The sequence below is a fragment of the Odocoileus virginianus genome, chromosome 6, assembly GCF_023699985.2.
Source record: "Odocoileus virginianus isolate 20LAN1187 ecotype Illinois chromosome 6, Ovbor_1.2, whole genome shotgun sequence".
Lineage (NCBI taxonomy): Eukaryota > Metazoa > Chordata > Mammalia > Artiodactyla > Cervidae > Odocoileus > Odocoileus virginianus.
Window position 1 is genome coordinate 46,078,004 of NC_069679.1, and position 72,089 is coordinate 46,150,092.

A 72,089-nucleotide genomic window follows, 5' to 3' on the forward strand; every position below is an offset into this window, starting at 1 on the left:
CTGAAATTATGCAGATTGACTCTCGTTTCCTCCTTCCTAGGGGGCAAATCCTCAAACGCGAACCTGATCACTTGTCACAGAAGCAACTTGCCATGAAATCCGCTAATGCGCCGCGACTCGCCCACCCGGGTAAGCCTCTCTCACAGGCGCGTGCGGAGGTGGGGGTGGGGGACAGGCCGGCGCAGGGGCTCCGGGGGCCCGGAGTCGCTGGTCCACTGCTGAGCCTGTAGCCACGCAGACAGGGTGGGAACCGAGGGCGGAGGGCAGAAGCCGCGTCACGGTCAGGGAGCCGAGCGAGGGCGCCCCCCTCCCACCCTGCCCACCCAGCTTCGACGCTAACAGGTCCTCCTGGCAAATTTAAAGTAGCAAATGAGGGCGGGGAGGAGGCCTCCCAAACAGGGTGTGAATATCCGGGCGTGCCAAGCGTGGCGGCGGGTACGCGAGCGCGCGTCTGCGGTCTACGAGCGGTTCTCCCGCGAAGACGCGTGCGGCGGCAGAACTGCACCTGCATCCGTGCAAGTCGTAGAAATGGAGATAGGTCACTGACCTGGGGAAAACCCCGAGTTAGAACTTGTCTACACTTCCCTAGGCTGGTTCCTGCTTTCTAAATCGCCCAGGTGGCTTGTTGTCTCTGCAAATCCAACCCAAACCTGCTCAGGATTATCCCAGGACACTGTCCTTGCAGCACTGACCATTATTGCGATGGAAGAACCAGCTCCTCTGGTCAGAGAGCATAAAGCGGCGGCTAAATTCGTGTCTTTCCCCACCCACCCTCCCCGCCCTTTAATGGTGAGAAAATATAGGCTTCTCAAATCCACAGAAGCAACCAAACACCCATTTCCCAATGTTCTTTGTTTATATCGGTTCGGGTGCTGGAAGCTGTCTGACAACGAGCTTTTTCGTTGAGCCTGTTTTATGCAGAGCACTTGGGATATTTTTCAGTCTTGTATCTTAAATATATATACATATATATATAGAATGCTTTCTGGATGGTTTTGCAATAGGTTTCTTAAGGAACAGATATGTTCGTAAGTGTTCGGGATTGAATGGTGAGAGAAGCTGCCTGGGAAGGTATAAATAAACCCAATGCAAATTGAAAACACATTGAACAGAAGAAATGATTATGAATGAAGATGAGGGAATTAACTAGTCTGGGAAAAAAGTGATTTTAATGTCTGAATTTTCCAGATTTCATGGTCACAAATAACAAATTGAAAGGAATTTAGTCTATCCTTTTACCTGTGTTTTCTTTATGCACAACGGAAGAACACAGGCCCTCCTGGGTTTGTCTGTCAAGTGCACATTTCTAAGCATTTCAATGGACAAATCAGCTTTGGGATGTTTTCCTACTTTTTCCGTAAACCACAACCAGTTTAGTTCTGATGGAAAACAATTTAAAATTAATTCGGGTTGTAGAAAAAATGTAAAATCCTGACAGTTAAACTATTACCAGATTCCAAGGGGTTAATTTCATATAAATAACCCACTTGCCTGTGAGCACAGAAGGTGGAAGTTAGAGGTCCTGGCAACAAAAAGGCTCTGGTGCTGACACAGCTTTGTGAGTCTGAGGGGGTCTGCAGAGGCTCTGAGCCTAGCTTTGGGTTTGTTGCATCCCTCTTGCTCGCTTAAAACAGTAACTCAAGATGTAAGTAAAAGTGTTTTCATTTTTTATTGATCCCACTAACATCTTTCATTATCCAGCATGTAGCCACAGCAAATTATTGCTCATTTGATACCGAGAATTCTATTGACCATTGCTTTCGTTGGAGAGAGAATTCTAACTACTCGGCTCCTCTGTAGTCAGAGCTGAGGCTGAGAACATTCCTCGGCTAAAACCCAAGTAAATTGAGCCTTCTGCCTCCCGGAATTGATGGAGATGTGTTCATTACATGAAGCCACGTGAATGTGCATAGAGATCTGCTTTTTACTCTCCCTGCCTTGCCCCCACTCATGCGAAAGGTCGGTCCCTTTGGAACAGATCTGCCTACTTGGAGAGCTGGGCATTCGTTAACCTCTCCTGGAGCCCTTCTGGCAACTTCTTTCCAACTCTGACCGGGGTTAGGGCAAGGGAAATGATGCAACAAACGCCTGCTCTTAAGGTCACTGTGCTCAAAACCACCCCGATGTAGACACCTATGGAAATCATTACCCACACCCTCCCCCCCAAAAAGACTCCTAAAATATCCAGATGAGCGACTTTATGGTCTGGATACAACTTTCTAAATTAAACTACCATCCCCTTCAACTCTCCTTGTCATCAAAGAGGTCTAAGTACTGGAAGAGGGAGCTCTGAGTTCAGTGTCTGTTTTCTCTTTGGTTGGCAATGGGTGTCCAGCCCCGAATGACAGGCCAGGCAACTCTGGTGCTCCCGCCAGTGCACGAAGAAAGCGTCCCCTGCCACCTGCGCCCCCAAGCCCCCGGTGAAAGCCTGACCTTTGACCCTAGGGCTAGCAGCTTCGGAGTACTCCTGGCTAAAGAGAGAGGAAGGTAGAGAAAAGAGACTGGAGAGAGGGTCCAGGAGAGGAAAGGAGAGACCAGACTTGTTTCCCGAGAAGTTAGTGGCACGTAAAGGAGTCCAGAGCTGCCCCAAGCAGGCGCCAGGCGAGGTCTTAACCCTCGGGCTGCCTTCCCCTCTCCCAAAGTGGCTTCCTCGGATCTGCCTGTCCGGACCCAGGCGCCCTTTTGGTCTCCCTTCGGGCGTCTCCGATTCGAGGATGCGCTGAACTGGCACTCCCGCAGCAAAGAGAGAGCCGTCAAGCCTGACAGCGAGCGGGCCGACCACCGATAGCCCGCCGTCGGCACCCAGCCGGGCTTGTCACATTTCCCAGTAGTACAAAATCCACGGCCGCTACACGGTAAACCCTCCACTCCAAGAGGAAGCCAGGACGGTCTTGGAGAAGCTATGCCCGTGGGGACTTGGTAGAGGAGATGGTTTGGTTAGGTTTCATTTCCACAACCACCAGGTTTTCCACTAGGTTCCAGAACAAACGGAGAGCAAATTAATGCGTTTAACAAATGAGTCGGCGCTTGCAGCCCGCCAAACGGCTCCAACTCCAAATCCGAAGGCGGGTTTGGGGCTCTTAGGGACCGTCTAGGTAGTTTATTTTCGTAATGTTGCTAAATGAGCGTGAAACTGTTCTCTCGGGGACCGAGCTCCATGAACCTTGTGCGTATGGGAACCACTCTTGTTCTAGAACAAGGTAGTAACGGGTTGGGAGCATGCTCTCAGCACGCGGGACTCTCGCCCAAGAGCAGCAACCTAGAGATGAGAGTAGATTCTAAGTGGGCTTTTAGGGGTTGGGAGATAGGGGAGGGGAATTTAAGCTGGGATTCACACGGTGGATTTTTTTTTCTTTGTTTTTCTTTTTTGTTTTTAACGTAGATAGATAACCCCGGCAGTGGTGTAACCAGCGCGCGCGCCCAAAGCCGTCTTGTCCCTCGAATGCGCTCACCGCCGGCAACACTTGGAGAATCCAGCCCACAATGGTTTCGAAAACCCTATTTTCCTGATTGCAGCTCAGACTCTGGAACCCCGAGAGCCGCCCCAGAGAGGGAGCCTGAATCGGTCGAAGTAGTGGGTCGAGGGGCACACAAACACGCACACACGCACGCACATGCAGAGCAGTGCTTCATAGGATCTAAGATCCAGAGTGGCTGGAAGCGGGTCTGGGAGGCCACACCTGAGGGAGCCAGCAAGGCCCTGGTGCTGCCCCTGCCAGAGTCGTGCAGACACTGAAGCAGCCTGATCCTGATAGTTATTTGGGGGGGGGGGGGGGGGGGGGGGGGGGGGGGCGGGGGGAAACCTGGAATCCAGGTTTGAGCTAAAGAAAGTAAGGGCAAGTGACAGATGACCAAGCATTTCTTTGAAATGAGGAAGAACTGAGACCTACCCAGCTGGCCTGGCATTAGGGCAATCTGGACATTAGGAAACTACTGTCCTCGCACACACAGCAGCACACATCCTCCGATGGCAAGCTCACCCATGCCCAGCAAGGGCCACTGCACCTCCTAACTGCTTTGTCGGCCTCCTCCAGATTTTGCCAGGCAAATGAAACAAGAACTCAATAGTAAATTATTTTGTTCAGACTTCTGTCTTTTTATGAAAATAAAAGGCAACACTTTGTCATTTTTAATCATATAAGCAGACAATAAACCTAATCTTGATATTGATTTTTCCAGAATCAAGTGATTTTGTGCAGTGTCTGTTTTATTTCCTTTCTGAGGAAGAGCCGTTTGTTGGTAGATGGTGTGGCTCTAAGACTGCACTCCAGTGGGCAGGTGCTTATCTGAAACATGTAGCTGACTGTGGACTTTGAAGCCAGATAGCTAAAATGGGGTTCTGCCTGGGTGGCAGGAAGTTTGTTTTTTGTCTAGTTATCTAGATAATGGTTTCAACCTCTGGTGCCCTAGGATAAATTTAAGACTCAGCTGGTGCTTTTAGAAGTTATGGCCTCAGAGTTTCACTGCAATTTTTTTCAAAATAAAATCAAATAAATAAAAATAAAACCAATAACCCCAAAATCTTGATGTTATTGGTCCCAGACAGCACCGCGAGAAGCATTAGCAAGGGAAGCGCACTCTCCCAGCAGCCCCAAGTTTAGGAAAGGAGCATGACCCTGAGCTGGCCGACCTTGGACGACTGCAAAAGCCGAATAGAGAAGTGGCAGGGGATGCAACTTCCTGCTAATGGGCTCAGAGACATGGATGATTTCTCTGAATTCTGGTGTTCTCTCTTTCCTTTGTCAAAAACAAGGTGATATTTGATGCTGATGCCAAATGGTATTCACCTTTCGTGTGAAAGTCTTGAGGTGCAAGGAGGTGGGCCTGGCCTCCACCTACCTATAGAAGGAAGAGGGGGGGATGAGGGGAGAAAGCTTCAGAGAAGAAAAGAATGAGGTGGAGAGAGGAAGAAAGAAAAAAGAGATGGAGAGGAAAATGAAACTGGAGTTAGAGGATAAGAGAGAAATAAAGGGGGGAAGAGAAGTAAAAAGGATGGTGAAAGAGAGGAAGAAAGGAAAAGAAGGAAAAAAGATTTCAAAAGAACTAATAAAATTACCCTGTCCCTCAGAGGGAATTGTTTGCTCTGTGGACTACGTGGGAATTTTCCCACAGCTCTGGGTAGTTTCTCCTCCCTCCTGAAATGCAGAACAAATTACAGTCGCCAGCATAAATTAAAATCCCCGAAACTCCTACTCCAATCCAAAAGGCTGGACTCAGGACGCGCGGACAGCGGACCCACTGGCAACCCTACCATCCACCAACTCCCCCAGCCACACCCCTCCCCTGCCCCCGCAGTGAAAGGCAGAGGTCACCACCACCCCACTCCACCCCCCGCCACCAATTTCCGACCCTGGCTAAGGGAAGAGGTCTTAATGGTTCTCTGCCCTGCGGAGGGGGATGGAACCTCGGGCCTTCGAGAGACCCTAGGGCTCTGACCTTTGCCGCTGTCCTCTGGGGTCAGCAGTTAACCTATCGCTCCCAGCCCCTCATCCCTTCCCGCCCCGGTCACTCGGCGGCCCCGGGCTAGGGAGAGTGCGTCAATATTTGGGACCAGCGTGGGGGAGGGAGAGGCGTCCAAGCAGGATTGCAGGAGGATGGAGCCCAAACCTGCGTGCTCATTCCGTTCCCCACACCCAGAAGACCCAGCCTCAAAGATCCCTCGCTTGCCCGGCGCTCAATACCAAGGCCCAGTTAACCCCGTGCCTGGTAATGAACCCGCTAAGGCACATAGGAAGAGAGTGGGCATCTTTCTCAGTTTTTCCTGACCTGTTTAGAGCAATATATCTTCATTCAAAGTGTTACACACCCTTCAGACACCAGCCACCCACCCTTTTGCATTTGGGGAATTCAAAGAGCCTTGGGTGAGAGGGGGAGCAGTGTGGAGTTAGACTTGTGTCCCCTTCAAGCCCAAAACCTTGGACTAGTCTCTGGGAACAGGTGCCAAGAGAACCAGTGAAGAAATCGGGCCAAAGTCCATGGTACGGGGTCCAGCTGACTGCCTCACTGTCCCCTCCGGGGAACCAGCCTAGCGCCTGCCCCATCCCACTTCCAAAAGCGCCTGCGACCGGCGCCCCAGAGGGCTCTCCCGGCGGGGACGAGGGTTGGGGGTGCGCGGTGGCGGGTGGGGGAAGCGGGCGCAAACCGGAGGCTGCCGAGGCTGGCGAAGCGCCCCCAGCCCCCAGCTCACCGCTGCTTGGGGTTTTCGCGGTCTCCCCAGCTGGAGCCGGGGCCGCCAGGAGCCGAGAGCGTTAGGTTCAAATGCATCAAGGCTCTGAAGTCATTTATCCGGTTTCATAAATAATTTTCTTATTACACTTAAGCCCGATTCCTGCCCCCTTCCCGTTTTTATTGCGGGGTTTCAGCGGCTAAAAAGTTTCTAAGTCGGGTGGGCCGTTGTTTTCCTTTTTCCATCATTAACATCATTAATATAAGCTATCAATAACCCTGTCGTTCGGAGCCGAGTTTCACGGTATTGATCCACGCGGCTATTCATCTCTGCCATGCAAGACACGGAATAATTTTCGCATTACAGTAGCTTGGATTTGCTTTTAATTCATATTTAAAGCTGCAACCGGCTCGGTGGAGCGCTCTGCGAAAGACTAGAGGCGCCTAATTAATAATAAGTTAGAAACGAAGGAAGGCACCGGCGAATAAATAATTAATACAGACATCTATGTCTCTTTGAATATTGCTCCTTTAAAAATTTAGACTTACCGGGACCATACTGTAAGTCTGCAATTTATATTGCAGGGATGATTTAAGAAAGCTATTTTTTTTTCCTTGAAATACAATACTAAATTATTTACAGTGTTTTTGCAAACCTAAGTTCCTTCATTAGCCAGCCCCTCGGGTTTGTTCCTTCCAGGTGGAAAACACCAATTAAAAAAAAATAGTAATCAAAATAAGAATCACAATAAACTCCCAAGAACCACTGGCTATGATTAGTTTAAAGGTGGCGAGGGTGGGGGCAGATTGGCTGGAAGAGAGGCATTTGGGGTTTTCAGAGGAGCAAAGAGCTGCCCTGGGTGGGGGGAGGGGGGTTGAGGGGAGGTGTTGTTAGAGCAAACAAAAAAATCTAAAGTCAGTGGCGGTGACTTGGGACATTCACTGGTACTGGAAGAAACAAAGTTTTAGGTAAACTCAGAGTTCCCAAGGGGACCCAGGGAGTGTCCTAGGTCCTCCCGGCTACAACTCCCCCTGGGAGGAGGGGGAAATAGAATTTTTTAAGAAAAACTATTGAAAGCCAGTTCTGGATTCCAGGCTAACTGGGAGCTACCAGTGGGCTAGGAAAGATAACAAAATTTAAGTGGGTCAAAGTGACTGAGAATCAGACAAGGGTTTGTGTGAGAGAGACTAGGATTTGTTTGCAATATTGTTAGCAATATTGATTTTTTTTGTTACTTGGATTAATGTATGTTAAACAAGGAAATACAGGCATTAGTCAAGTACATTATAATCATCTATTGTTGAGAGCAACCTTTCTCAGGTGAGTGCTGGAGACTCAGGACTGCGAAGCACTTCCAGCGGCTCAAGAGCATCCAGGCCCAGATAGGGGCATCCGGGAGCCCACGGGGGCTGGTAGTGCAGAAAGAAGGCAACCTCAACCCCAGCTTTCTCTTCCTCCCGCTCCTTTTAGAATTACAGGCTTATTTAACCACTCTACTACCTAGGTATGTCAGGCTCAATCTCTAGCTGCGTAGGTGACTACAGAAATGTACAAGCTAAGTCACCTCAGTTGCCTCCGACTCTTTGCAACCTCATGAACTGCAGCCCGCCAGGTTCCGCTGTCCATGGGATTTTCCAGGCAAGAATACTAGAGTGGGTTATCTGGAGAGGTGGAGGCATTCTTGACACCGAAAATTCTTCGCCAGCCCCAGGCATTTTCCCACAGCCTCCTAGCCCAGCTTCTGGGTCTATTGGTCCTGGTGACCATCCCTACAACCCTCTTGGGTCTGGACCTAAGGCTGGGAACTCCCATATCCCAGTCGGTGGCCTGAGGCCTGGCGGGGAGCACATTGGTGAGCCTACACGAGTACATGCACAGGCATCCACACCAGTTAGACCTGAAAAAAAGATACGAGCTGGGGAGAGACACCTGGAGACGCTCCCAGTCCTGGCTCTGGATCTTGGGTGCTGGCGCAGCCCTGGGAAGTGTGCCTCTGAGACAACAGACATCCCCCACATAATAGACCCCAGTCATCCCCTCACTCCAAGGCAACCTCAGGCCCACTCCTCACTGGCCCTGGCGCCTTGCCCCCCACACACACAGTTGGGGGGAGGGGTTCTAAGACCACACACCCTGCTTTTTTTTCTCATCCCCTCTCCTGCACCCTAGGTCACTGCATTTATGGAGCAAGACCCTGCGACATGAAGTTCCTAGGAAGTGAAGGTGAAGGTCTTTTACCAGCTCCACTCATGTTAAAGGGCTTGCACAGGACCCTTTGGGCCTTGGATGGTTCAGAAGGGGACAAAAGGGGTTAGAGGGTAAGGATTGTAGGGGGGAAGACTTCTGGGCACCATTGCGCAGATGGCACCAGGGCAGACACTTGCCCAGAGCCCAAGAGTCACACAGCTGAGGCTGGTTCTCTTGTCATCTGCAGGGACAAAGGAATAAGAAGGCCAAGACTTGCAAGATGAACAGGGCCGGATGGGCAAAGAAAGAAGGGAAAGTGTAGAAACTGTGAAGGGGAAAGGAGAGATGAAGGTTGGGAGAGGAAAAGGCGGCTCAACCTCGAGAAAACACAGGGCCAGGTGCAACCCGGGCGGGAGGCACAGGCAAGGGATGGGGAGCCCGGAACACCAACACCAGCGTTTCATTTTTAAATCTTCTAGGTGTCTGCGGGTCAAATAAAGACAAGGGCAGTAACGATTATTCTGTTAAATCTATGGTACTTGACTTCGCAAACACTAATTGATTAGACACCAAAATGATTTGTTTAAAGAGTTTTCCTTCCCAAGTGCAGCTGCTCTCCAGCGGGTCGGCGTGATCCTGCAAGGCTGCGGAGGAGCTCACCAAATGGGCCACGCTCCTGGCTGCAGAGGCTGCAATCAGCCCAGGGCTCTGGGGGCTACTAGTCCACACCCGTCCACCTCCGATTCTGGGCTGACCTGCCACCCTTGACTTCCATCCTTGCTGTCCACCAGGTCCGAAGCTTCGTGCACCTGGAGATCATCGTAAGCCAAATTTGCCCTCTCTCCAACCCTTTTGCTCAGAGTTGTCCTCACTTTGGGTCGCTTTGATCTGCTCCAGTGAAAGGACACCTTCTCCCTTTCCCCTGTCCTCCCCAGTCTCCAGCCCTGTCGTTCTCTACATCAGGGGCTCACCGGCTAACCTGGAATAGAGCCCCAGAAAGGAAGCACTGGAAGAGCATTTACCACCGCCCCAAATCTGGTAAATTCATTGCCCTACTGCACCCACAGCCCAGATAGGTCTCCTTTGTAATATACTTCAACAATACAAAGACTAGGAAAGAAAATCCACTGAAGGGCTCGCCAGAGAAGGTCACCTGCCCCGGAATCTAGCTGGCTGCATCCATAGCGGGGTCTTGAAAACAGTATGTTCCACCGGAGCCTTGGACCCCGGTATCCTAAGCCCCAGGGCATCAGGAAGCCCCTCTCCCTTTAGGCCTCTTAGCCAGAGATCTTGAAAAGCCCTAGCCAAAATGGGCAGCCATTGGAATGAATTTAAGTCCAGGAAAAGCCACCTCTAGCTTATCTGGTTGCCCAATTGCCCAAGAATGAACGGGGAGAGGCTCCCAGACCCATCTGAGGTCCTAGAATGTTGAACCACCTGAGCATCTCCTATAACCCGGAGTCTGCTGAGCTGGCAGGAGCTGTCAAAGAGCTCTTCACCAGAGCATCTTCTCTTTAGGATTTGGAAAGTGGAGGTAGGAAATGCCACAAAGGAGAGTGTGAACCCACACTATATATAGTGTGCAAAACATAATTTACATTAAAAAGGAAAAAACTAACAACAGATGAATAAGAAGTATATGAAGGTCAAAGATTGATGAAGAGGGCTCAAATAATTGATTAGCATTTCCTTGGCCCTCATAAAGTGGAGAGAAGCCACTGACTAAATTTTTTTAATAGTGGTCAATAGGGAATCACAGGCCACCCTCTTCTGAATTTTTCCTATTCTAAGCCAATAGCAATTTTCTGGATAAAAAAAAACTTATGCAGAGGTGGGAGGAAGACAGGAAGCACCCAGGCTAGAAGCACCCAGGACCAAATCCTTCACCCACAGTTATCAGGTGCCTAACTCTACCTGACACCAAAGAAATGGTTCCTCACCAAGAGTTTAATTCTAGACTTGCTACAGGCATCAGAAAGGCTGGTGAGTTACATTCCGAGGCCCTGGTCGAGGAACCAGCCTTGCCATGAAACCCTGGGTGAGGGAATCCACCCCGACACTCAGGTTTGCTCTTTGTGCTGTCTACAAACAAGGAAGTAAACATTTAATGACTCAGAGGGGCTGGAAACAGTTCTTTGGAAGGGTACTGAAAACTGGGACTGAGTCATATGCCACATCTCTGTTACTCACAAAGAACACTAAAGCACTCTGAGACCGATAGAAGGTTCTCAAAGAACCTTGTGTAGCCAGCATGTGGAGGAAAGACCTTACTCTCATTCTCTTTTCTAAGGCTTCTGGGGTCACTGGGCAAGCTCTAGCCCACCTAGCATAGGAAGGACTGGACCTGCCTGACCACCACCAAGCAGCACTCCAACATCTACAAAATAAGTAGTCTGAAATCCTTGTTTCCACACTGAAAATATTGCCAGCAACAAGCATCCAGTCCATAGTCTTGTTTCCTTTCTTCTTAAATATATACGTGTATGAAACAGAGTCGTGACTGACATTTTTTTTTTAAGTTCCCTGCAGCTACTCAAAATCTAACCAGCTAACAATGAGCCCTCCCCTCAAGCTTCTTGGCTATTATATAGAACTGTACACATCCTGTAACCACATACATTAAACCCATTAAGTAATTTCAAGAGACCCATCCTTGGGCTCTTTAATCCTCCATAGTGCACCTGATGGGTGCAGAGAGGGACAAAATGACAAAAAGCTATCCCAGTCCTCTGGTTCCCCCCTATACACACACACACACACACACACACATAGATATGCATTCACCCTAACTAGGCCTAAGAGCACCCATCCTGCCCAACATACATTCTTAGTAACAGGAAAGTTTTCCAAGACATTGAGTAAGAATAAAATGTTTCTGAGAAATCACTGCAATTCAGTCAACTCCAGGAAAACAAAGGTTAAATAGAAGGCATAAATGACCAAGAAAAATTAAGGAGATTTCCTCCCCAAGCAAGTCCTGTACACACTTTGGTCCACCATATAAATACTTCTCCAGATTTTTACTTTGGCTCCTCCTTTAGGACCAGCACTGAACCAGGCCCCCTTTCATAGGGTGGGGAGAGGGAGAGTTAAGCTCACCTGATCCCAGCTCTCTTCAGGTAGACTAGAGGTTCAACCAGGAGCCTCACAGGAGGAAAGGTTTCTAGGATCAAGTCCCTAATTAGTTACACAAAGAGAAAACCATGAACAATTTGTGCATTTGGTGGTATTTACTTCTTTCTTTTAACAAACTGCCTTTTGGGAACAGAGTTGTCATAAGGGCAAATCAATCACTTCAGGAGGATTAGAATGAAGAGGGGGATGCAAAGGGGAGGCAAATGGTTTAGCTCAAAGTCTGCCTTCTATGTTAACCCATTGTTTGGTCTCATATGAGAGCTACATGCTCTGTGTTGTAAGAAACGAGATCAGAAACATTAAGGAACCAAGAATTCAGCTTGCCACCAACATATTGTGATCCACTAGGCAGAAAATATGTTTTATGCTTGTATGTATGTATGTATAAATAGACAGATGTAGATACGAGTAATTTTAAAATTAATTTTTGTTTTCTGAGTTCCTTTTTGTCAGTCTATGTTTCCCAAAGACCTTTTACCCTCCAGAGGTAAATTTTAAATCCTAAATATTCATTGTTCAAGTTGATGCTAAGTCCAGGGAGATGGACCCCCATTTCTAGGGCCTCCATAGGCATTGTTTGGACAAAATAGGAGTGTCTGTGGTGATGAAACCAACCAGGTTAATCCATCTCTGAACAGGACAGCTTTCAAAGAAGTTAGCTAGAGTGAACCCACTGGTCTTGACCTACCTTGATCTTCATGTTTCCTGGGCTGTGGTAGGGACCTGGGCAAAAAGGTTGGCCTGCTTATGCCTTAGCTGGTGGGAAGTCTCCCCACCTCCTCTCTCTCCCCAAGTACAGGCCAGCCCAAGCTTTTGCCTAAGGGACTCAGCCACCATCACTACTACCACCGCACCAACCGGAGCTTTCCTAGGGTCTGGGAACGATCCCAGGAGAGACACCCGTGGTGGGCTCTGATCAGAACATACAGTTGGAGTTTGGCTCTGCTCAGGTCACAAACACTTTATTTCCTATTCCAGCCCAGATAGACACCCAGGCTCCGAGGAGGTGTTCCCCCATTGTGACCACCACTCGCCCGGGGCTGAGGCTCGGCACTGACCGGGTCGTAACTGCCAAGGGCCTGACAATGGGCACATCTGTCCTTTCTCTGAGGGATGAAAGCACCTAAGCGGACACGCTCTGCCTTTTGTTACGGACTTTTTTTTTTCTTTCTTTTGTAAATGAAAGAAAGCCGGCATGTGGCAGCCGGAATACGTCCCATACTGGGGGCTTCACCACGCGTCCCCAACCAGGCCCAAGGACCAGGTTCGATTCCGGATTGGAGCGTGATTGTGGAAAGCGAACAATTACTCCCGAAGCTGAATTGATTTTCAAATCTGGAGGCTTCTCGCAGGGACGCCGGGAAGAGGGCGTCCCTACGGGCCAAGCAGAGACCGGCGCGCCTGGTCCACCCTGCGGGCGTCAGTCCTTCCGCAAGCAGCGGCCTCTGGGTGTTTTACCAGGAGGGCCATGAAGAAGCCGCAGGAGCAGCACGAACCTCTGCGGCCCCATCAGAACCCACGAGTTAACATAGGAACCCACCCAGGGCACTTAAAACACACACACACACATACACACACACACACACACACACACACACACACACACACACACACACACACACGCCGAATCATTCACGAAGTGGCGCACCGCTTAATTATCAGCTGAACCGGAGAAGGACCCAGGCGGCGGAGGACAGAGAGGTATGGCCCGGCCGGGACTCTTGGCACTAAGCGCGCCTCTTCGCAGAGCATGGAAGAGGAAGGGTGGGCAAAGTGTTAGGGAGCATAGAGGTTGTCGGCTGAACAGCCACTGGGTTGACCAAGGCCTTTAAAATATTTGCTCCCCTCCCCGGCAAAAGGTCAAACACCTGAAGCTGGGGAGAGCGTGGACTCCCAGAGGCCCTCCCGGGAAACAGGCCAGGGTGGAAGAAGTGATGACACCAGCTGAGGCTCCCTGGGTAACCTTCACCCAGAGGCAGCAACTGGAGAGAGGGGCGATGGCTCTTTAGGCACCGTGCGCCACTGGGGATGCGAGCCCAGCAAGTGCGGCCGGGGACTGGGAGGAGAGCCCACCCAAGCCAGGGAGCCAAGGGGGGCGCCAGTTTCCCGGCGCCGGGTAGCAACCCCAGGTCGCGCTCCACGTTAGACACTCGCACGCGCCCGGCGCTCCCCTGCCACCCGGCGCTGGTGGTAAGGCGTGGAGGCCCCCCACCTTCATTTGTACGGGGACGTCACCGACCGAGAGAGCGGGGACCGAGGGGGCGGGGCCGATTGGCGCGCCTGCGCGCTGCGCCAGGCTGGCGGGAGGGTGGGCCGCGGCGGTGGCGGCGGCGGCGGCGGCGGCGGCTGCGGAACAGCGGCCAGAGAGTCTGCAACAGTAACCGAGCCATGGCTGGAGCTGGCCAGCGGCACGGACAGGCAGCAGCCGCGGAAGACGCGCGGGCTGCGTCAGGGGAGCCGGGGGCCTCACAATTCTAAGAAGGAGAGGGGCGAGAGGGGGCCAGGGGCGGGAGGGCTGGGGGCACCGCGCTCGCCCAACGGCGCGGATCCTTTTTGGAAATTAATATTAAAAAAAAAAAAAAAAAAAAAGAGGACGCAGAGGGGAAGGTGGGGGCAAGAGGGAAGGCGAGACACTCTGAAAGGGAGACAGAGCCCCACAGAGAGAGGAAGGAAGGAAGGCAACAGTCGCCAGCAGCCGATGTGAAAGCCGGACTGCGTGCGCCCTTCGCCGCCTCTGCCCGGCCTCATCGATGTTGTGTCCGCCGCCCGCTCGCCCAGATCACGATGAACGCGCAGCTGACTATGGAGGCAATCGGGGAACTGCACGGGGTGAGCCATGAGCCGGTGCCGGCCCCTGCCGACTTGCTGGGCGGCAGCCCCCACGCGCGAAGCTCGGTGGCCCACCGCGGCAGCCACCTGCCCCCGGCGCACCCGCGCTCCATGGGCATGGCGTCCTTGCTGGACGGCGGCAGCGGGAGCGGCGATTACCACCACCACCACCGGGCCCCCGAGCACAGCCTGGCCGGCCCCCTGCACCCCACCATGACCATGGCCTGCGAGACGCCCCCAGGTATGAGCATGCCCACCACCTACACCACGCTAACCCCGCTGCAGCCGCTGCCGCCCATCTCCACCGTCTCCGACAAGTTCCCCCCCACCACCACCACCACCACCACCACCACCACCCGCACCACCACCAGCGCCTGGCGGGCAACGTGAGCGGCAGCTTCACGCTCATGCGGGACGAGCGCGGGCTGGCCTCCATGAACAACCTCTATACCCCCTACCACAAGGACGTGGCAGGCATGGGCCAGAGCCTCTCGCCCCTCTCCGGCTCCGGTCTGGGCGGCATCCACAACTCCCAGCAAGGGCTCCCACACTATGCCCACCCGGGTGCCGCCATGCCCACCGACAAGATGCTCACCCCCAACGGCTTCGAAGCCCACCACCCGGCCATGCTCGGTCGTCACGGGGAGCAGCACCTCACGCCCACTTCGGCAGGCATGGTTCCCATCAATGGCCTTCCTCCACACCACCCCCACGCCCACCTGAACGCCCAGGGCCACGGGCAACTCCTGGGCACGGCCCGGGAGCCCAACCCTTCGGTAACCGGTGCGCAGGTCAGCAATGGAAGTAATTCAGGGCAGATGGAAGAGATCAATACCAAAGAGGTGGCGCAGCGTATCACCACCGAGCTCAAGCGCTACAGCATCCCACAGGCCATCTTCGCGCAGAGGGTGCTCTGCCGTTCCCAAGGGACCCTCTCGGACCTGCTACGCAACCCCAAACCCTGGAGCAAACTCAAGTCCGGCCGGGAGACCTTCAGGAGAATGTGGAAGTGGCTGCAGGAGCCGGAGTTCCAGCGTATGTCTGCGCTCCGCTTAGCAGGTGAGCGGCCAAGCTGTTGGGCGCGAGAGCAGATAAGGTATTGGGGAAGCTAAAGGGACCCAAGGAGAAAGGGAAGGACAGCCTTCTGTGCACGCTTCATCCCGTCCTTCTTTCACCGAGGGGGTGGGGTGGGGGGGTTCCTAGGCCTGGAAGAGCCAGAGCGTGGCTCCCGGGAGCAGACAGTCTCTTCCAGGACTCAGTGCATTGGGCTGTGGAAGGTACCGGGAGCTGAGCGGCGCGGCCTGGGTGATTGCGGGGGCGCATTTGTGCTGGGAAACAGCGCAGGAAGCTCGCACAACCATAGGAGGAGAGAAATCCCCACACCTGGATGGATACGATTTGTGCGTCGCTTTTGGGCTTCCGCACTCGGGTTTGGGGAGAGACAGGCGAAACGTGCGTGAAACTGCGCGCAGATGCTGCCAACCAGTATCCCTGGCACATACCTGGGCGCTGCGCTGGAGCGTGCAGGAGCTGCCTGCCAATGTTTATCTAAACTCGCTGCGTTGACTCCCCCCTCCGGCTCTCACTCTAGTGGCTTGGAGAAGGGCAGGGGTCTGGGGAGTGGGGAGCGCTCTCTGGGAGTTTCAGCAAAAGGTTATGGAACCGCGGCGGTGGGTGTGTGGCGCAGATGCTTCCTAAGATTTAGCATGCACTTTGCGCGGGTGACCGACTGTTGAGTCGGAGGCAGACCGTGCCAAGGTCCAGGTGAGGGCGGCCAAGGAACAAGGGGGCTTCTAGCTGAGCCCAGAGACCGCTTTCGTTGCCGATTCACTTAATACGTCTCATTTTGTTTTATTCTTCCGCATGAATTTTCGTCTGAATCCCCATGCAGGGGGTGGGAGTGTGAGAGGAAAAAACCAAGTCTTCGAGCAGAGGTCTCCTGGCCCCAAACCCCGAGGCCCTAGTGTTTCTGAGTTGGGCGGGAAGGTCTTGGTGGCGCTGCATACACACAGCGCCCAGCTCCCCCAGCCTCTCTAGGCCACGGATACCGGGAAGGCTCTGGCCGGCCGACTGGCGGAAGGGACAAGAGACGTCAGCTTGAATCACACGGGGGGCTTCAAGCAGATTCAGCCACCACCTAGGGCAGAGGACAAGCGGAGAGGGAGAGCCGAGGGGAGCTGAGGGTGGACTCGGTTTGCTGAGACCGGGGCTGAGTTGATTGACTCTTGGGTACATGCTGCCGCTCCCCACCCCATCCTAGCCCGGCGCCCTCGCCTGAGTCCTGGAGAAGAAAAAGGTAAAAGCCGGAATGAGGGTTTGTTAATTAACTGATCGTTCTCCATTAATTCGTCCCTGGAGTACGAGAGACAGTCAATCCGCTCAGAGCCGGGGGCACTGAGCCGTTTCACAGTCTAAAATCAAAGCGAGAGGCCAGGGCCCCCTCCCCCGCCTCGCGCGGGCCAATGAGAAGCTCGAGGGGAGCAGGTGCCGGCGTCCCCGCGAGCCTGCGTCTAGAGCCGAGCGGACTCAGAGCACTCCCGGCGTGCGAGCTCCTGTGGCCTAGCTGCCCGAGCGCCTCGCCGCCGGAGCCTCTGCCCCCGCCAGGTTTTCCAGCCCAACCCCGCGCTCGTAGGCTCCAAGCAGTCCCCAGGAGAACTCGTGCAGCCTTCGCCCAGAAGTCTGGAGAGGCTGGGGTAAGGGGACGGGAGGGGCAAGAAAGAGGTTGACCGGGTACCCTCTGGGGCTCCCGCAATTCCATTCTGTAGTTGTGTGTGCAGCCACCAGATCGCCCCCTATCCCATGGGTTGACCGAGACCCCAGGACAGTTGAAGTTCTAGAAGAAACGGCCGAAAAGGCTATTCCTCTCCCTGACTGCTTCGCCTCTACGGGCGCCCAAGGTAGTGCCTTTTCACACGCGCGCACGCCAGGACAGCCTCGAGTCGGGCTTCAGGACCTTTTACCCAGGCGGTGTCCACACAAGCCTCGGTTAGTGGGGTTAGGGAGATGCAAGGAGGGGGTGCAGATGGAAAGCCGTCCCCTCAGGAAAACTCGCTCCACACCCCCTACCTCGTGAAGGCACTTCTTCAGGACTTCAACGACTCTCTTTCCCCAGGGCCTCCTATCTCCCCCTCGAAAGACTGGCTGAGAAGTTAGGTTCAGAGACGACCCGGGAGCCCTGGCAACCCGCCCTGTTGTTCTGTCCTGCAGGAGCAGCGTCCTCTGACCTCCTTGCGTGGGCAGGCCGGGGGAGGTGCGGGCGGCGTACCCACCGGGGCTCTCGGGGACCCGAGTTATCCCAGGGGCCGCTGCCTGGCAGCCAGTAGAGAGTCGTGCTCAGTCCCTGCGCCGAGGCGCGTGGCCTTTTCCTTGGTGAGGTGGGGGTGGGGAAGGAAAATCGGAGACTGTGGCGGAACAGGCGTTTGGCGCCAAACCCCCAGCGAACTCTGCATCCTAAGACCCGGATGGAGAGTCGTCTCTTCCATTTTCCTTTCTTTAACTTCATTAAAGGGGTGGGGCTGGCTGGGATGAGCGTGCTTGCGGAGCCAGCCGGGATCAATCCCATTATGCAGGAAGAACCACGACTTGTTTTTAAGACACCGACTAACAGCGAGCCGTCCTGTTAACATTTTCTTTTAAGGAAAAAAAAAGGGGGCGGGGGGTCAGATTCCTGGGCCGTTCAAATGACCTCTTGTAGGTCCTAACTGCAGGTGACTTCAAACAGATTGCAGGACATGTTGGCCCCAGCGGTGGGACATCACCGCCCCCTCCCCGCTGCCAACTCCGTCCGATGCACAGAGGAAGGTGCCACTTGCAGCTCAGCTCGCCTTTGCATTCAAAGACCCCCCTCACACTCGTTTCTACCCCATTCCAGGCAAGGCCCATCGAGGTCGGTTCCTTGGCTGGGTGGCGGAAGAGTAGCTTCTTCGTGCCCCTCCTGGTACCCCAGGTTCCGGGCAGTTGGCAGCCTGTTTGGAGAGACGCTTTCTCTTCACCAAATTACATCGGCTGGTGGAAGACAGGAGACAGGAGGAAATTTTCACCAAATTAACTACCTTTAAAAAAATCAATATATGTTCCCTCAATGCAGTACTTGCTGCTGCCCCATTTAAGTGCAGAGCAACTAGGCTCACGTTGCGTCCCCTCCCAGGTGGGGAGAGCGGGCTGGGCTGTGCGGGTGGGTGGGCGCCCGCCTCTGACGTGGTCGCCTAATAAGACGGGAGGAGATTAGTTTCCAATTAAAGATTCCAGAAGACTCTGGCCACATTAGGGGAGCTGCCAGTGCAATAAGTGGCTGCAAGTGCACACCCACCAGCGGGCATGGCCGGGAGTCTGGTGCCCAACTCCCGCCCTGAGGCACCTGGAGGCGAAGAAACCTCCAAACTGCAGCGCCCGGGAGCCACACGGGTCTGCAGCACCCAGGACTGCTCCTATTTCCAGGCTGGCACTTGCCTCAGGGCCACCTGGAGAAGGGCAGGGCTGGGGGTGAGGGGGTGGCAGTCTGGCCAGAAGGTGGCCCTGAGAAAAGTCTCCCCTCGGCCAACCTGGGCCATGTTTGCCATAAGTGGCCTTGCGGTCTGGTTGATTGATAACTGGCCCCCGCACAAGTCCATTTGCTTTTTGTTAATATTTATCCCAGCGGGTGACACTTCAACTGTCCCCTCATTTCCCTGGACCAAGGGAGCCAAGCAGAAGGAGTGCATTGCTGGGCCCTGGGAATCCCACTTCCCGAATCCTCGAGGACTCTGGGCCGGGAGAAAAGCCAGGACTGGGCGTGCGGAATGCAGGAGCAGAAGGGTTCCTGGGCCCAAGAGTAGGAGGAGAAGGTGCCAAATGGACTAGTTCCCCCCACGCCCGGGCGGGCGTCTCAGCGCCGCGGGTCTCCGGCAGTGCAGCTGCTCCCAGCCGGCTGTGGCGCGAACAAAGGGCCCGTGGGGCGCGGCGGACCGAGTCAGCCTCGAAGCCTGGGGGCGTCGGGGGCTGGCTGCCGGGGAGGAGGGCCTCTTCCGAAGCTTTCTTGTAGACTCCCTCCAGCGTGGCCTGGGGGGCAGCCAGTTGTCAGGCAGAGGCAGAGTCCCCTCTCCAACTCGGGCCCAATGATCACCTTGCTCCCGGGGAGTTGGTTTGGGACCCCCGACACACCAGCCGAACAGGTCTGGCTCTTGAAGTCCAATCACCAGATGGCTTTGCCTGCACCTTTCTCCCAGTCCATGTCTGAGTCCTGGAGGCCTTGTGATAATAGTTCTCCCTTGCGGTCCCCACTGGGGAACACAAACTCCAGGGAGGAGAGGAGGCAACACATGGAGTTAAGTGTGCATGTGGTGAAGATCACAGCAGATAGTTTGACTAGAGTGGAGGAGACTTGCTGGTCGTTGTGTGGTGACCTGGTGTCGGGGCATTGAGCACGAATGCCAGAGACAATAAACCCTGCGGCCTGTTCCTAGGGCGGTTGGCTCTCCCACCAGCGGGCGCAGCCCCAAGTCAGAGGGCAATCAGGGTCAGTAGAAACCCAATCCTACCATAGCTGTTTTGTACCCGACACTTGGGACGATCTGTGCCAACAACAGCAAGGTTGTGTTGTAGCAGCAGAGCGACTCAAATCCCAGGCTGCATCTTTATCTTCAAGCTTCCAGCGCTCAGTGCCAGGTGGGGAGCTAAACTCCTGCCCTCGATGCCCTCCATCTGGACTCACCTTCCCCCAGTAGCTTAGGGGATCGGGACTGTGCTTCAGTAACTGCGCGCGCCCCCTGCGGGCCACAGGGCCAGGCACCCAGCAAACCTCGGTGCCTCAATCAAATGCGAAGAGAAGAGGCTTTGTTTTAGAGCACTGATGTCCTAGTGATTTTCAACGGATAACTGTTTTGATTGGTAGAGTGTAGTGGAGGGAGGAAAGGATACTTAATGGATCTGTCTTGGTCCTACCCACTTCCTGAGTATTACCCCACTGGTGAGACAAAATCGCCATTCCCCCAAATTATACCCCAACTCTAACCTCTCCAAACAAGATAGCATGTTTGGAATTTATATCCAAATTATACTTTTGCTGCCATATTGAGAATATCAGGGTCACAGTAGAGAAGGTGACCCTGGCAATCTGAAATCAGAGATTGGGTTTCAGGGTGTAGTGAAGGGAGGGTGGATTAGCGTTCCCTTTGTTTTGTTGTTTCCCCTTCCAGCTAACTGGTGGGAGTTAGAAGGCTGCCCTGAGGCTCTGAGCTTGAAGCTCTTTGTTTGCTGTCTGGTGGGATGTGCTTGGAGGCCTGGCAGCCTGAAGCCCCAGTATGGTGTCAGGACCCTGGACAGGGCCCAGTCAGTCCTGTTGTCTGGGTTTCTCTTGCCCTTGGAAAGTGGATAAGATGGCTTTGGTGAGGAAACAAAAACTAACAGCTAATATTTCAAAGTTTATGCGAAATCATGAGGCCCTGCCAGTAGTATCCATGGGCACAATCAAGTAATAATGGAAAAGATCAAACCTATCCTCGTCGATCAGGTGGTTGATCTTTTCTTCCCTCCCCCAGCAGCTTTCTGCATGCATCTGAGTGCACATGCACACCTGCTTATACAATCGGAATTTGAGTCCCTATGGGTGTGACAGGGGTTGGATCATTAAGCTAAAACGTTCAATTCAGTCCCTTTGATCCGTGCTGGGGAAAATCTATAGTCATCTCTAATCTATGAGGTCTTTAAGGAGGTTGTTACATGAGCTGTTTTGATGTCATCATTTCCACATTCATGGCAAATTCAGCTAATCAAACAGATGCTGCTACCCAAAGTTCTCAGAAGAAAGAGTTCTTGCAGAGTATATCGGTAAAATTTATTCTTGATTTCCTTATAAGAAAGAAAATCCTCAAGTCTAGTCAAAGTGGGTAATTAAAAAGGAGGTTCTCGGGTGTCTTTCCTCCAAATACATAGTTAGAATCATTGCCCTTCAAGTAACAGTGCTCAGTGCTCTTTGTAAACTTCACCAGTTTAATATTTTAAGTCAACCAAGGAGCTTAGATGGACAGGATGAGAAATTTCTAATTTCATTCAGTCCCCATAAAAACAGAAGTTTCCACACTCTTGGCAAATCTGAATGGTCCTCAATCCAGAGTACCAACAGAAGGAGAGTCTTATTGAAGTCATAACAGTTAAAGTATAGATTTCCTATAACTTGGGATAAAGGATTCAGCAAGTATTAATTAAATACTATTTTCATTTTGTTTGTATTTAAATAAGATGGGTAAGCACCTTTAAGAGAAGTCATTTCCTGAAAAGTGTCAGCCTTATAGAGTTTAGTAAAAAGGAAAAATCTGATTTCTAATGTGAATTCATTTAATGCATAATCATACATTCCTGTCTTCTATCAATAGATTTGCATAGATTTTTACTTTAAGACAAGTATGCTAATATGAATGAAGCTTAATTTTATTCTGAAATTGTAGAATTGGCTTAAATGACCAGGCCAATCACAGGACAATCTGATTATTTTGATACAAACATATAAATCTGTTTTACCACAGGGGCTGGCTATAGAAACATCCACATTGTGTTCCTCCCCAAAGATGTAATGTGATCATAAAGCTGAAACAAATTAGCTTCCAGAAATTTTCCTCTCCTTTAGGTGAGATAGTCTGATAAGATAACAGCTGAACAGGACAACAGGACAAGACCCTGAAGTTCAACCCACAGATTTGCCTTAGCAAGTGATAAGGAAGTCAGCTGATAAGGAAGGAGCTTGTGTCCATTGTGTACCTATTATTGGTCAGGAACTCTGCTGGGCACATGTGTGTTGTGCTAAGTTGCTCAGTCGTGTCTGACTCTTTGTGACCCCATGGACTGTAGCCCACCAGGCTCTTCTGTCCATGGGGATTCTCCAGGCAAGAATACTGGAGTGGGCTGCCATGGGGATCTCCAGGGGATCTTCCCAGCCCAGGGATCAAGCCCAGTTCTCCCGCATTATAGGCAGATTCTTTACTGTCTGAACCACCATTTAATTCTCCCTGTACCAGTGGCTCCAAAATCTTGCTATACTTTGAACTTATTTAGGGATCTCTTAAAAAATTATTCCTGGCTAAAATCTCAAATATTCTGGGTGTTAGTAGTATAGGGCATGACCTGGGCACTGTGATTTTTAAGAGCTCTGATGTGATTTTAATGTGCAGCAAAGTTTAGGAGCCACTAGTTTATGGGGTAGTTACCATTATTTTCTGGCTTCTCTGTTCAATGAGGTTGAATTACTTAACTGTGGTAACAGAGCTGGAAATCACTGAGACCCTGTGCTCAAATTTCTCAGCTCAAAGCCCAGAACCCCCTTACCCTCCACCCTCTGCCTCAATTACGGGCTCAAGTTTACCAGGTCAGTGGACCAAGAATGTGGAAATGTGTGACCCCCTGTCATAAACACCAACCTGGAAAGTCTCTGCATAATAAAGGTCTTAAAATTAGAGAAAATGTGTCTTCCCTCTGGGAGGCTCAAAGAGAGATACTTGTGGAAACTTCTTTCTTTTTTTTTATTAAGACTTATAAGAGAGATCTTTTATTGCTCCTTTGAAGAAAGAGGGAATGTAAGGCAGTAACAGAGCTAGCCATGGAACTCAAGTCTCCTTATCCATTTGTTCACTTAAACAATTATTGATGGGCAAGACCCATCTCATTAGATGTGTTCTGTGGGTAGGACTAGTCCACTGGGACCCAGCCTGGAGGAGAGCCCAAAGGCCCAAACCTCCCATACTTTCTGGCATTGTTGTTCTGATCTGCACTTGCACAATTATATTTCTTGGCTTCCCATCAGTTCCTGTCTTGCTATTCCAAAGCTTGCCTGCTACTCATGTTTTAGGACTCTGCACTAAAAAATAATAAATTGACTTAAACTCTGTATATATGTTGGCAATCATCCATAGGGTAACTTACAGTTTCCCTCAACCACTGCAAGCTTCCAATTATCTGCATGTTTCTCATCTCCCTTTGCATTCGCCATAGGGTCCTCAGAATCAACAGTTTCTGAAATCGCTGCTTTCGTTTTTGCATTTGGTGATGACCTCATAGTCCCAAAGAGAGGTTGTCAAAGGAACATAATAAACTCTATTCTTTTCACTTTCTTTCCTGTTGTCTTCTAAAAACAGATCAACGGGGGAAATTAAATAAATAAATGAGCGAAACGCGCCACCTAGTGACTCCTGTGCTCACTGCAGGTGAAGTGCGTGAGAGGAGTAGCTAGCGCGATTCGAGTATTGATGGAGTCACAAAAATCGTTCATTAAGGCAATTTAATCTTTGCTATTAAATGTCCTTTCAATTCATTTGGGGTAATTAAGATGCAGTTAAAGTGATTAAATTCTAATTACTTATGCTAGACAAAGACATATTTGTCACACTAATGCGGTTAACTAAGGACTCAGAAAGAAAGTTAACATTTACTTCAAATGATACAACTGGAAAAATCAGTTCCTCTTTTCATCATTAATCCAGTGAGCTGGGTGATTATGTAATGGCACTACAAGCTCATTAAACAGGGGAAGTGCTGATTAAAATGACTGCTGGGAGGAAAACCTGATCCAGGAGTACCATAGTACCCTTTGGTCAGCATTCTTAGCAAAATTACTTGAAGGCCTCTCCCTTCAAGCCCCCGCTCCCACCCCCCCCCCCCAAAGTAATAAGCAGCTCCTGAGTTTTATCCTGACATTAAAAGGGGGATGCTTCTTGGAAAGCTTTTATTGCCAGCCTGCAGACACTGTTAAACCAAAAGATATTTTCAAATGGTAAATGGATTCTTGGGGTAGAGAAGATCAAGGCAAGGGAGGTGGGGAGGGGGATCTCTGAAGTAAACAACTTCAGAATGAAAATTTCCCTTCAGGTTTTTGAAGCCACTACACCCTTCCTACTAAGCAGTCCTTCTCCCCTCCCCAGTTGCTTTTGACTGCCTCTTATGTAAGGACAGATTCCTTTACACACACCGTGCTTGTTATGCACACTCTTAAGAGCATAACACCTGCGTAACAGCTTCAGCTGCAAATTGATCTCTTTTAGAGTTTTTCTACATTCGCATGTAAAGACATCTAAGATTATACACCACCAGCTTACTGGGATTACATTGTATGGATATGTGTAATATCCATAAATAGGTCCTAGCCTCCTATAACAGCTTAATTCTGAGTACTCAGAAGAGGAGGATAAATTGAAATTTCACTGCATTTGCAGTTTGTCTGGGGCTTCCCTGGTGGCTCAGATGATAAACAATCTGCCTACAATGCAAGAGACCTGGGTTCTATCCTTGGATCAGGAAGATTGCCTGGAGAAGGGAATGGCTACCCACTCTGGTATTCTTGCCTGGAGACTCCCATCAGCAGAGGACCCTGGTGGGCTATGGTCCATGTGGTAGTGAAGTCAGACAGGACTGAGCAACTAGCACTTTTTCACTCTTTTTTACTTCCTCACAAAATGGCTTCTTAAGCCCAAACCTATATTTTGCCTGGGGGGATGATCCAAGGATGCGGATGACCAGTCAAAAAATTGGAGATTAATTTCCCTGGGAGATTGGTGTCTTTAAAAACTGTTAAATTTGCCTATTGAAAACCATTATTATGGAGATTGCATCTTTCCCCTATTCATCCCATTGAAATTCAGTATTATTTCTGTTTAGTTCACAAGGAAAGGACCTGAAGATATCAAATTCATCAGTCACTTTTACGTCAAAGAACTACCTTTTAAAAGTAAATTGGCAGTTATTTAAGTATTTACAGAGTCAATTTTAATTTAATAGATTTTTACACCATCTTAAATTACTAAACCAAATAAACACATTTAAAAACCAAAACAAACAAAAAAATTTGGCCTAGACTAAGAATTGAGAGCCCCAGAGACAGGTTCTTATACTAATTAGCTCTGAGAGCTTGTCAAGTCATTTAACCTTTCTGGGCCTCCGTCTCCTTAAATGTAGAATGAAGTATTTGGCCTTAGGGTCCTTCTAGATCCGTGTTCTATGACTGATTGACTTCTATGATGACTGTGTCTCTTACCAGTTTAGTGTTGTGTCCCAAAGTCAGGATTCAACAAGGTGTAAGTCCCTGGGGCCCATCTCTTGGGCAGAGTCTCAGATCAGACTCTTCTATTAGATGGCCAAGAGGAAACACCTGTCCAGTCAGGGGCACTGCATTCTGGCGCAAAAATGCTGCCGCTTAAGGATGCAATTCCTGGGTCCTAACAATACAAGTGGTTGGTGAGGATACAGATCACCAGGAGTTCATGCCCTGCTAGTGGGGATGTAAACTGGCACCGTTGCTTCAAAAGATAATTAGGATTATAAACCTGAACCCATACCTGGACCAGGTCTACTCCTTGGTGTATACCCTAGATAAGCTGGCAGATGCTCTTGAAGATGAGTACAAGGATGGTTAACAGCACTATTTCTAAGAGCAAACAACCAGAAACATCCCAAAAGTCCACTGATGAGGAACATAGGAATAAATTGTGATATATTCATATTAATGCAGGAGTATATTGTGATGAAAATGAATGAGCCACAGCTATACACCACAGCATAGTTAAGTCTTAGGAACAATGTTAATTAAAAAAAAAAAGAACAAGTTACAAAAGGTCACACCAGAACAATACTGTTTTTACAAGGCTCAAAAGCAAGCAATGCTAAACAATTTACTGTTTAGAGATATATAAGTATGTGTAAAAACAAATAATAAATTCAAGTTCCTAAGAGTGGTTACCTCCAATAGGAGTAGGTCAAAGATGGAAGGAGAGAACACCTTTGTAGCTTCCCAAACAGTAGTTATTCTGGTTCTTTTGTCATGTCTGCCTTCACCTGTGTTCATTTTGTTCCTGGGCTTCCTGTCTTAAATACATATGATTTTTAAGAGGTAACTATTATGTAATTTTAACTTTTAGGAGGAAAAAGATTGTTTCTGTCTGGTTCCCCAACCCAAACAACTTGGACCAAACAAACCCCAGGACATTTGAGTTGTTATTTACACAGTTCTTAGCCCTGTACTAAATGTCAGCCCTCTTAGGAATTAGATTTGACCAGTTATGGACAGGGCATAAGATGTGAAAGAGGAAACTTCACTAGATCTGAAGAGAGTGGTTCTTTCTTTATTCGTCTGAGCACCAGCATAACAACGCTGTGCTGAATACTGGGGATAGTGTGTACAGAGACATTTTTGGAACTCATAGTTGAGTGGGGAAGAGAGACAAATAGCTGTTAAATGTAACTAAAGAAGTTACATTTTTGTGCCAAAACAAAAGGTTTGGAATGTGATGAAAGGATAGTTTTGAAGATTTAGAAAAAAAATTGGACTTGGTCAGAAATAGAGAAAGAGGTTTTCAGGCAGAGGGAGCAACACTATCTGTTCACAGCCTGGCTGGAACCCCTTTGCAGAAGATTTAGTGGATGTGAGTTATTATATAGCTGGAAGCTTGTTTCTTCCCCAGCACAACTGAAAGACACTGTACCTTTCTATCAATAACAAAAGTGTCCTCCAAGTCTGTAGTTTTTTGTAGAGGGGAGGGGTGGATGCAGAGTTTCGTATTCCTCAAATCAGGTCGGTGGCTGGCAGAGAAGTGGGAAGAAAATATGTGCCGATTAAAAAGTCTTTCAGGTGATTCTAATGTAACTCCAAGTTGAGAATTAGAACATTGATATTTAGTATTACAATATATAAAATAAACAAGGATCTAATGTATATAGCACAGGGAACTATATTCAATATCTTCTAATAACCTATAGTGGAAAAAAATCTGAAAAAGAAAATATATATATATGTGTATATATATATATGTATGTTTATATATATATATATTTAACTGATTCACTTTGGTGCACATCAGAAACTAACACAACATTGTAAATCAACCATAGTTTAAAAAAAGAGTATTGATATTGAGACTTTAAGAGTAAATGACTTTATTTTTGCCCCTTTATTATTTATTTTATGCTTTTCTCTGGAATGACATATATAGTTCTGTAGTTATATATATTTTAGTGACACATAATATTATTATATAACATGTATTATATTAATACCATTTTATGATATTTTATCTCTTTTGAGATAAAAGTTCACTCAAAAATTCAATATTCCTATTGGAATGTTGTATCCATACTTTCCTCTGTCTGAAAAACTCTTACTGTTCACTGGGTCCTTACTACTCAAGTGTGTTTCTTAGCGCAACAGCAGAACTTGTAAGAAATGCAGACTCTCAGGTTCCCCCCTGGACCTACTGAATCTGAACCTGCATCTTGACAAGATCCCCAGAAGATTCATGTGCACATTCAAGTCACCGAGGGTCACATTACATCATTCAGAAGGTCCATTTTCCTTCATTAGCCCTCATGCTATTGGAGGGCCTCCTATGTGCAAGTTCAGTTCAGTTCTGTTCAATTGCTCAGTCGTGTCCAACTCTTTGCAACCCCATGGACTGCAGCAGTCTTCCCTGTCCATCACCAACTCCCCAGATGTTGCTCAAACTCATGTCCGTTGAGTCAGTGATGCTGTCCAGCCATCTCATCCTGTCGTCCCCTTCTCCTCCTGACTTCAATCTTTCCCAGCATCAGGGTCTTTTCCTATGTGCAAGATGCTGGGCTAAGTGCTGGGGCCCAAAAGTCATATCCTATAGGAGCTCACAGAAGGATGAGTATGGGTAAAGAATTACTTACAGTGTCCCTGATGATCTCTGGGATAGGTAGGAGTACAGTTATGTGGGAGCAGGGAGGACACTGGAAAAAAGACTGGAAAGGGAGTACATAGTTGTATGTCTGTACAGTCCAAGGGACTGGAGTCTGTGACAGCAGGAGCTGAAGGAAGCTGTGGCCTCTATTGGAGTGAAGTTGTCAGGCTTGTGCTTTTGAAAGCCAGCCTAGTGTGAACCAATGGGAGAAGCAGCAGCAGCAGGGGACTAACTAGGAGGGGTGGCAATAGATGATGAGGGTCACGTTGTACACCGCTGTCAGCAGGGGCAGAAATGTTTCTTTTCAGGTTTTTTCCATTATAGGTTTCTATAAGACATTGGATACAGATCCCCATGTTATACAGCATGTCTTTACTGTTTATCTATTTTATATATAGTATTGTGTATCTGTTAACCCCAAACTCCTAATTTATCCCCCCATACTGTTATTCCCATTGGTAACCATAAATTTGTTTGCCCTGTCTGTGAGTCGATTTCTGTTTTGTAAACAAGTTCATTTGTATCATTTTTTTTTAAGATTCTACATATAAGTGATATTATATATTTGTCTTTCTCTGACTTACTTCACTTAATGTGATATCTCTAGGTCCATCCCAATGGCATTATTTCCTTCTTTATGGCTGGGTAATGTTCCATTGTATACATGTACTACATGTTTTTAGACACTTAGGCAGCTTCCATGTCTTAGCTGTTGTAAATAGTATTGCAATGAACATAGGGGTGCATGTATCTTTTCAAAACAGAGTTTCCTCTGCATATATGCCTAGGAGTGGGACTGCAGGATTACATGGTAGCTGTATTTTTAGTTTTTTAAGGAACCCCCATACTGTTCTCCATAGTGGCTGCACCCACTTACATTCCCACCGACAGTACAGGAGGATTCCTTTTCCTGCACACCCTGTCCAGCAATATTATTTATAGACTTCTTAATGATCATCTAATGCTTTTAAAACATAACTTCTTTGTACAAGTATTACTACTAATCAAGAAAAAAAGGTGACAAGAATTACCCAAAAGCATAGGAAATCCTCATTTTTGTGAATATCCTTCCAATCTTTCCTCAATGGGATGATCCATACATACTATGTTACAATTTTTTAAATTAAAATCCCTTTTGTTACCAAATTTATGATAGAATATTTGAAAATACACGGAAGAATAATGGAGACAGGAAAACCCCCCAGTAATTCCACCATCCCTGCCCTCTCCCAAATACCTCATGCATCACACTTACTCATTTAGCAGATTTGTATAGCTAGGATGTTTAGTTTGCAAGACATCAAAGAGTCAAAGCCCTCCCCCTACTCCTGGAGCAGTTTGGGTCAGAAAACATTCTGCACATTGTGTTTTACAGCTATGCTATAATTTAACCAACCCCCTATTTGTGGATACTTAGGTGGTTCCATAAATTGATTGGGCAAACATAAATTTTATGATTAATATTTTAGAAGTATCATAATTTATACAACCTCTCCAACAACCTTTCCTGTCATTGGACATTTCAATGATTTCAGGTTTTTTGTTTTATTTTGTTTTTGCTATTAGAAATCAATGACATAACAGTCAGCAATATTATATGTAAAACTTTTGTGAATATTTTCCTTTTTCAAAAATATTTTTTCTCTAATAACTTTGAAAAATATGAAACACTATAAACAATACAACAGAATCAAATCATCCATAATTCTGTAACCCAGAAATGATACCTGTCTATGTCTTGGTTTGTTTCTTTCTAGGTTTTAAAAGTACATAAATAAAATACATTTTTAATTTTAATTTTTCACAAAATTAAGCTCATCAAGAGTTAACAATCTAACTTATCTCAATGTAAATATTAATCAAAAGCATGATTTAAGATTTTATTTGAAAATTTCAAATTTTTCAAATGATACAAAAATAGAATAGTACAAAGAGCATGTACTATTTACCCACCAGTTAACTAATTGTTACCATTTTATCCCATTTGCTTTATCATTTATGCACCTATGCTCTCTCTCTGTCTGCCAATTTCTCTCAATCTCTCTTTCTCTCACTCTCTCATATGCACAGAAATGTTTTCATGAGCCATTTCAGAGTATATTACATACATCATGGCCCCTCACTCCTATGTACTTAGGAATGTATTTCCAAGAGTACAGATCTTTCCTCTGTAGCCACAGTTCACTTTTTTGTCCACTGATAAGATTATGCAAATATCCTCAGTTCAGTTCAGTCGCTCAGTCGTATCCGACTCTTTGCGACCCCGTGAATCACAGCACACCAGGCCTCCCTGTCCATCACCAACTCCCAGAGTTTATTCAAACTCATGTCCATCGAATCGATGATGCCATCCAGCCATCTCGTCCTCTGTCATCCCCTTATCCTCCTGCCCCCTGTCCCTCCCGCATCAGGGTCTTTTCCAATGAGTCAACTCTTTGCATCAGGTGGCCAAAGTATTGGAGTTTCAGCTTCAGCATCAGTCCTTCCAGTGAGCACCCAGGACTTATCTCCTTTAGGATGGACTGGTTGGATCTCCTTGCAGTCCAAGGGACCCTCAAGAGTGTTCTGCAACACCACAGTTCAAAAGCATCAATTCTTCGGCACTCAGCTTTCTTCACAGTCCAACTCTCACATCCGTACATGACCACTGGAAAGACCATAGCCTTGACTAGACGAGCCAAATATCCTACTACTCATCAAAATTCCCCCCAGATTTAGCAACTATTGATTCTTGCCTGACCTACTCTTCATTGCTACGGCTTCAAAATGATTTTCCATCTCTGGTTTCCTGCCTTGTTTGACAGTCAGCTCTTGGCTTTCTTCTGTGAGCAAGAACCCCTTCTCTCTCATTTACTTACCCATTTGTTATTGGTGTGGATTCACACATTCCTTCTTTCCCAGTGGTTTCCAATTCAGTTCTGTACATACCTATTTTGGTACTCTCAAGCTTTCTCAGATTTGACAGTGAGAACCCCTTTAATCTGGCTCGTGTGTTCTTGTGACAAGCTTCTGTCTTTTCCTTCTCCTTGCCCTCCTTCTCTGTATCTTTTTTTTTTTTCCTTTAAACTTCATGGCATTCTTTATAAGATGTTCCAAGCCCTAGAGTCTACCTCTTCTTTGATGAGCCATGGCTTATTGTGGTGAGGAATGGTGTTAGAGACCAAGAAGGCCTAGGTACTAAGTGTGCTCATGGCTACCAGGGTGACTTTGTTTTCTAGCCCTCACAGAAAAATCCAGGGGGGGAAAAATGTATGTATATTTATGCACACACACATACATATGCACTCATGCATATATAATATACATGTGCACCTAAACCCAAATGGCACAGTGGTAAAAAATCCACCTGCCAGTGCAGGAGATGCAAGAGACGTGGGTTTGATCCCCGGGTCAGGAAGATCCCTTGGATGAGGAAATGGCAACCCAGTCCAGTATTCTTGCCTGGGAAATCCCATGGTCAGGGAAGCCTGACAGGCTACAGTCCTGGTCTCGTAAGTCGGACACAACTGAGTGACTGGGCATGAAAGCACACACATAAACATGCTTACATACATATTTTTAAAATCATGAATTTGCACGAGTACCTCCACATCTAACTGCAATATATCCCCATAGGATTTTTTCTTGCCTACCCACATTCCATAATTGTATGTCCCTTCCTGTACAGCGAGAACCCTATTACCCAATAACTTATCCACCCCTCCAACCCACATGCAGTTACTCATTTGCTCAATCCTGTAATACATCCAAAATCATTTCAAAATTGCTTCACCCATACCCATAAAATAAATATACCCACTTAAAATGTTTGCTCTAGTATTTATTTGCAGTTCTTCGCCCATACATATGCCCCAACATCACTTGGGAACTCGTTAGAAATCCTACTAGGAAAGAGCTCAGTAATCTGAGTTCTTACAAGCTCTCCAAGTGATTCTAAAGCATGTTAAAGTCTGAGAAGCCCTGCCTGAAATATGTGGAACAGGTTTATAATATGTGTATGTACCTTTGTGCCAACATGTTATTGTGTACAATAATACTTTAAAATACCCTAAATGTAACAAACATAAAACAGGTCCAGTGAAGACTCATCAGGGTCCTTTTGTCAGCGTGGGTGTGGAAGTGTGAGATAAAAGAAGACAAGCCCCCAGTTCTTTGTTTCTGCTCCTTCGCCAGCCTGGTGGAGGAAGAGGAAGGTATGGGTGTGAAGTACCCTCATTTTCCAGAGGGGGTGCTCTTCAGCTCCACAGTTGCCGCCCCACTGCCCTTCAGCATTAGGAAGTTCTATCAGTTAATGACAGAATCTCCTCCAACTTTATTCCAAACTACCTGGGAAACCTGGGAAGATGTATGTTTGTGAATCCCATTCTCTCAGAGAATCTAATTCAGTAGGGTTAGAATAGGGTTCTGGAATGTGCATTTTGAACAAGCCTCCCCTTCATGCTCCCAGATGACGTTGATATATTTGACCCACATCTTACAGTTTCTGCTCTGGACTCTAGACCCTAGTCACTCAGAGGACCATGCTGGACCAGAGACTGAGTAGCCAGAAACTGAAAAATTGTTAAATGTGCAGAGTCTCAGACTCTGCCCTGACCAGCCAGATCAGAATTTTCATCTTAATAAGATGTCCAAATGACTCAAGTTTATGAACTCAAGTTTGAGAAGCACTGATTTAGAATAGTGGCTCTCAGCCACTATTCGCTACATGTTAGAATCACCTGGGGACTTTAAAAGGATTGTGTCTTGGATGGCTCCCCATTTTCTATGGAGCCACATCCAACTTATTTATCCAACAAGGATGCTGAGTATGCCAGAGTAATAATCTGCAGTCTACTCTGACAGAACTCATTGTTTCCTAGTGAGAGAGATGGGTAGATAATAAGTAATTTTCTGGGGAGCTCTGTGGGCATAGGAGACCACAGTTCTCCCTAGATGAGACAGGGGATGCAGAAGCCTTGATACAAAGTGAGATGCTTGAGCTAGGCCTCGAGCTAGGGAAAAGAAAGAGGACATTCTGGGTGAGGAAACAGCTTGAGCAAAGGAATAGAAGTGTGAACATTCACAGTAGATTTAGGACTGACTTCTGAGTAATGTGACTTAGTATGGATGGTGGGTGGGCAGCTATGGGAAGTGAGGTGAGAACAATGGTTGGGATCAGAACGTCAAGGTCCTTGAATCTCATGATGAAGCAGCCACCAAGGACTTTCTCTCAGGCTTTCTGGAGACCCTTGTGAGGCCAACTGTGTGATACATGTGTCATTGGAAGAATAGCATTTTCAACTGACTCTGCAGATGACTTTCTGGAAATGAAAACAAGGAAAACCACTAATTTAAAATTAACTGTGAGAAATGTCTGATGACCAAGCAAAAAGTCAAAATTGTAGGTTATTTTTAAAGGAGTTCCATTTTAGAACTTTCAATTGCTGTGAAATTGTGAAGTGTTATATATGGCTATTAATTAAAGAAATGGGATCAATAAGCTAAGACTTACAATTCACAATGGGCCTGCATGAGATAATAATGCATAATAAGCATGTAATTCATCAGGTCTGCCATTTGTTGTGACTGTTTTGCAGAATCAACATCATAACTAGGGCATCGATATCACATATTTCCAATTATCGGGACCCAAACTATTGAGGGGCTCTACCAGTTACTGTCAGCAGCTGTACATTTCAGTCGATTCTGTTCCATCCCTCCCATGCTCAGCCAGCCTCTGCCCTCCTTTGGTCATAAAGTCCAACCTCTTGGGCTACAGCTCTGGAGCCTTCTTTAGAAAAGAGAAATTGATGGAAGTGTTTTGGAGGATTCCAGGAGGACTCCAGGCAGCACATGGGTGGGAAGGCAGGTCTGTGTCCTGAACAGCTCAGGTATAGAAAGAAACAGGGTGGAGAGGTGAGAGGGTTGGGCGACTTTGCCAGCCTGAATTTGGTGCAGCAGACCTCTCTTGACTCTAGCTGCTCTCCATCTTTCCTTTGCTTTGGGTCAGCTCAGGTTTCTGCTTCCTCTCAGAACCGATATCCACACAGAGACAGCCTCTAGTGTTCTTCTGTGCCCCTACTGAGACTAGACACCCTCTGGCCCCTCTCCCAGGCCAGCGTGGGTCTTGAATCCCTTTCGCTACCTGGGCTTCCTCTGTCTCAACTTGCGTGCAACCCACCTTCCTGGGTGGGCCAATGCAGTCCTTTCTGCCTGCTTCCTGGTTAGCCACCTGCTTCTGCTCCACTCACCATGGCTCTGGGTTCCCTAGGCTCCCCTCACCAGCTGCTCCTTCCCTATTTAACCATCCTGGGGAAAGATTTCATGTGTCCACTGTGTTGCATCTGCTTCCAGGGCACAGTGGAGTTGGAGGTCCCCAGGTTAACCATCTGTGTGCCCATAGGCAAGTTACCTCACCTCTTTAACACTGTTTCTTCACTTATAGAAAAAGACATACTCTCCATTTCTACCTCCCCTGAGTTCTGTGGGATCACATGGGAAGGTTTAATGGAGGTGTTTTAAGCGCTATAAAGCATGGTACAGGGGTAAGCTACAGCGATCATCCTTGACTAGGAACATCCGCTCTTTCCATGTTCGTATGGTGTTTCATACATGTGCCCAGAAGAGTTTTCATAGGTGCTTGAGCTACCCACAAAGTCATAGACAGCAGCAAAACTCACCTGTGTCCAATAGGTTGTACTGTCCCCACCTCCCTCTCCTGGGCATCATCATTACCAAATAGTCCATGCAGGTGTTCCCCTCCCGTATAAAGGCTGCCCTTGGCCATATCAGTTAGAACTCACTGGAGTTGCTTTCCAAATTGTAATTTATACTGTGGGAAGGATAAATTTGCTGCTTAAGAGCTGTCCCATCCCCAGAACAGCGAGGGGCCTGGCTTATAAAAAGTATGCACAGGACAGTAACTTAACACAAAGCAAAGCAGCTAACATGATAGCCCAGCACTCCTGCAGTCTGAGCTCTAATCCTGAAGCTGTATGGCCCACCCATTGACTCTCTGATCTCCACAAGGTGGGTGCCAGCCTGTTAAATGGGCTCAGGAACCTCCCATATTCACTTCCCTAGTTCCCCCATTCTTGTCTTTTTGAAAAATGTTTATTGGAGTATAGTTGATTTACCATGTGTGTTACCCATTCTTGTCTTACTGAAGTCTGTGCTATTTGCATGCTTCCTCCTCGAACATGTATTGTCTTGTAGAGTTTACTTTGAAAAGCAGCTTCAGCTGTCAAGAGACAGTGTTTGGGGGCTCAGTAGACATGAACAGCAACGCCACCATCCCTGTTAGTCCAGGAGAGGTTTCCTCTCCATGGCATGTGGGCAGTGAGAGCAGAGGGCTCACCCTGTATGTGTGCCCAGCTACTTCTTTCTTAAATAGGTTTACTGAGAAATAAGGACTTCCCAGCCTGCGCTAGTGGTAAAGAACCCACTTGCCAATGCAGGAGACATAAAAGACATGGGTTCGATTCCTGGGTCAGGAGGATCCCCTGGAGGAGGTTATGGAAACCCACTCCAGTATTCTTACCTGGAGAAGTCCCATGGAAAGAGGAGCCTGGAAGACTATAGTCCACAGGGTTGCAGAGAATCAGGCATGACTGAAGTGACTTAGCATGCACTCACTAAAAAATAATTTACATACTATACAATTTACCCATTTAAAGGGTGTAAGTCAGTGGTTTTTAGTATACTCACAGAGCTGTGCAATCTTAACAATTTTAGAACCTTTTTATCTCCTCCCCAAAAAGAAAGCCTCTATCCATTAGCAGTCCTTTGCATTCCACGCCCCTCACTACCTACTCAGCCACAGGCAACCACCCACTACTTTCAGTCCCTATGGATTTGCCTATTCTGGTCCCGCTCCTTTTTTATCGCTTTTCCTACCCATGAAGTCCCAAACTCCCTGAGCAGGATGTGCGAGGAAACCCCTGCTGACTCGGTCAGGAATCTGGGTGGAATTTCAGTCTGTGCTTCTTGCCCTCCCCATGCACCCTGCTGGTCCTGGAGACCCTGGAGCAGGAGAGGAGCAGCTGCCTGGACCCTCCTCCAGCTCCAGGCCAGGCCTTCCCTGAGTGATGTGGGACATCGCAGGGTCACCTACTTAAGAGGACTTGGCTCTGCAGGTTGCAGTTTTCAGCTCTGTCGGCAGCCTTCAGGGGGAAGACACTGTGTCTCTAACAGGCCCCTGATAAAGTGCCACACTGTCTTGAGATGACAGGGCAGTTTCATGGTGCCCTGGAATCCCAGTCCTTCCCCTTTCTGCTCCCTGGCCCACCTCCCCTCAATCACGATAGGACAGCACTCTTGAGCAGTTGTATGGAGGCGGAAAGTACATGGCTATAGTATAAGGACTCTCAGGGTAAAAGCCAGGTGTGATTGGGGAAGCTGTAGGCATACGGTCTCCTTCCTCAGTCCCATAGAATCAGACCACCAAATAAGTCTGATTTGAATCAGCCAAGTCTGGTTCTGTCTTGGCACCCCTCAAGTTCTTTCATCCTGCCTCTCTAGAGGTCTCCATCCAAACATTGAGGCCAAAACTGTTCTCTCCTCAAGTTGAGTCCCAAATTTCCTATTAAATGTCATGCTTCACCAAGCTATTGCTAAAATTAAATAACGTCTCTAAAGTAAGAGACACACAGCTTATCCTTCATCTGACTCCATCCTCATCTTATTCTAGTGGATACTGTGGCTTGTTGGTCACTTGTCCGTTTGTACATCTACCACCCCCACCAAACGCACACAGTTCTCCATACTCCTCCTTAGTGTAACTGAGAAAAGTGAAAATTTCCTAGAAGACCTTTTCGAATTGTCATTACAACTTATGAAGTTCAGCTTTCTGGTCCCACCTGGTAATACTCTTCACTAGCCACACACGGCTCGGTCCCTTCCCTACTTCCTCTGCAGCTGCTCCGCCCAGAGATCTGCCCTCCCCACCACCTGCCAGGAGGGAGAAGACGGCGGTGGCACCGGGATATTCTGAGAATAGAGGGGAGGGGGTCAGGGAGGGGGCCAGCTAGAGTGAACGGTTCAACCCTCTCACTTCTCCAGCTGCCCGCTTAGGACATAGAAATCTGAACTGTGTGTCTTCTCCCTGGAGTGATATTAAAAGCTCTTTACTCACATCAAGTCATAGGGCTGTACCCAGAAGGAATTGTAAAGTTTTTAGTCAAATTCCTTCATTATTATACAGTTAAGGAATGCGGACTAGCCTAGTTAAGGGATTTAGCCCAGCCATTCAACTAATTAACGACAGAGCCAGAACCCAAAACTTTCAACAGCTAGAGCATTGCTTCTTTCAGAACCTTTCTCCCTTATAGACTGAGGATATAATGGACACCCTCAGTCTACTTGGGCCCTTGGTGTACTTTCCATAAGTTCACATTGAAACATCCGCTAGTGTCCCCAAGAAGACAACCTCTTCTATTTATCGATAAATAAATGAATTTATTAAATAGATAAATAAATATTTATTTGGCTGCACTGGGTATTAGTTGCAGCATATGAACTGTTAATTGTGGATTGCAGGATCTAGTTCCCTGACCACAACCGAACCTGGGCCACTTGCCTTGGGAGCCCAGAGGCTTTGCCATTGGACCACCCTTGGTGGTCCTCTTTAATCCACAATTCTGTGCTATGTGAAGCAGCCAGCTCTGGGACAGATATACCCAGAACCTCAAGAAGCAAGTTCAGACAGTTTTCCTACAATTTTAATGAAAAATAGACAGTGGCAAAAATATGAAGTACCTATTGTTCAAGGGCTCAGAATGCTTAACTGTTCACAAGGTCTGTGGTTGCTACTGTAGTAATCGTTTTCATCTCTAAGGCTCATAAGTCTGAAGCCACTGTGAAGAATATGAGTTTGTATTAGATCACCTTCATTCAAATAAACATGGATCCGGACTATAAGCAAAACTGGATGCTGTCCCTGCAGAGCCATTGCCTCCTCTTTTTGAGAAGCCAAAAGGATGGAGAAGATAAAATGGAAGAGTCACCACAGTGGTTATATATTCTAAAAGACAGAGTAAGGTTACCTTGGAAATTTTTTAACAGATAATATACAATTTTGGACACCAGAAGAGACACTGCATGGGTTTATTCATGACTCACAGGGCTTTAAAGCCTGCAGGGACCTTAGAACACTGCCTACTCATTGAGAGGATGCAGAAAAAGAGGTCAAGTGCTGTGCCCAAGTTTATACCCCAGGCTAGGGACAGAGCAAAGCCCCAAACCTGCTGTGTAAATTCAGTGTTTATACTTGGCATCTTGATCAGAGAAAAAGAGATCAGGTAATTAATTTGTAAACATCTAGAATATCTCTTAAGCATTTGTCGTTTTAACAGTCATTTCAACAATCAGATCTTGTGTGCATGCTAAGTTGCTTCAGTCATGTCCTACTCTGTGCAACCTCATGGACTGTAGCCTGTTAGGTTCCTCTGTCCATGGGATTCTCCAGGCAAGAATATGAAGCGAGTTGCCGTGCCCTCCTCCAAGGGATCTTCCCGACCCAGGGATCAAACCCTTGACCCGCATCTCTTATGTCTCATGCATTGGCAGGTGGGTTCTTTACTACTAGTGCCACCTGGGAAGCCCATAGCTTATCTTATTTAATGCTTATTCTAATCCTGAGAGGAAAGAAGGCCATTGTCCTCTACCTTGCAGCTGAGTATACTAAGGCTCTAGAAGACAAGTAACTTGCCCAAGATCACACATCCATCAGTGGCCACAGAGCTGGGACTTGAGCCTGTGTCCTGTGAGCTCAGGTTCATTTAAGAAGTTGTTTTATAATTCCATCTGACTTTATAAATGTCTCTCAAGCCCACATGTCTGTGCCTATGTATTTTTTTGAATATGGCACAGCAGGTCTTTTTTGTTGTAATTGTTAAATTAAACTACAGTTGATTTACAATATTGTGTTATTTTCAGATATACAGCAAGGTGCCTACGTATTCCCAAACAGATTCTTGGCAGACTTTTGCACAGCTCAGTCAGCAGTTTAGATGTTGTAAAGTCCTTTGTGTCGTTATATCAGGAAAATGGACATGTTGACACACAAATGCTTGGGTGACAGCTTATTCTAGGATATTACTGTATGCCATGTTTTATAAAGTATATTCTAAAACAGGGCTTTTTCAACTCTGTATAGTGAAGTTTGTCTCTAATTTTCATATGTTCTGGACCAATAGTTTTGATAATACAATAAAAATGTATTACTAGAACAATAATCACAGAATGTTGGAGCAATGTCAAACTGCCGTAAAACTTTCCAATTGTTTATTCTCAATTTTCTGATCTTGCTACAGATCAGTAACAGTTTACAGACCAGCATGGGTCTGGCAACCAGATTTTGAGAGACATGGTTCTAAGCAACACCATTCCTGAGAGAATCTCTGAGTAAAAAGAGTTGCTTAATCAAATAAGTTTGAGAGACCCCATAAGCTAGAACGCATCAGTGTGTATTAGCATGTTAAAGGCTCTGAGAAGTCCTGCATTAAAGAAGCTTGCTTAATCATTAACTCAGCATTTCCCAAACTGCCTGACCTCAAAACTTATTGTTCATGGAATGCCTTTCAACATCTTTCAGAATTCATATTTCTTGAAATACCCTTAGTTCTCTCCTTTCAACTCTGGGCAAAGCATAGGCGAATGCCTGAGATGAAAGCTTGTCCTTTGCCCACGTCCTCATGCATTGCCTTTAAAAAAACAATTTTTTACAATCTTTTATTCTTGTGATACACAAAATCATTCTCTGCCTTTTACTATCTTCCATACAGTACTTCCATATACTGGTTCTGTCTCCCACACAGTACTGACTGTAGGGGACCTGGCTCCCAGAGAAGATCAAAATCACCTGAGACAGCCCCATTACACTTGGCCCCTGCATCCTGCAAACATATCTACTTGCCCACCTTCATGGAGGTGACTTTGTGACGAGTCTTCTTCCTCTTCAGGACTGCCTTTTGCATGTAACAGGAATCTTCTTCCCTTTAGTCTAGTTCTGTGATAACTACTCTATTTTTAGTGAAAACTATATACCCACACAAAAATATAATATTCTCATAAAACACATGCAATACTGTTCCCTAAGCAGTGGTTCCTATTGTCAGACTTTATTCCCACTTTCTCATTCTCTCTCTCCGTCCACTGCACACTTTTATGGACCAGTTGCTGGTTTCCAACCTTATATTAGGTAATCTCTGGGGCTTCCCTGCTGGCTCAGTGGTAAAGAATCTGCCTGCCAATGCAGGAGATGCGGTTTGATCCCTGGGTCAGAAAGATACCCTGGAGAAGAAAATGGCAACCCACTCCAGTATTCTTGCCTGGGAAATCCCATGGACAGAGGACGCAAAAGAGTCAGACACGACTGAGCTGCTAAACAACAACAACATGTACCCTGACATGAGTTCCATGGAAATGCCAAAACATTGCTCTCATTTATATTCTCTGAACAGGTCTCACAACTATAATTCTATACAAGCTTCTAGAAGCATGATTTTGTTTCTGTGGGCTCCTTCTCCTGGGCACCTCATTGAGGTTACACACTGACCTTCAACAAGCTTTAGTCCACTCTTCACTCTATAGATATCTCTACTTTCTTATTCGGCCACTTCAACTTCTGTGCAATGCTCTTTCCAGATATAACCACACACATTTAATTACAGTCACCCCATCCAGTACCCATATGAGTACTGAGCTCCCCTTACAGCCAAGCACTATGGCAGCCTGCCCTGGAGAGACAGAATGAGTTGGCCAGGCTCCTTGCCCCAGGAGAATCCCACTTCCCAGGTTCAGACATAGTGACATTTGTAATGCTTGAAAGCTCAGGGCAGGAACTTGCAAACTGCATTTCCCCAGAATTAGTACTGTATAAGACACAGACAGACAGTCTCTACCAAACAGAGTTCTGGAATTAAATAAATTTGAGAAACATAATTATATGTGCTAAACACATATGCATTTTGAGGAAGAGGCTATGTATAGTAGGTTTTTCTGAAAGTACTTGGCCTGCAAACCCTCTTTTCAAGTAACTCGTGTTGGAGAAAATATCATGCCTCTGATGCCATTTGGGAAAGGGTGCTCTGGAGTAGCTTCAGCCAAGTCCTTCCAAGTACTAAGGACCACACTGAAGTTATTCAGTTACCTTGTGTGTGTGTATGCTAAGTCGCTTCAGTCGTGTCCGACTCTGTGTGACCCTATGGACCTAGCCCGCGAGGCTGCTCTGCCCATGGGGATTCTGCAGGCAAAAATACTGGAGTGGGCTGCCATGCCCTCCTGCAGGGGATCTTCAGACCCAGGGATCGAATCCAAGTCTCTCATGTCTCTTGCATTGGCAGGTGTGTTCTCCACCACTAGCGCCACCTGGAAAGCCCTCAGTTACCCTAGTGAGGTTGAAAATAGATATCTCTTTGTGATTTCCCTTAGTTCTGCCTTTTGAATGTTAAATAAGTAGAGTCTGCACCCGATGCTCAGTTATTTATTTTTACATAGGTATGTGTTCTGTGTAATTTAGTCCACTCTTCACTCCATAGAGCTCTCTACTTTCTTACTCAGCCACTCCAGCTTCTGCACAGGGAAGTGTCGAGAGCCCTAACGACTCCCAGTCTATATTCCTAACGCAGATCTCTCCCCTGAGCTCCAGGCCCCATGTATTCTGCTATCTGCTGGACACCCACCTATTGAGCTGTTTAACAGGATGTCCAGCCTGCACTTCAGATGGATTTGCCCCTCATAGAAGTTACGACTGCTCTCATAAAACTCATTTCTCCATCTGCATCCCTCACTGCCCCCTTACTACCATCCAATCAGAAGCCTGGGAGATGTTCTGAACTCCTTCCTCCCAGCAGGGTTGTTGTTACTAATTCCTCTTGGTTCTCCCTTCCAAGAAGCTCTTAAATTTGCTTCCTGTTTTCCATATTCAACTGCCATCGTCTATCTTGGGGTCCTTATTACACTGATTTTCTAATTGGCTTCTGTCTTAGGCCAGGTTTTCTGAGAAACAGACTCTGATACTTGCATGCAGAAAGAGGGCTATGGAGATTAACCCTTTTCGAGTGGGGAAGGGCGTGGAGGAAGTAAGACCAGGCAAATGGAGTTGAACTTTAATGAAGTTGCAAAAATAGCCTCAACCCATCCTACAGGGTACTCTGGAGCTGGACAGTGCTTCAAAGTTGTCCCTACTAGATGCAAGGGTTTGGTGTGGGGGAGCCTTAAACCAATTCATTCCACTGTCTTCAACCTCTGCCCTCATACTCCCATCCCCTACTCTGCCAATCCCCCACTGGATGTGTCTAGCCCCCCAGCCTCTCTCTGGAATGGCATAACCTTTGGCCAAGGGCAGTTCCCAGCATGGACCTCAGCTGAGAGTCACCAGCTTCTTCCAACAGGTGCAAGAATGAGTGTCCTAAAGGAGGTCAAAGTAGCACATGTCAGCATACATGTCCTCAATTGCTGCTTTCCACCTCACTCCCCACAACACTGCCAGAGGGGTTTTTCTAAACTAAAATTCAATCACACAGCCCCCTTACTCAAAACCTTACCTACAAGATAATTCGTATCTGACCTCGGTCTACCTGCGAAGCCTCGTCCCCCACAGCTTTCCTCCTTGCATGCACTCTTGCTCGACCACCCATCTACTAACACTTATCAGCCCTTCACGAGTGCTGCTCCCCCTGCTGGGAATGAGTTTTTTCCACTTTTCTCACTAGCAAACTCCTATTTATCCTTTAGGGCCTAGCATAAGCATCCTTCTTATGCGATGCTTTCTTTAATATCCTCAAGCAGAGATAATATCCTGTAGGCTCCTGTCATACTCCTGCAGTCATTAGGTTACATAACCATTAGATTGACTTCCTTAAGAGAAAGGCTTGTGTTATATTCGTTTTTGAATGTAAGTGAATGAAACAACCAGCCATGTGCATCAGTATTATGTAAAGCTGTGGCTACTTGGGTTGACACAAACTAACTATTCTTGACTAGTTAGTCAGATTATTTTTTCAGGGACTTAATCTGGTTGTCCAGTGAAGGCTGTGGGTTCCCTGGGGGGAGGGACTGTCTCACTTAGTTCAGTATATACAGCTCAATGCTCTGAGGGAGTTGGGTGTTTAATAAATCTTTCCCATTATGTAGATGCTTTCTGTCATGGTGGGCAAAGGACATAGCCAGTGATCTATGGAATGTGTTATAAAAGGTACCAGAAGACCTGACTAGCTTAAAATCTCTCTTTCATAACTGAGGACATAAAAGAGAGGCCTCCCATCCTGTCCAGGCTTCCCAGGTGGCTCAGTGGTAAACAATCTGCCTGCCAATGCAGGAGGCGTGGGTTCAGTCCCTGGGTGTGGGAGATCCCCTGGAGTAAGAAATGGCAACCCGCTCTAGTATTCTTGCCTGGGAAATCCGATGGACATGTAGCCTGGTGGGCTGCAGTCCATGTGGTCCATGTCGTCGCAAAAGAGTCAGACATGACTTAGCAACTAAACAACAATCCCTCATGTCCATTCTGAAATTCTTGTTCTTATATTTCCTAATATATTGGACCTGTGGTCCCTGGAGTGAGGCAAATGATGCACTGTGGGTCCTGAGTAAGCTGATGCGACTGTAGAAGAGAATTTCTATGTCTATTTATGTTATTTTACCCCTTTAAAATTTTCTGTATTTTATGTTTGCTTTATAATGTCTGTAACACAGTTGTATAGTAACACATGCATATCGTGTATAAAGAAATAATATAAGGGAATGTAATACTCAAAGCATTCTTTACTAAATAGCACATGATTTAAAAAAAAAAAAAGACTTGGAGACTCCTAGATTGCACTCTGAAGACTGGGGGCTTTTTCAACCTGTACCCAATAGCTTTTTAGCTGCTCTGATTGCTCAACTGACTTGTGCTAAATGGACACCTAAAGCTTTAGGGGAATCCACCTTGTGGAACAGCAGGGTATAAAAGGTAAGGGCAGGCTGAAGGGCAGGGCTAACTGGGGAGAGAACGGAGGCTGCACCAGCCAGAGGTGGTGAACCACCTAGTGAGGAATTAGGAACCTGGAATGCAAAAAGGAAGAGGGAGCAGGAGACAGCAGTAGGTAGGGCAGCCGACTACAGCAACATGAAAGAGTGGCAGGCCCCATCTCCACCAAGAAGATGCCCTGCCTGCCTTTTGCTGTGGTGGGAGTGTATACCATACAGGGTGCAGTAGCCAGCTGCGAAGATAACCGAGGCTGCTCGGGAACCTCTACACTGGGTGGGTGGCAGAGGGATGGGGGGTGGGGGTGCAAACCCTGGCCAGGGGCCGGAAACTGACTGGGATTACAGCACCAGAGCCTTGTCTTAAAGTTGAATTAGCATATCCAGAGAACACTGTTTTTACTTCAGTTGCATGGTTATGTGGGGATGGCTGCGGGAATTCATTGATGGGGGAGGTGGGCGGGAGAGGGAGGGGAAGGCATCGTTAGCAATTCAGTGCCCCTTTAGCAGGTAGAAGCCAGTGAGCCAAGTTAGCTGAGAAAGAGGAGTATGGCATCTGAGGTGAGGAGCCCCGATCCAGCACCAAACCCTGGGGACCTGAGGACCACATTGGCATGATGCACCAGAATAGCTCTAGCAGCCAAGAGGCAGCTTCCTGATACAGGAGCTGCCTGTATGGGCATGGGCAGGAAATGGGCCTTCTCAGTGGGAGATGGGGCGAGGGAAGAGGGCAACTCCAGCAGCAAGACTCTCGTGAAGAAGAGAAAGAAGGCACAGGGACACCCCAAAGTGGACATGGCTAATGTCACAGTTTAGCCACAGTGGTGATGAAGTGCACATCATCCCTGTTCCCCAGGTCCTGGTTCCACCAAAGAATCGGTGGAAAACTGTTTGATGGCCATGGTGGGACACTCTTTATGGAGTTTTCTTACATACTAACTCTTTCCTAGTTTGTTTCCTAGGAAACAAAAACAACCAGAAGGGGGAACAAATGCAATTCCTTTTTTTTTTTTTCTTTTTTTTTTTTGGCTTTTAGACCCTCAATTAGGTTCTTAGTATTCCACCAGCAGCAGACCATAAATCCTTTGAGGGCAACACCCACTTCTAGGTGATAAGACTTTGTGTTTGTGAAGCCCTCTAGTTTATGTTAACCTTTACATACTATTTCATATATTCTTACCACAACCCAGTAAGGTAGATGTTCTTACATCTACTTTACAGAGAGTGATAAAAAAGAAAAAGTTCAAATAATAAGTTCACTTATCTAAAACCCAACATTCCACAGATGAGGAATCAAGGTCCATACTCCGTTAATTGATTTACCACCAACAAACACAGATACTCATCAAAGCGAGGACCCATGCCCACTACTCACAAAACTCCATCTCCTCCTCATTGTCCATGCCTCTGTTACACTTCCCTCCCAGCCCACGATGGTGCTAAAACCAGAGGTCAGCAGATAGAAAGTGGCCGTGAGGAATGCCTAACAGATTGAATGGGCTGGGCCTTTCTACTCTCAAGTCTCCCAGTCGGTCTGTTCTAACAGCCTCTGTATCTCTTTGCAGCATGCAAAAGGAAAGAGCAAGAACACGGGAAGGATAGAGGCAACACACCCAAAAAGCCCAGGTTGGTCTTCACAGATGTCCAGCGTCGAACTCTACACGCAATATTCAAGGAAAATAAGCGTCCATCCAAAGAATTGCAAATCACCATTTCCCAGCAGCTGGGGTTGGAGCTGAGCACCGTCAGCAACTTCTTCATGAATGCGAGGAGGAGGAGTCTGGACAAGTGGCAGGACGAGGGCGGCTCCAATTCAGGCAACTCATCTTCTTCATCAAGCACTTGTACCAAAGCATGAAGGAATAACCACGAACTGAAACCTCGGTGGAAAAGCTTTAAATAAAAAGAAAAAAATTTTTAAAGACCAGGACCTCAAGATAGCAGGTTTATACTTAGAAATATTTGAAGAAAAAAAGTGTTATTTATAGTCCAAAGAAACCAAAGACATAGCTCACCTGCATTCTGACTTTGTTCGGAGACACACACTTCAGCTTTTGGGTGACAACTTGGCAAGAAAAATTATGAGCGGGAAGGCACCACTGGATCTCACAGCTTCAGTCCGTGATCATCCTGGCTGTGCTTGGCTGTCTTGTGGTTTGGAGCACAGTGATTTTGAGCCATCGAGTGGACACCTTTAAGATCAGACTTTCTCATCCACTCCACCGCGCCGTGAAGGTGTATGGTGTCTCAGTACTGTGTGTGGGTGTGTGCGTGAATACACCCACACGTACACATGCGCACCACCACCACCACGACCACCACCAGTGGTTAGGGACTTAGGCAGGGCTGGTCTTCAGGAAGGGTTGTGCTTCAGTAGTGCAACCAACGTAGTGTGGGGTTGTCTGAGTTCATGGGATTAGGAGCTTGATTTTGCTCAACTAGCCTAGCGTTTGAACCTGCCAGGCCCACAACCTAAACGCAGATTCAAACCCAGCAAAGAAATTTGAATGACACCTAAACCAGTGCATTCTCTTTGTTTGTTAAGGAATGTTCAGATATTTTTTAAGAAATGAAACAAGAGTCCATCCATTAAAGAAAGAAAATCACCTAGGTACCAAAGAACACACTTAATATTAAAGTGCAGGTATTTTATTGCAATGATTTTAATAACCAAAGCTATTTTTACACAAGATACTATGTAAAGTTATACGTATGAACTGATCTAGCTGTAATACACATACCATGTAGAATCATGACTATTATTTATGACTCTTGAAACATTAGTTTTCAGAACTGGCAAGAAAGAATGTAGCTTCAGGGAAGCAATTTATATCATAACAGAGAGGTCAGTGCAGTATACATGTACATCCAGATGGCACATTCCCTTTTGGGATCTATAAATGTCACTTAAGTAAACATATAGACATGACTCCATGCTCTGTTCATAGCTGAGAAAACCTGGTGATTCTTCCAAAGTAGGACCCATTTGTAAACTTAGAAAACTAAGTTTAACAGGACAGGTAGCTAAACTAGAAAATTTGTTCAAAGTCATTCTTTTCGGTAAAATGCCACTGAATGAAGCACCCCATACTTAGGTAAATTTGACTAAAATTTGCCTTATACATTTGACACCAAATACCTATTTAAAATACTTTACAACCACACAAAATAAGCAGACCAACATTATTATTAAAACAAACTATCCAGTTCATTATATCCTGAAAATATAATCGAGCTGATTTGATTGCCAATCCCAGACATTTTGTGACTTGGACACCAATAAAAATAACAGGTGCAACTAAGAAATTATGGAACTGAATAGAGAAAGCAAGAATTCTAGTGGAAGGTAAGACCTTGGGTTCCATAGGTATTAAGCTATGTATTTCACTAAGCATAACCTCCAAAACATACTACATTCTTTCTTGCTACCACATTAAGCTGGAAATTTTATAACATAGATCCCACTCTCTAACAGGGACAGGTTAAAAACTAGACCTGAAAATTTTCCAAATACAAAATTTTACATTTCTATTTTTCCAAATCACTTAAATCAGGGCTATAGTAATCAAGGCAAAAAAAAAAAAAAAAAAAAAAAAAAAAACCCACACAAGGTAATATAGTTATTCTAGTAGTACCCAAGGGAATCACTTGGTTCCCAGAAAAATTCTCTTGGGATCAGTTTAACTGTAACCATGTAAGTGGATACCTTTTGTACTAGTAGCTTAAAGAATTGGGTACTCTTAATCACCACACCTAACTAGAAATATAAAATTAAATATTATCTCAATAATAAGCTATTTACTGAGACTCATTTAAATGCTAAATTAAAAATTGAACCATTCTGACACAAAACCTAACTCCTTAGGATCAAAGAAGAAGCAGGTACCTGGAGAGATGAACCCACAAGCCATCTGTGTCTCCTTTGTGTCTGCCATGGGATGAGAAAAGGAAACCAAGACATACTCCTCCTTGGATGAAACTGCATTTGCCTTGACACATTTTGTCTTTGTCTTATTTTTAATCTCACCCCAAATTCCATCTTTAAATTTCCCCTTCTAAATATGGCACAATTATAGTTCAGCTATTAAAAGAAACCATTTAAATGGCCATCCTCTCAGATTTGCTAAAAATATAATCTTTTCAATGACATAAGTGAAAAAGAAAAAAACTGATGAACATTTTTTTCTCTCTCCAGAAAAAGAAGGGGGCAATACAATACAATACAATGTATTTATCACTTAGGAGGGAAGAAAGCCTTTTTTATTTAAAACATGAGAATTTTAAATGCAGGGAAATTCAAGCTGTGTCTACACACAACCTTACCAAATTCAGTACCCCAGGAAAAACAAAAGTTGAATTCAGACAACCATGTCTTTTGCTTTATTTTCCCTATGTTACCCACTCAGATTAGTTGGTTACATTTTCAACCAACACGATTTACATTTTCAACCAATTATTTTGGTATTGTATAGACACAGTCTTAAGGAATATTGTTACGCTTTTAATATTCCCACCACAATATTTTGTTTTGTTTGGCCAAGCCTCGTGGCATTCGGGATCTTAGTTCCTCAGCTAGAGATCGAGCCCATGCCCCCAAGCAGTGAAAGCACTAAATCCTAACCACTGGATGGCCATGTATTTCCCCATAAATTTTTTTTTTTAAATAACCAGTGATCCTATTTGCTAACACCAAAGATAATTTTCATACCAGCATTGAATTTGCACCCATTATGCAATTTCAGGGCCTAGAGATCTATTTTCTCATAAACAGATGCACAAATCAGAGCCTGAAAGCAGTTTTTTACTTGACTATTTAGGCATGCTCACAACCTTTGCTTTTTAGAAATCCTAACGGACAAACTCAGCTTCTCACAAGCAATACACCTATTGCATCTTGTATGACTGATTCCTTCTTGCTTCTGACTTGGCGCATAGAAAATGCTTCCATTCCTGTTCAGTCTGGCGTTAATTTACGTCTCAGATGTCTTCATCTACCACACTTAACAGTGCTGTTTGTTCACCCAGCATTTCTCAGTCCTTTAGTGAAACCGCCTAAAAAGATATCGCACTCTTTTCTTTGTATGCATGTTTATTCCAAAACTATATTTCAAATAGCATGTTTTAGGTTTTTTTTTTTTTTTTTTTTTTTTTGGCGGAATGGAAGTTAGACTGTTTTTGGCCATAAATCATTCAGGTCCTCTCATGACTAGAAGCTTCCCTGAAAAAGGGCCAAGAGAAAGAGTGGGAATTATGATGTCTGGACACCCCAAGAGCCCAGACATCAGTAAATGTTCAGGTAAAAGAATTCTTTTTGTCAAGCACTGAGTATTCCAGTTCCTGGATGCAGCTGGAATAGATGACCCCTCCCCTCCAAAAGAAAAAAAAAAAACAAAAAAAATGTGTGGGGAAATTTAGAAGTTCCAACTGAACATGTCACTCACTCTACCCCCCAAAAACATAGTTAATTTTCCCGGAAAAAAAAAAGTAAAGCTCTATATTACTTTCAGATTCATGCCACTCCCATTGCTACCCCAGGTGAACGACCGATCGGTCTTTGCAGGTTAAATGCAGACTTTGCTATACCAAAGAGTCCTAGGACATTTTCACACAAGCTATAAAGACATTTTCCCTAAGAAAGGGCCTCCCTTCCTTGTACATAAAGGATGAAAACTATGCATTTAGCAAACAAAGAGAAAGCACTTCTCCCTTTCCTATCTAGTCGTTTAGGGTGCATTCAAACACCAGAGGCCGTTTTGAGACTCCATTGGCCTTCTGGATGATTCTTGTGGTGTGGTTAGCTTTACAGTACATTTGGTAACTATTTACTAAATAGTAAGGACAAAGAAGCAGAAGGTAAGAAATAGCTACTTCCACGTGTAAAAAAATAAAATGTGTAAAGATCTACTATTTATAGTGTGAACCAAAGACGCTACCTCACTCGATTTCCATTGGTGATTTTAATCACATTGATGATACCAAAGAATACCAAAGATATTTTCGTGCACGGCCTTGGTCTGCAGAGGGAACTCGCCCCTCCCCCTCCCCGCCTCCTCTCCCCGCCTCACTCTTCACTCAGTGTATAAACTTGTCTTCATTCTTAATAATAATGATACAACAATGACGACAACAACAACATTAGGAAATACCACTCCTACTACCGCTAGTTCTACTTGTAAATCTCTAGGCGAACATGTTGCAAACTTTGTAAACTCCTAGGACGAGTGCCTTGCTTGAACCAAAGTGTTAAACCGCTGTTGACCTCTCTCACCTTATACTCTTTGAATACCTCAGCCTCTTAGAAAGGCCACTAATGAAAAAAAAAAAAAGGAATAATTAATCACCGTGGTGCTTTTTCCGTGCAACCATGCAATGAAACTTTCTTTGATACCAAAGGATGACTTTTTTCCCCCAATTTCTTGCTGATAAACCAAAGCTCCTCCTCCTCGTTCCCTCTCAAAGCTCCCCCCAACTTCACCGAGTCCCTTCCCCAGGCAGGCCGTGCATCACTTTTACCAATTCCTCCAAATACCTCATAGTAATAAAGTTTTAGGGTTATGTTGTATAGAGAGTCTATGTGATAAGGCAGAACTTACTAGTTTGATAATTGTTAAGGTTACTTTTAAAAAAAAACTTTATAATTCTTATTTATTTTGTAGTTTGTATGTTTGGGATGTCCCCCACCCCACCCCCACTTTGGTTTGGGGTTTATTTTCTCAGAAGAACTGCTCTGTTGCTCAAGGAAGACTTAATTTCTGGAAATGTTCCCCAGGTGGGTGAAGGGTTGTGTAAAAAATGCAAGAATGGAATAAGAAATGATTTTCATTCTGACGGTTACTTATGAAGTTTTTGTGTTTTCCTAGTAAATTTGTTTCCACAGGGTAAAGAAGTATATATAATCTTTTTTTGTGAAACTGGTTCCTATTTTTCTCTATAATGTGCTGTGATTTTTTTTAATTTAAACTACATTTTATATGAGCTTATTTAATCACTGTGTTAATTTATGACTGTGTAGTTTTTAAACTGTATATAGTAGAATGGAAATGGCCAAAGCTTTATGTTACAATCTTTTTGTTCTCTATGCTAAGATTAGCTGAAGGCAAGAACTTCTCTTAACTGCAGGGTGTATCTTCAGCTTTTCTTAGCAGGCACTTCAGTGTGTGTTGTGAACACTGCCAGGCTCCCCCTTCAAAAAATCTGTACATGCCAAAATGGGTGTTTCAAGGTAGTCTTTTCTGTCACTTAGAAGAAAGGCATTGTTCATGTTCTTCCTTTAATTTATCAATTTATTTTTCTTTAAGAAAAGATTGCTTTGCAGGTTAGACCTGAAATTCCAAAGAATTTAAGACTTGTTTAATGTTTCAAAGCATTGGCATTTGTGAGATATTTTGACACTTTTTTAAAAAAATTAAAAAAAAAAAACATTTGCCCAGGTATGAGAAGTAAAAAGTGTAAAAACTTGAAGAGACAAGCTAACTTGAATTTGGAAATCCTCTTAAGTGTCACTAAGTTTCTGAAGTGCTTCAAGGCAGGGCTTGGAGACAGTTCCTTCCCAGACCTAAGAGATCATCACAGGTCTGTGACCTTAGAGAGAAAGTCAGGCTAAGTAGCATCAGACCTGGCCCCTGCCTGTCCAGCCAACCGCAGAAGAAGCAAAACACAATTGCTGAACCCCAGTTAGAAATCAAATTTAAGAAAAATGTTTCAAAGATACAGATGCCACCTCATTTTTTTTTTTTTTATTCTTGGCATCTACTACCCACAATTACCCTTTTCCCTCCCCAAACCACCACCCCCAACCAAAATTAGAAGAATTCTCAAATGCCACAGTCCCAGGGGTGAATGAACTACAGACTTGTTTGAGTTTGTCTCTTCTCACTGGTCATCTTCCCACTAGTTTTCTTGCCCACACTAAAGATTGTCCCTGCCCCAAGCCCCTTTAATCAACACTTGGCCCTGCTTCAGATCAGCACACACACAGAATTCTCAGCTGACCAGAGCGTCCTCAGAAGACCCGGTGCCCACTATTTTGTTTAATTTTGCTAAGTAAGTTGCTTCAACTACATGACATAAATCCATAGATGTAAATACTTTTTCTCCCAATACAAGAATTTTACCTTATTTTCTTTTGCAGGGGTGTTTGGGGTGGGGGAAGGAAAGGGAGGGTTTAGACTTTGGGTCAAATGTTACATTTTCTTAGAAACATTTTTATACTTGTTATGTATTTTAATAGGGCAATAAATCTGCTCTGAGTTGCAGGATCATTCAGTGCTCTATTGGTAAGCATTGATTAATTATTTGTTTTTAATACAAATGTTGTGTAGTGAGTTACAGAAAGCCCAGGAAAGTGGTTGAGGGAGTTGACTTTCACCATCAGCAATGAAACGCTGAACAGAGTTGTATTCATAAGGTCGTATTTTCTGTTTCTTTGTTAGTCTCAATTTTTTGTGGTATGTTCTGCATTTATTACATAATCATTGTGGGCTCATTTGACATTTGCCGTCTGAACCAAGTGACAAGTATTTTTTAACAAAATAAACTTTAAAACATTGTCTTCCACTTGCTTTGGTAGTTGTCTTCATATCTCCCTGAGTTTCTCGTCCCTTCTAAAGTCAGCCCATCTGTCACTCACGTAGACCTGTCCCTTTCCCTCTTCTATTTTCAGTACCTTTGACCTTAGCTCATGTTTGAGTGTGACTCAGTTTCCCTGTTCAAGTTAGCTTGATGGTTTATTATGTAAGGAGGGTGCCTAAGACAATCATCAGGTAAAAAAAAAAAAAAATTAAATTAAAAAAAAAAAGATCAGTAGAGTAGAATATCTTCCAAGAGCAGAGGGAGTTCTTCCTTAGTAATGGAAAAAAAAAGGTAAATACATAATTAATTAATTTAAAAACCTAACCATGAGGGGCTTAGAAGATTTTTGATAAAAGACAAATGTTGCTGTCACTTTCTTTGTCAATTAGAAAGCAGTGGTAGTTTCTACGTTGCATCTACATTTCAGACTAAATGATTATTGTACCCAGTTATGGTTGTTTGCTAATATTTTGTCTCTCTCTCTTTCTCTCTGTCCAATGCTTCTTCTGTATTTTCGTGTGTAGCAACAAAAAGTGTAATGCATTAGGCATTATCCTGGTTTGTTTATGAGTATCTCCTGTACTACATTAAGGTTTCTTTCATTTTTTTTTAAGCTTCGCTACTGTTCTCACTTTATGCCGTGCAATATCATCTGCTGTGTTTGCTAAGCAAAAAAGAAAAAAAGAAAAAAAAGCAAGTGATGATGCCATCATGCTTTTCAGTGTTAAAATGTTTCAGCATTTATGTAGTCACCAAAATGTAGTAAATAAAATGTTGGATTTTCCAGCACTTTAAATTTAGACAATTCTTGCCTTCTTTTGTTTTTATTCTCTCTGCAATCCTCAGTGAGTAGCTTGTGAGTTTTCTTTGGAGGAAGGGTGAAGTTAAGGGGACAACATGCCTGAAAACTCAAGCCAGTGCCATGACCTAAAGAAAAATTAAGGGGGGAAAAAAAAAGAAAGAGGTGTTCTCTACTGGAGCAGAAGGATTTTTTAAAAGGAAGCTGGACAATTTATTTGAAGATGTTAGCCATTTATATTAACCTAGTTGACCCTCAGAAGAAATGAAAATTATTATTAGAGAGAATGGCCTTTAAAAGTCCTCTCCGATAAAATAACGTGTGTGTGTGTGTGCGTGTGTCATATGTGTGTGGAGCTAGGGGAGGGCTGAGAAATCAAGATCCTTATATTTTATGGAATGATAGAATATACTGATTGATTAAGAGGCTTGGCTCAGGAAAAACAGAAACTGAGTTTGAATTACTACTATACTGATTACTAGCTATGTGACTTTGAGCAGATAATTTAATTATTTAACTTCCCTAAATCTCAGCTTCCTCATCTGTAAAATGGGAATAAATATCTATATTACAAGGCTGCTGTGAGGACTAGAAATTTGAAGTAAGTAAAGCTTAGCATAGTGTCTGGCATATGAAAAATCTTCAGTAAATCTTACCTATTTTCATTATTATTGGAAAATTTATCTTAAAATGCAGATTTTTTCCAGTTTAAGGAAAACACTAACTTCTAACTTAGTTTAAAAAATTTTTTTTAATATAAAAGCAGGGCTATTTCTTGACATGATCCCAGTAATTACATTATACTCTCCAAAGGTGGGAGTGGGGAGAAGCTGTAGAATAAAATGTGAGTGGGGCCCTCTCAAGTGGTCCAGTGGGTTGACCCTGGAAAGGTCTCTATTAGTTCAGTTCAGTTCAGTCGCTCAGTTGTGTCCAACTCTTTGCAACTGCATGGACTGCAGCATGCCAGGCCTCCCTGTCCATTACTAACTCCCAGAGTTTACTCAAACTTATGTCCATTGAGTCAGTGATGCCAACCAACCATCTCACCCTCTGTTGACCCCTTCTCCTCCTGCCTTCAATCTTTTCTAGCATCAGGGTCTTTTCAGATGAGTCAGTTCTTTGCATCAACTGGCCAAAGTATTGGAGTTTCAGCTTTAGCATCAGTCCTTCAAATGTATATTCAGGACTGATTTCCTTTAAGATGGACTGGTTGAATCTCCTTGCAGTCCAAGGGACTCTCAAAAGTCTTCTCCAACACCACAGTTCAAAAGCATCAATTCTTTGGGGCTCAGCTTTCTTTATGGTCCAACTCTCACATCCATACATGACTACTGGAGAAACCATAGCTTTGACTAGATGGACCTTTGCTGGCAAAGTAATATCTCTGCTTTTTAATATGCTGTCTAGATTTAATATGCTGTCATATGTTATGACCTATGTCTAGGTCATAAATTTTCTTCCAAAGAGCAAGCATCTTTTAATTTCATGGCTGCAGTCACCATCTGCAGTGATTTTGGAGCCCCCCAAAATAAAGTCTGTCACTGTTTCCACTGTTTTCCCATCTATTTGCCATGAAGTGATGGGACCAGATGTAATGATCTTAGTTTTCTGACTGTTGAGTTTTAAACCAGCTTTTTCACTTTCCTCTTTCACTTTCATCAAGAGGTTCTTCAGTTCTTCTTCACTTTCTGCCATAAAGGTGGTGTCATCTGCATATCTGAAGTTATTGATATTTCTCCTGGCCTTGAGAACCCCATGAACAGTATGAAAAGGCAAAAATATAGGACACTGAAAGATGAACTCCCCAGGTCGGTGGTGCCCAATATGCTACTGGAGATCAGTGGAGAAATAATTCCAGAAAGAATGAAGAGACGAAGCCAAAACAACACCACCACCCAGTTGTGGATGTGACGGTGGTGGAAGTAAAGTCTGATGCTGTAAAGGGCAATATTGCATAGGAACCTGGAGTGTTAGGTCCATGAATCAAGGCAAATTGGAAGTGGTCAAACAGGAGATGGCAAGAGTGAACACTGACATTTTAGGAATCAGCAAACTAAACTGGAATGGGTGAATTTAACTCAGATGATGATTATATCTACTACTGTGGACAAGAATCCCTTAGAAGAAATGGAGTAGCCATCATAGTCAATGAAAAAGTCCGAAATGCAGTACTTGGATGCAATCTCAAAAATGACAGAATGATCTCTGTTCATTTCTAAGGCAAACCATTCAATATCCCAGTAATCCAAGTCTATGCCCTGACCAGTAACGCTGAAGAAGCTGAAGTTGAATGGTTCTATGAAGACCTACAAGACCTTCTAGAACTAACACCAAAAAAAGATGTCTTTGTCATTATAGGGGACTGGAATGCAAAGGTAGGAAGTCAAAAGATACCTGGAGTAACAGGCAAATTTGGCCTTGGAGTACAGAATGGAGGAGGGCAAAGGCTAACGAAGTTTTGCCAAGAGAACACACTGGTCATAGCAAACAACCTCTTCCAACAACGCAAGAGAAGACTCTACACCTGGACATCACCAGATGGTCAATACTGAAATCAGATTGATTATATGCCTTGAAGCCAAAGATGAAGAAACTCCATACAGTCAGCAAAAACAAGACCGAGAGCTGACTGTGACTCAGATCATGAACTCCTTATTGCCAAATTCAGACTTAAATTGAAGAAAGTAGGGAAAACCACTAGACCATTCAGGTATGACCTAAAACATATCCCTTATGATTATACAGTAGAAGTGAGAAATAAATTCAAGGGATTAGATCTGATAGACAAAGTGACTGAAGAACTATGGATGAAGGTTCATGACATTGTACAGGAAGCAGGGATCAAGACCGTCCCCCCAAAAAAGGTGTCTATCTTAGTATCTAAGGACCAAGGTACCAGAAAGGAAAGAAGAATTATCCACTGGGTAGCAGTTTTTGAGGGGCGAGTTGACTTTGAGCCTTACAGAGGATGGGGAGCCTCCTGGAAGCATCTCAAACGCCATTCCCTAAAGGCTTCAGCTGTAGATTCTGTAAGAGACGAGTTAATTTGGGGAGATTTGGAAAGCTCCACACAGAGGACCTTGGAGGAGTAAGACCCCCTTGGGGCTTCCCAGGTGGTTAGTGGTAAAGAATTCGCCTGCAATGCAGGAGATGCAAGAGACATGGATTTGATCCCTGGGTTGAGAAGATCCCTTGGAGGAGGAAATGGCAACCCAATCCAGTGTTCTTACCTAGGGAACTCCATGGACAGAGGAGCCTTACAAGCTACAGTCGCTGAGTCGGACGCGACCGAGCAACTGAGCATGCACTCATGAGGAAGGGTTACAAATAAAGCCCAGGCGAAGAAAGCCAGAAGAAATATGGAAGCCTCCAGATGGGGGTCAGCATTTCTCTCCTATTTCATTAAAGTGCTGAAAACAATGTATATACATACTCCTTGCTGATGGCAAACATAATTTATAAATTTTAATTGGTTTCAATTCCTTCTAAAACAGTTTTTCCTATTTCTGCCCTCCTGAGCAGGTCCTCACTTCCAGTGATTACACTTGTGCGGAGTATGATGCCCTCAGTATGTATGCACGGGTACAAAGAAGGTGATGGGAGAGAATGCGCCTTGCTCTTTTACCAGCTGTTTAGATATCCAAGTTCATGAAACTCACCAGTTCAGTTCAGTTCAGTCGCTCAGTTGTGTCCGACTCTTTGCGACCCCATGAATTGCAGCATGCCAGGCCTCCCTGTCCATCACAAACTCCCGGAGTTTACTCAAACTCATGCCCATTGAGTCGGTGATGCCATCCAGCCATCTCATCCTCTGTCATCCCCTTCTCCTCCTGCCCCCAATCCCTCCCAGCATCAGGGTCTTTTCCAATGAGTCAACTCTTTGCATGAGGAGGCCAAAGTATTGGAGTTTCAGCTTCAGCATCAGTCCTTCCAATGAACACCCAGGACTGATCTCCTTCCAGATGGACTGGTTGGATCTCCTTGCAGTCCAAGGGACTCTCAAGAGTCTTCTCCAACACCACAGTTCAAAACTCATAGGTACTCTCAAGAACTCAGAGATCTTCTCTAGACACACTATAATAAAACTGTCAAAAATCAAAGACAAAGAGAACATCTTAAAACAGAAACAGAAAAACTTGTAACTTACAAGGGAGACTTCATAAGGCTATCAGCAGATTTTTCCACAGAAACCTTACAGATCAGGAAAGAATAGGGTGATATATTCCAAAGTGCTGAAAGAAAAAATGTCAATCAAAAACATACTATCCAGCAAAGACATTCCTTCATAAGTAGAGAGATAAAGAGACTTTCCCAAACAAACAAAACCTAACGGAGTTCATTACCTCTACACCTGCCTTTTAAGAAATGCTGAAGGGCATTTTTTAAGCTGAAATGAAAAGATGCTGTTGTTGTTCAGTGGCCCAGTCATGCCCAACTCTTTGTGACCTCATGGACTGCAGCATGCCAGACCTCTTTGTCCCTCACCATCTCCCGAAGTTTGCCCAAGTTCATGTCCATTGCATTGGTGATGCCATCCAGCCATCTCATTCTCTGACACCCTCTTCTTCTGCCTTCTATCTTTCCCAGCATCAGGGACTTTTCCAATGAATCAGCTGTTCACATCAGATGACCAAAATACTGGAATTTCAGCTTCAGCATCGGTACTTCCAACAGGTATTCAGGGTTGATTTCCTTTAAGATTGATTGCTTTGATCTCCTTGGTGTCCAAGGGACTCCCAAGAGTCTTCTCCAGCACCACAGTTCAAAGGCATCGATTCTTCCATGCTCTGCCTTTATGGTCTGGCTCTCAAAATCATACATTACCATTGGGAAGACTATAGTCTTGACTATATGGACCTTTGTCAGCAGAGTAATGTCTCTGCTTTTCAACACACTGTCTAGGTTTGTCATAGCTTTCCTGCCAAGAAGAAAACATCTGATCTCATGGCTGCAGTCACCATCCACAGTGATTTTAGAGCCCAATAAGAGGAAATCTGTCACTACTTCTACCTTTTCCCCCTCTATTTGCCATGAAATAATAGCGCCAGATGCCGTGATCTTAGTTTTTTTGATATTTAGTTTTAAACTGGCTCTTTCACCCTTCTCCTTCACCCTCATCAAGAGGCTCTCTTCACTTTCTGCCATTAGAGTGATATCATCCACATATCTGAGGCTGTTGATGTTTCTTCCACCTATCTTGATTCTAGCTTGTAACTTATCTAGCCTGGCATTTCTCATGATGTGCTCAGCATACAGATTAAACAAACAGGGTGACAGCAGACAGCTCTGTTGTGCTCCTTTCTCTATCTTAAACCAATCAGTTGTTCCATACAGGGTTCTGACTTCTGCTTCTTGACCTGCATACAGGTTTCTCAGGACACAGGTAAAATGGTCTGGTATTCCCATCTCTTTAGGTTCTTTCCATAGTTTTTTATGATCCACACAGAGGCTTTGGCATAGTCGATGAGACAGACGTAGATATTTTTCTGGAATTCTCTAGCTTTCTCTATGATTCAGAGGATGTGGACAATTTGATCTCTGATTCCTCTTCCTTTTCTAAACCCAACTTGGACATCTAGCAGTTCACAGTTTGCATAATGCTAATTAATGTGAAAACATATGAAAATTCAACACACCAGTAAAGGTAAGTATATATTCAAGTTTAGAATACTATAATATATAATATGGTGGCAGGTTAACCAATTACCTCTAGTATAAAGGTTAAAAGACAAAAGCATTAGAAATAACTAGGGACTTCCCTGGTGGTCCAGTGGGTAGGACTACATGCTCCCAATGCTGGGGGCCCAGGTTCACTTAGAGAACCTGATCCCCCATGCTACATCATTAATCATTGGGGAATTGCAAATCCAACCCACCAGAAACTATTCATGCCCACTAGAGTGGCTCTATTAAAAAAGATAATACCAAGTGTTGGCAAGGATGTAGAGAAATTCAAATGGTCATATGTTACCAGTGGGGGTGTTAGGTACAGCTACTTCAGAAAACAAATTGGCAGTTCTAAAAACTGTAAGTCATAGAGTTACCCTTTGATCCAGAAATTCTACTAGTAGGTATAGAACCAGAAGAACTGAAAACATATGTTCACCCAAAAGGCTGTACACAAATGCTCATAACATCATTAATCATAACAGCAAAAAAGTGGAAACAACCCAAGTGTTCATTAACTGGCTAAGTGAATAAACAGTTTGTATTATGTCCATATATTGAGCTGTTATTCAGCTATAAAAAGAACTGATGCATGCTACAACATGGACGGATTTCAAAAATGCTATGCTAAGTGAAAGGAAACAGACATAAAAGGCCAAATATTGTATGATCCCATTTACATGAAATGTCCAGAATAAGCAAGTCCACAGAAGAAAAAAGTGGATTAGTGGTTGCTAGGTCCTGAGGGAATGGAGAAATGTGGAATGACTGATAATGGCTGTGGGGTTTCTTTTGGGCAGGGTCATAAAAATGCTGTAGAATTAGACAGTGGTGATAGTTTCACAATCTTGTTAAAATGTGAAAAGCCACTGAACTGTACAATATAAAAGGATAAATTTTATGTGAATTATATCTTAATTATGCTATTACTTTTTAAACAATAAGACTTGTTGAAAGGTATAGGAGAAGACTTTAAAAGAGCTCCCAAAGGCTTCAGTTTGAACAATTTGAACTGCAAAGTAAATAATGAATATTGGATTATAACCCATACAATAAAATAAATATCTACCAGTTCATACTAGCATAAATATATAACTTAATAAATAAATGGGAAGGAGGGGCAGCCTTTACTACAGTAGAATTTCAATTTTAAAAATGTAAAATGAGAGACTGAAATAGTTAATCACCACTAGACAAATATCACCATAATAAATGCTACAGGCAACAACTATTGATGAATGCTAAAATTAGTAAAAGATAACAAATCCGATATGTGCAAAATCTCAAAGTATCTCCACAGAAGATGCTTACTAATTACAGAGGGGAAAGATAGTAACTTTACAACAGAGAAACCTGATAGCTCCTTAACCAAGAGATCAAAGTTAGCATTAGTGGAAAGTGGAAAAGTGGAAACGTTAGTTGCTCAATCATGTCAGGCTCTTTTGCAACCCCATGGACCCCGCCAGGTTCCTCTGTCCATGGAAATCTCCAGGCAAGAAAACTGCAATGTGTTGTCATTTCCTTCTCCAGGGGATTTTCCTGACCTAGGGATCAAACCCAGGTCTCCTGCATTTCAGGTAGATTCTTTACTGTCTGAGTCACCTATAAAAAACACATATCAACATCAGTATACTGTCCAAAATAAATTTCTTCAATCTAATCATGAAAAAGTATCAGACAACTGAGGAACATTATACAAAATTAACTGACTAGTACTCTTCAAAAGTATTAAGGTCAAGAAAGACTGAAGAATTGTCACTAATGGAGGAGACTAGGAGACATGACAATGTGAGCTCTTGGACTGAATTCTGGACAAGAAAAAGGATAGTAGTGGAAAAACAGTCCAAGTTCAAATTAAGTCTTTAGAATAGCTAAAAGTATTGTGTCTACATTAATTTCCTGGTTTCAATAATTGCACTATGGTTACGTAAAATGTGAATATTAGACATAGCTGGATAAAGGGTAAACAGGACTCCCTGTACTATCTGTGCAACTTTTCTATGTGTCTAAAATTATTTCAACATAAAAAGTTTAAGCTATTTGATTTAAACAACTATGTCCAAATTCATTTTTCTCTTAAAGGCCAGTTGTGGGTTCCTTCTTTGCTTTATAGGTTGCTAACAGAATAGTGTGAAAACCAGCAGCCCAGTCACTTACAGTGAAGCACCTTGACTTGGAAACTTTGTTGTTTTGTTCAGTCTCTCGGTTGTGTCTGACACTTTGCAATGGCATGGACTATAGCACACCAGGCTTCGCTGTCCTTCACTATCTCCCAGAGTCTGCTCAAACTCACATCCATTGAATTGATGATGCCATCCAACCATCTGTCACCCCCCATTTCCTCCTGTCCTCAATCTTTCCCGGCATCAGGGTCTTTTCCAATGAGTCAGCTCTTCTTATCAGGTGGCCAAAATATTGGAGCTTCTGCTTCAACATCAGTCCTTCCAAAGAGTAATCAGAGTTGATTTCCTTTAGCATTGACTGATTTGATCTCCTTGCTGTTCAAGGGACTCTCAAAAGTCTTGTACAGCACCACAATTTGAAAGCATCAGTTCTTCACTGCTCAGCCTTCTTTATGGTCCAACTCTCGTATGACTACTGGAAAAATCATAACTTTGACTAGGTGGACCTTTGTTGGCAACGTGATGTCTCCTGCTTTTGAATACACTATCTAGGTTTGTCATAGCTTTTCTTCCCAGGAATAAGTGTCTCTTAATTTCATGGCTGTAGCCACCATCTACAGTGATTTTGAAACCCAAGAAAATAAAGTTTGTCACTGTTTCAATTTTTTCCCCATCTATTTGCCATGAAGTGATGGGACCAGATGCTGTGATCTTAGTTTTTTGAATGCTGAATTTTAAGCCAGCTTTTTCACTCTCTTCTTTCACCTTCATCAAGAGATTCTTTAGTTCTTCTTCGCTTTCTGCCATTAGTGTAGTGTCATCTGCATATCTGAGGTTGCTGATATTTCTCCTGGCAATCTTGATTCCAGCTTGTGCTTCATCCAGTCCAACATTTCTCATGATGTACTCTTCATATAAGTTAAATAAGCAGGGTAACAATATACAGTCTTGATGTACTCCTTTCCCTAACAATGGAACCAGTCCATTGTTCCATGTCCAGTTCTAACTGTTGCTTCTTAACCTGCATACAGGTTTCTCAGGAGGCAGGTAAGGTGGTCTGGGATTCCCATCTCTTTAAGAATTTGCACAATTTTTTGTGATCCACACAGTCAAAGGCTTTAGTGTAGTCAATGAAGCAGAAGTAGATGTTTTCCTGGAATTCCCTTGCCTTTTCTGTGATCCAACAGATGCTGGCAATTTGATCTCTGGTTTCACTGCCTTTTCGAAATCCAGCTTGTACATTTGAAATTCTCATTCAACCAACTGTCGAAGCCTAACTTGAAGGATTTTGAGCATTAGTTTGCTAGCATGTGAAATGAGTACAACTGTGCAGTAGTTTGAGCACTCTCTGGCATTGCCCTGCTTTGAGATTGGAATGAAAACTGACCTTTTCCAGTCCTGTGGTCACTGCTGAGTTTTCCAAATTTGCTGGCATGTTGAGTACAGCACTTTCACAGTATTATCTTTTAGGATTTGAAATTGCTCAGGTGGAATTCCATCACCTCCACTAGCTTTATCTGTAGCAATGCTTCCTAAGACCCACTTGACTTCACACTCCAAGATGTCTGACTCTAGGTAAGTGACCACACCATCGTGGTTGTATGCATCATTAAGACCTTTTTTGTAGAGTTCTGTGTATTCTTGCCACCTCTTCTTAATATCTTCTGCTTCTGTCCTTTCTACCATTTCTGTCCTTTACTGAGCCCATCTTTGCATGAAATGTTCCCTTGGTATCTCTAATTCTCTTGAAGAAATCTCTAGTCTTTCCCATTCTATGGTTTTCCTCTATTTTTTTGCACTGATCACTGAGGAAGGCTTTCTCATCTCTCCTTGCTATGCTTTGTAACTCTTCATTCAGATAAGTATATCTTTCCTTTTCTCCTTTGCCTTTCACTTCTTTTCTCAGCTATTTTTAAGGCCTCCTCAGACAACCATTTTGCCTTTTTAAAATTTCTTTTTCTTGGAGATGGTTTTGATCACTGCCTCTTGTACAATGTTATGAAACTATCAGATCTAATCCCTTGAATCTATTTGTCACTTCCACTGTATAATCATAAGGGATTTGATTCAGGTCATGCCTGAATGGCCTGGTGGTTGAGAACCCAAGGTTTTAACATTGTCCAGGCTGCAACTCCTTAGTTATATACCCTTTGGCCAGCAGGTGGCAGCACTTGATCAGTTTCTCATCAGTGAACCCCAAGAAGCGAGAGATGAGCTTAAAGAGGTAGGTAGGTGAAGCCATGAGATGTCCTGGAGATAGGGGATAAAGGTGACATTGTCGTTGTTTGATATAGTCACTCTAGGGCGATGCCATTATTTATGAACACTTAAGTGATGAGGCACAGAGGAAAGAACTTGTAAACAGTGATCTAAGGTTTGGAGGCAGATTTATCCACTCCACCCTATCCCCACCCTGCTGCCACCCCAGCCTGGGGCATCAGGAAGGAGCCCCAGGCACTGCCTCCACCAGGTGCTAATGCCACATTTGAGAGACCTTTAAAGAAACTATAACTCAGTAATAATATAAAAGTTTAATAATTTTTAAATGAGACTGTTACCAAATGTCTTGTTGGTTTTTCTGAGAACAGTGGACCTGGGAGGAACTCCACTCATTTCTCTTTTTCTCTCTGCTGTCTTCTCTCCCAAACCCCAGAACCTCTCCCATCATCAAAAACCTGACCTCAGTGTCTCAGCCATTTTTGGTAGCTGTGAACCCCAAGCGGGCGGGAGAGACCACAGCCAGCAAGTGCTAGAACTAGAACTTCAAGCCAAGACTTTGACGAGTCCAGTCCCCCTTCCATGGGGCAGAGGAAGTCCATCCTAAGCTCCTGCCTTTCATCTGTGCCGGTGTGGGCTCCCAGGTGACAGGGGTGGATGATTTCTGGTACTGGGCACCAAGGAGTCCCTGATGAAGTTCAGGTATGCTAACCAAGATGAACCTCCCCATAATGGTTAAGACATATAAGATATGGTTATTTCTGATTTGGGTTTGGGGTTTTTTTAATTTTGATTTTTGTTTGGTTGGTTGGTTTTCAGTGTTTTTGGCTGAGCCCCACAGCTTGCAGGATTTTAGTTCCCCAATCAGGAATTGAACCCATGCCCCCTGCAATGGAGGGCTTCCCAGATGATGCTAGTGGTAAAGAATCCACCTGCCAATGCAGGAGACTTGGGTTCAATCCTTGGGTCAGGAAGATCCTTTGGAGGAGGGTATAGCAACCCACTCCAGAATTCTTGCCTGGAGAATCCCATGTATAGAGGAGCCTAGTAGGCTACAGTCCATGGGGTCACAAAGAGTCAGATACAATGGAAGCAACCTGGCACACCCCTGCAGTGGAAGCTCAGAGTCTTAACCACTGGACTGCCAGGGAATTCCCTAAAATAAGTATTTTAATGATGCATTATATTCTGATTTTCCTAACCTGGGAAACTCTGTTCCTTGTTCCACTACCGAACCTGACTTAACTTTACCCCACTGCAGTGGGAGGAAAATTGTTGTGAAACATAGAGCCCAAAACTTGTGATCAGACCTTCCTGGTACTTGTGAAGCTTCTCCCAGAGAGACTTCAGTCACTAGGCCCGAAACCAAACAAACAAAACAGAAGTCTATTTAAAGATGCCCTTTCTACCACTCCTAATCCATAACCTCCTGCTAATGGACAGATGAGCGTTGTGCTGCCTGCCCAGTGAACACTTACCACCTGGCGTCCTAACTGTCCCCCATCCTCCCAACAAAGCAGTGGGTTAGAAGGATGTGTGGAAGGACACAGCCTTCAGAGCCAGCAGGGATCCTGGCTCGAGAGGTGGTAGGACTGACAGGGAGGAACTTCAGGAATCAGCCGCAGCAGGAGCGGTTCCTGAGTGTGTCATCCAGTCCAGGCTGGGGGCCACCGAAGGCAACCGTCACTGTGAGTGTCTCAAGGTCTAGTCCAAGCCAGTCGTCAGGGAGCTGGAGGGCCCAGATCACAGCTGGTCCCTCTCCTGGGCTCCTCCCAAGAAAGGATCCCTTGCTTAGAATGTCAAGGCACAGACACGATCCTGAGGTCTGTCTGCTTGGGGGACACTGAAGAGTGAAAGTGTTAGTCGCTCAATGGTGTCCGACTCTTTGCAACCCCATGGAGTATAGCCCGCCAGGCTCCTCTATCCATGGATTCTCCGGGCAAGAAATACTGGAATGGGTAGCCATTCCCTTCTCCAGGGGATCTTCCCAACCCAGGGATGGAAGCTGCGTCTTCGGCATTGCAGGCAGATTACTCACTGTCTGAGCAACCAGGAAGCCCTGAAGTCCCACACACCCCGTTCCTGCCTTCCCGCACCCCCCAGAGTTGCTGCAGCTCACTCTGACCCACAGTGGACTGAGGCCCAGACACAGGTTGCCTGCTGTCCTGGCCTTCTGTGCCGCCTCTGAGGCTCTTGCCACATCTGCAGCTGAATGAAACAGGATGTGGGTAAGAGAGCTTGAAGAGTGTGACGCAAGAACCCTTGGTTTTACATAACACATGTCCACTCTGCTGAGTGTGCAAAACTTAATACAAGAACTCTCCCCTTCAAAGAGGCAACTCAAGAAAGACAGCCAGGCAAGGCTGCAAACACACCCCACCTGAGATTGCCCATGGTGATACTTGTTTCCACCAGAATGAAAGTGAAACTGTAGCCCCGTCCTGTCACCCTATCCTGATCTGGTAACCTTCATTTTAAGAACTCCAAGGTCTTGGGGTGGGAGGTGGGGGAAACCCACAGTTTGTTTTTTAACTTCAGTGGACATCTTTTTAAAATAACATTTTTTAGAGTCAAAAGAACATTTTCATATTTAGCCAAGTTAAATTATATAATTATATTCCTCAATATATAATTTCCAGTTAAAATTAAAATTTCTCAAACTGTCCTTAAAAATGTCCTTTATAGCTGATTTGTATAAGCTAGGACTCAATAACAAGATCCTTCGTTGCACATTCTCTTAAGCCCCTATTGTCTTTTTTTTATTTTTTAAGATTATTTTTGGCTGCTCTGTGTCTTCGTTGCTGTGGACAGGCTTTCTCTAGTTGTAGCGAGCCGGGGCTTCTCTTCGTGACAGAGCACAGGCTCTAGAGATCATGGGGTCAATAGTTGTGGCCCATGGGCTCGGCTGTCCTGCAGCACGTGGGATCTTCCGGAACCTGGTATTGAACCTGTGTCCCCTGCATTGGCAGGCGGTTCTTAACTACTGGACTGTGAGGGAAGTCCCCTATTGTCTTAATCTACAACATTCTCTTTTCTCAGGCTACTGACTGACTATTTGGAGACATGGGGTCAGTTGACTGCAGAATGCCTGCCTCCTGCGTGTTTCTAAAGACTTCTTCTAGATAAGGTTCGGCTTATCTCTCTATCCCTTGACTTTCCTGTAACCTGGAAGCTATATCTGAAAGTTAGAGTTTCAGGTGAAACCTGAATCTACATGTATTTTGTAAAATGGAGAAAGTGTCCCACAGAAAAGCCGAATGGCATAAATGACAATCATATTAATACATAAAGTATCACAGATGCATGACTGCTACCACTGTTAGGCCACACTTATCTTAATCTCCTGAAACACAAAATCTAATTCCTTATCCATTGTATGGACGGAGTTTACTTTTAATTCTACCTTTAAAATCTTGTAAGTCACAAACTAGTAGTCTCATATGGCTTAGAGGAAACTGACACAAAAGGAATCAGGAAACATGCCTGATTTCTCTTAGGAAATGGATCTATCTCCAGTTTTTGTCTCTCAGCCCTAGCCTGACCCAACTCCTGGTTCTGGCCCCCATCTAGCCCATCCACTTCACACCTGCTCTGCCCAGTCCCTACCTCACCCTAACCCCCTAGGGGACAGATCAAGAGAAGCAAACACAAATCCAGATTGAAATTCTACCTTGTTCTCACATGTTTTCAAGAGTCCTCATTTCAAAATTTCATTTACCCCACGTTCTAAATAACATCCTGTGTTTTGTGGCATGGATAATTCGTTCTACAAGCTTGTGTCTTACAGGAACTAGCCAATTCCAAGTGATCTCAGCCATTTCTTCTGTTCAAAGAAAGATGGAGCCTCTGGACCTTCCTTAAGCAGGGTCAGCTTTGCTTTCTGTGATGGTAATCGTGGAACACTGGTGAGCAGCTTGGAAGGAAGGATATGCTCCTTCTTCAACTGCTCAGTTACACTCAGGGTAAATTAGTCAGTAAAAAAAAGTCAGGAGCCAAAAAAAGGGGGGGAATGAGGCAAGGAGCCATGCCTGTGTGCTCACAGGCAGGTAAAAAATGGAGGGTGGTGTGCTAAAAGGAACACCGATTTTACGTATGCTTGCATATACATGGTCTATTTCTGGAAGGATATGTAAGAGCCTGATGGGTATAATTGCAGGGAGATTGAGGATGAGAATTCCATGGACAGAGGCGCCTGGTGGGCTACAGTCCATGGGGTCACAAAGACTCGGACACGACTAAGTGACTAACTTTTGAGAATATGGGGTGGAAGATTAATTTTACTGTATAATCTTTTGTACTATTTGATTTCTTTTGCCATGTGCACATATGACTTTTTCAACAGTCATGAGTTTGTTGGTTGGTTGTTTAATGCAACCATTAAACAAACCATCCATAAGGCAACCACTCTCAAAAGGAGTTGCTTTTTCACGTCTTCAGCTAAAGGCATTTGTCAGTGATAGCATTTCAGGTGGCTGGCTATCAGGGAAGGGAAAGTATACTATTTTACCCAGAAGAAAGTCTTTCCCAACTCTCCTCAACTTTTGATGACATCTCAGGACTGGACTAGTCCCACAACACTTCTGAGAGAGTATAGCGGGGGCTATGCTTGTATTAATATTTGGGCAGCCTTACAGAAGGAGAATGCCCTGGTTAGGCAGGGGCAGCTTGGCCTTTGCCGCCCCTCAGCAGAGTAAAGCCCTGCTCTCTCCCAGCCAGAGCGCAGAGTGGTATTTTTAACCTTGGTGTTGGCTTACACAGAGGTTCAGGTATTCTCTGGGTGTACTCTGAGACAGGAAAGCTGAGATCTGACACTTAAACTCATTTGCCCTACCTCAGTGTACTGCTTTTATGCTCCTTGGAGAATTGCACTGTAAAAGCTGTAATAAATGAAAACTATTTATTGTGCTTCCCCTACCTCCATAACACTTTGGATATCATCTTTCTTTTATTTCTGACAAAAGAAAGTGCAGGGATGGGCAGCTAACCAGAGTCCCCCATCCCCATGGGGAAAGGGAGAGAAAAATTATCTCCGTATCACCTGCCTTAACTACACCAGGAAGACAAACCAGATGTGGGTCTATTACAAAAGAACTAGAATTACAGGTAGGCTATTGAAGTCCTCTTGAGAAGGTGGTGTGCATTAGTCATAAGATATAATGGCACATGCATGAGACAAGTCAAGTCAACAGGAAATTGATCATGCTGTCTATGAGGTGAAGACGGAAGTTGAAGTATGTGTGCTACACAGATTCTTAGGAAATTGGGATTATGGATTTTTTTTCTCACCAAATGAGAGAGTGAAGGGATACTGATTTACAGATCCATTAACAAAGGAGGGATGCAGACATATCACTTAAGTCAAAATACATCTCTGTAAGCCACTAATGACACAAGAGTTAGGCTAGAAAGGAACTTGTCCGGGCCAGTTTAAAGATTATCACCCCTTCCCTTAGATGAAAGGAAGGTAAACTAAAGGAAGTAGTGAGTTTGTTTTGAAAAAGAAAAATAGGAAGTTATATGCCTATAGAGATCATCAAAATTTTGACTAGATTGCTACATGATCCTTTCATTCCACAGCCTTCTAGAATATGGAGCCCCCTGAAGAATATAAATAAAATTCAGTCCAGGATTTTTGTGTTCACACTGGTCTAAGGATAAGCTTGCTTCTAGTAGTTTCTCAGATCATGGCAACTAAACACTGGCTGCTCACCTGTTGCTGACACAGAATGCTCGCAGCTATGGGCCAGGGAAGGGTAATATGTATCGTCTAGCTATCTGCCTTATTCCAGATTCCAGATACCTTTTTGGAACCTCTCAAGGAGTCCTCAGGGCTGGAGGGGAGGGAGGTCACTTCCAGATTTCTGAGTCACCTCCAAGAAGTAACCCTGGTACCCAAGGGTTCTTGGCTGAGGCCTCTCTCCATCTCTCACCTCCATTCCTGCTTCTTGATTGCTCATCTCTCTTCTTTACGTTGGATCTTATTGTTAACCTTTTAAAAATCAAGCTCTAAAATCATAAAATAATTTTGACCACGTGGCTCTATAACTATTAAATTTTTACATTCCACCTAACTTTTTTTTTTATTTCTTCAGCAATGTAAAATGACACAACTGCTAGAAGACATCTGAAATCTCAGAAACTTTAAAACTCAGAATTCATTTATGGACTAAGTCCCCATATGACAAAGGACTTCATGTGGTTAGAGTCTAATATCTATTGCCACACAGACTTAACTAAACAACTTTGGTTTTTCTGTCTTACTTCTTAACTGGAAGAGGAATCTGGAAATCATTGCCAAATAGGCTGCATGAGTCATGGCAGGTGACTGATTCTCCTTTCTAGTACGAGGCAGTGCAAGGTAAACTTGGTTTCTATTACTTTTGTTGTTTCTCAGGAAGAGCAGAACTTGCAAAATAGCTTAGGTTCATGGATCTGATTTACTTTAATGTTCATGTCCTTACAGGGTTGTTTCTAAGGAATAATGCAAGATCTTTTCATTAACTCCTCAAAGGCTCTGGGAATCAGGCCTCAAATGTGATCTTTTTCTTGTTAAAACATATTTGGACCACTTAATAGCCACCATCAGTTCTATGACTCATGTATTCTGTTCAATGTAGCTTTAACAGCCAATAGATTTTTTTTTTAAATGTACATTTTTTTAAAAGATGTGCCGATTTATTTTTGGCTGTGCTGGGTCTTGATTGCTGCATGTGGGCTTTCTCTAGCTGCGGTGAGTGGGGGCTACTTTCTGATGGGGTGTTCAGGCTTCTTACTGCGGTGATTTCTGTTATTGCAGAGCACGGGCTCTAAGGGCACGGGTTTGACAGCTAACAGATTTCTGGTCTTTTGTTTCTCATTTTACATTTACTCATTTCATAAACATGAAATCAGTGCCTACAGTGTCTGGGATTACCTTGTGAGCTGTGGGAGAGGGGAAGGTATAGGATTTGACCTCTGATTTCAAGGAAATCGTTGGGGAGTAATTCTAGGGTAGCATAAATGGCAATGAATAATGTATGTATAAATGCTGAGAGTTTAAAAAGGAGAGCAGTTACCCTGGGAGATGACTCAAGCAGATGTAGAAGAAAGAACAGGGAATTTGGTACTTAAGAAAACAATAGAATTTGAGGCACTGCTGGCAGTATGTCAGACTAGATACTCTGAACAGATCCTCCAACAAAACAACTAGACCTACAATGAAATATACTCTCCTTTGCATCAGTGAGCTTGTAGAAGCAAGGGAAATTTCCCTGGAGCAGAAATTAAAATGCTGGCTAAAACCAGAGTGGTGAATGAGAACACGGGAGGGAAACTGTGGTTACCCTGGGGGGAAATTCTAATGAAGGAGCTATGGAGCCTGTATCAGTCTGCTCAGGCTGTTGTAAGAAAATAGCAGAGACCGGGAGGGGGTTGAAACAGAAATGTATGTTCTAACAGTTCTGGGAGTTAGATGTCCAAGATCTAGGTGCCAACTCCTAAGGTTCGGTTCTTCTGAGGTTTCTCTCCTTGGCCTGAAGACTGTCACCCTCTTGCTGTCTCTTTACATGGCTGTCCCTGTTCTCAGGCCTCCCTAGCATCTTTTCTTCTTATAAGAAAACCAGTCATGTTGGATGAGGGTCCCATCCTAACAGTTTCTTTTTAACTTTATCACCTCTTCAAAGACCTTATCTCTTAGCATAGTTATACTCTGTGGTTTTGAGAACCGGGACTTCAACAGAGAAATTGGGAAGCAGAGGGAGGCAAAGTCCAGCCCATAACAGAGTCTAAGCCCTGAGTTCTGGCTCCAGATGAGGCCAAAAATCCTGGAAGGGGCCAAAAGGTCCCAGTCAGTAGTGATCCCTGTTCAGTTCAGTTCAGTTGCTCAGTCGTGTCCGACTCTGCGACCCCATGAACCGCAGCACGCCAGGCCACCCTGTCCATCACCAACTCCTGGAGTCCACACAAACCCATGTCCATCGAGTCGGTGATGCCATCCAGCCATCTCATCCTCTGTCATCCCCTTCTCCTCCTGCTCTCAATCTTTCCCAGCATCAAGGTCTTTTCCAATGAGTCAGCTCTTCACATGAGGTGGCCAAAGTATTGGAGTTTCAGCTTCAGCATCAGGCCTTCCAATGAACACCCAGGACTTATCTCCTTTAGGATGGACTGGTTGGATCTCCTTGCAGTCCAAGGGACTCTCAAGAGTCTTCTCCAACACCACAGTTCAAAAGCATCAATTCCTCGGCCCTCAGCGTTCTTCACAGTCCAACTCTCACATCCATACATGACCACTGGAAAAACCATAGCCTTGACTAGATGGACCTTTGCTGGCAACGTAATGTCTCTGTTTTTTAATATGCTGCCTAGTTTGGTCATAACTTTCCTTCCAAGGAGTAAGTGTCTTTTAATTTCATGGCTACAATCACCATCTGCAGTGATTTTGGAGCCCAGAAAAATAAAGTCAGCCATTGTTTCCACTGTTTCCCCATCTACTTGCCATGAAGTGATGGGACCAGATGGTATGATCTTAGTTTTCTGAATGTTGAGCTTTAAGCTAATTTTTTCACTCTCCTCTTTCACTTTCATCAAGAGGCTCTTTAGTTCTTCACTTCCTGCCATAAGGGTGGTGTCATCTGCATATCTGAGGTTATTGATATTTCTCCCAGCAATTTTGATTCCAGCTTGTGCTTCCTCCAGCCCAGCATTTCTCATGATGTACTCTGCACATGAGTTAAATGAGCAGGGTGACAATATATAGCCTTGACGTACTCCTTTTCCTATTTGGAACCAGTCTGTTGTTCCATGTCCAGTTCTAACTG

At 45.1% G+C, this 72,089-nt stretch overlaps 1 protein-coding gene across 1 annotated transcript; it reads left to right on the forward strand.

Moving 5' to 3' along the window:
* The first annotated feature begins 14,063 nt into the window (after window positions 1–14,063).
* Window positions 14,064–52,470, forward strand: ONECUT1 (one cut homeobox 1). The gene is given in 3 exon segments (XM_020893247.2): window positions 14,064–14,639; window positions 14,642–15,376; window positions 45,480–52,470. Coding segments are annotated over 3 exon segments (1,395 nt in total). The 5' UTR covers window positions 14,064–14,272; the 3' UTR covers window positions 45,773–52,470.
* Window positions 52,471–72,089: the final 19,619 nt, after the last annotated feature.